Here is a 72089-nt window from a genome sequence, read left to right as displayed (position 1 = left end):
TATGGGGGCAGTCCCATCAACAAGCTCTTATTAGGTTATCCCACGACCTATTAGAGTTGAGAATGGAATGCCACATTTGAATGCAGCTTTTTTGATTGAAGTATTTTTTCTTTAATATCATTTAACGCAGCTTCTATATCTTTTTCATTGTATGACTTTTTATTTGTTGTCATCTTGAAGGTGAATAGTTAATAAATATCATTGAGTCATTTTTGTAAAATAACTTTATATAGAAAGAACCCGGAACTAACACATGAGAAAATCCAATAATTTAATTCGCCAAGGTGAATTTTTAAATTAGGTAATTTAAAAATTCACATACTACTTAATAAAGGAATTTAAAGTAAATATGTGAATGATCGGTTTTATCAGAAAAAATTTAATATTAATTTTTCTTACTTTTTTGTCTAATTTTTAACTATAAAACGAAAAATAATTATGTAATCGGTATTAAAATTAAATTTTCTACAAGATAGTGGTAAAATTATTTTTAAACGAATTATGGTTCCCAAATTATTACGATAGCAAATAATAGTAAAAAGCAAATTTTTACGACTCTGTTTTAAACTTTTATTAAAATAAAATGACTGAAAAATGACTTGGATTTTATTTAACCCTAACCCTAACCCTAACCCTGACATTTGAATAATGGAGATGACTCTCTTTCTTCTGGTGTTTTTATTTTTTAAATATTTCTATCAGTTCCGGTTTTATTTAAATTTTTCGATCAGTGATCGAAAAAATAGTATGATCGGTTTGACCCGCTTTTACTCTATAAGATATGTTGTTGAATAAGTGATTCTAGTTGGTTTATTAACTAAGGGAATGGATCCGATTTCAAATAAAACATTATAAAACATTTTAATTTTTTTCCATGCTTTATATAAGGTTACTTTCTATATATATGTTTGTGTGCCACAAAATTTGAAATCAATTTTTGAAAGCTTTTTTCTCAACCAATTTTGCTCAAGTTTTGCACACTTAATCATTTTCGATGACAATACAAGGAAATGGAAAAATTTGACCAAAAAAAGTTAATTAAGTTAACAAAAATTTAATTTGTATTTCCCCATACATTTTATTTATTTGATATGAATTGCGTATTACGTCACAAAAATCATTGATTTGCAAATTATTTGCTGTTTCGAAGACATTAAAGCGCAGCGATTCAAAACCTATTGTTTTTTAAGTCTTAAGTTATTAAGTTAAAAAACAAAAATTTAAAACGCGCTACTTTTTCCATGCTTTATATAAGGTTACTTTCTATATATATATGTTTGTGTGCCACAAAATTTGAAATCAATTTTTGAAAGTTTTTTTCTCAACCAATTTCGCTCAAATTTTGCACACTTAATCATTTTCGATGACAATACAAGGAAATGGAAAAATTTGACCAAAAAAAGTTAATTAAGTTAACAAAAATTTAATTTGTATTTCCCCAGAACACTGAATTATTAAAAAAAAAATTTAAAAACGTAACAGTAATTTTTCTTTCTACAAAAGATAACAAAAAAAGAATTTCTAGGCCCAATAGAATTCTGCTTGCATAAAGCATGGATTTGAAAAAAGAATTTTTTTTGATTTACTAGTTTATGACGTAATATTTAAAGCAATCGAGATTAAAGTCTCCTAATATGTTGATTTTTTTTTTCTTGATTGCATTTTTATATTATTATATTGTGAAATAGAAATGTACTAAAATTTTCAATTATGCCAGATGGTGGCCGATAGCAACAGCTAAGTAAATGTTTTTGGTTCTTTTGGTTAAGATTTCAATAATTAAAACCTCTATATTAATGTCGAAATACTCATGTCGTGCCTGATAAAAAATTGTAAATTTTTTTTTGTGTAAATTAGCAAACCGCATCCGCTTTTTTTGGTTTTTCGCGCTAATAATATCAAAGTAAAACCTTGCAAATTAAAATTAGAACAAGCATCATCATCATCACACCACGTTTCGATTAAGCAAATTACGTTAAAAATTTCAAAAGTTTCCTCAATTATATTAGAAAAATGTTCAAAATTTTTTTTTAAGCTTCTCATGTTTAAGTGCAAAACGTTTAAATTATCAGGTTCAAGAAATTCTTTTATTTCGTTGGTATAAAAGCAATTGCAATTACTTTTTATAGCTCCAGTTCCGTTAAAATAATTTAGATCTGGATCTGATTTATCATCAATTAAAAAATCATCAGTTTGAAAAAAATTGAAAAAAATTGATTCAATACCAGGGGCGGACTTAAACCCCGTCAAGTGCTGCAAGTGACGGGGTAAAAAAATAAAAATAAGTATTATGACGTATAACGCCCGCCTAATATTAATTCCCGATCTATATATTTTTGTTAGAAAATATAATTAGAAAAAGTTTATAGTGAAAACTATGCTTTGCGGACGTTTGAAAAAGTGTTTTATAAAAATTGCTTATGTAAACTATACTTTGCAGGATATTAGAAAATTATTTATAAAACTTGCTAATGTAAACTTTACTTTGCAGGCATACAGTTCATGTTCCGAGATCAGATCATCCAAATATGGTAATAATATGATGTCATTCAAAAATTATTCGAATAACTCGATCATGAACACTCCTCATTATTAAATTTTAAATCGTGGTAGTAGAATTTTTATTGTGTATCATTTTACTTCAAAATATACATAATTAGACTTCTAAAATTTTAAAGGCGGTTTATATTGAATATCGATATTAAGTAAGTTATTTTATTTTATATAATCTTTTTACGAAACCATTTTTATTTCTTTTTTACCTAAGTTATACATTGAGTGATTATATGGGCTGGGCACTCAATCTAAATATGTGTATATATATATATATATATATATATATATATATATATATATATATATATATATATATATATATATATATATATATATATATATATATATATATATATATATATATATATATATATATATAGACACACACACACACACACACACACACACACACACACACACACACACACACACACACACACACACACACACACACGCACACACACACAAATATATATATATATATATATATATATATATATATATATATATATATATATATATATATATATATATATATATATATATATATATATATATATATATATATATTTATAGCCCATATATCACTCACTGGCCTACTAGAAAGCCAAGCCAAAAGCTGTTAATCACATAACAAATATGCCTAGAGACTCTTTACTGGTTATTTGAGTTAAAATATTTTCGGCTTTGTCTTAAAATAATAAGTTATATTCAAATAAATGACAAATTTATATCATGTAAATAAAGCTATATTGATTAAATTAACAAAACATTAAAAAAACTATATTGATAAAACTACATTAACTAAAAAGGTTTGAATTTGCTTTATTCATGATTTGTTAATAAATATTTTAAATACAAAGTTTCTTCAGATTTGCAAAAACTTTTGATATCTTCTAAAACTTTTACTGCTTGTTCGGCACTAATGTAAGATCTTTGCATATTTATAGGCAAAAGAATATCACACCAAAACATTATGAATGTTTTGGTGTGATATTCTGGATATGAGAAAACTATTTTATAAAACTTGCTAATGTAAACTCTACTTTGCAGGATATGAGAAAATTGGATAAGTTCATTGGTTTACGCCAAAAGTAACAATCTAATTCGTTTAAAAAAAAAACATGTTTAGTGTAAACTATCCTTTGCAGCATTTGCAGCAGTAATTTGATTGGTTGCAAAGATCGATAAACAACTCAAAAGAACTTAAGGAACTCAAAGAACTCCGTTCTATAAACAAAGTATTTCCTTAAATTTTTAACGTTTAAGCATGGCTTACAACTTGATTGATGATGTACTTAAAAGATTTAAAACCGATAATCTTGTCGATTTAAATACATTTTATGAAACTTTATTGGATACATTTATTTAGAACAATAACAAAAGGGTTAATAACGAAGGTCTTTTAAGTCGATATATTGATGGCACAATAAGAAGAAATATATGTGCCGAAGTTTGTATCCCTTCTTACTTAAAAGACAATAAAATGCATTGTATTGCTCTAAGGTAAGTCACTTTACTTTTTTTTCAAAAATAATTATCTTATTGTATTTTATTACAATTAGTTAATATGTTTTAACACAAAATTTAATACTTTTTTTTAAAAATATTTATTGTTAATACCGTATTAATCTAATCTATAACAAATTACACTCGTTGACTAATCAACATTTAATAAGTGTCAACACCGTCAAGTGATTTTGACATGTATGTATATAATATGTTCATGATGTATAAATTATATTCCTACATGTCAAAATCATAAGTTGGTTTGTCTGAATTCTTGACTATTTATTTGATTTATAAATTTGTTCAAAAAGCAAAGATTTTTTACTCAATTTTAAATTTATTGATAAAAGAAGTTTAGCTCTTAAAAACATGAAGTAAATATATATTTTTTTTCTTAAGGTCTGAAGCATCTGGTAGTTGTATGTACAGCTCTGCATCATTATTTTTTGTTGCTGACAATACACTGATGAATGTGTTAAGAGTTTTAACGTCCCTTGAAATTTATATACATGCTGATTATTACTGTAAGCATCCTTTATTTTCAAAAATATTTTCTGATTATAGTTCTCATTTTATTAATCTCAAAAGTTTGTTGTGTATGTCAGTATCTCATTCTGCATTAGATTCTGGCTTCGAAAATAATAATATTATTAAAGCTGAAGCAATTGCAAACTGTGAGAGCACAGAAAAATGGGCTGGTTTTTTATGTTTGTTAGGTTTATCATCAGTTCTTTCTTGTAATATTGTTTCCTGTTACCCAGATTTCGGTGTTGAAAAGTATAAAATATTTTTTAACCAAGAAATCTCACCACGTACTCCCATTAAATGTTTTTCTCCATTTTACATTTTGTTTTGTTATGATGGGAATTTTCAGTCTGGTACATTTCAGCATAATCACTATGTCCCACTAATTTTTATTCCTAAAAAGCGTAAATCAGAAACAATAATTTCGAAAAAGTTGCTGCCAGTCTTGTCACCTAATAAATTTCTAGATACAAAACAGACCACCATTGATCAAGTTGCTACAATTGTACCCAGCACAGTAGCCAAAAATCCAAATAAAAAGCCCTACTCTATCCTTACATTCTTTCATAAAACAAACCCAGACTTAGAACCTACTAGTGCAGTCTTACAAAATACATCTTGTATTCTAAAATCAAATAGATTTTCTTCTCAATTAGCAATGTCTTCTTCTCAATCGACAACATCTTCTCAATCATTAACATTAAGTAAAGATGTTTCTTCTCACTCAAAGACATCTAAGGACAGTGTTCTATCAAAATCTTTTTTTACAAAATCTTCAAGCATCAGGAAAGTACCTAATTTTTATAATAATAATATTGAATGCCCTTCGAACATTATTTTACCACCTAAAGAAGTACTAAATGCTCTCCAGTCTTTTGAGAAAAAATGACGTTGCTTTCTTTAGACAAAAGGTTGAATTTTTAACTGACCATGAAATTTTTTTATTAATTAAAAATATGTTTATTCCTAATGAAGATTACATTTTCCCAAAAGATTCTGGTCGTCAGTTTAGATATCTTTGGTTGAAAGAGTTTTCTTGGCTGAGATATTCTAAAAGTACTGATGGTGCATTTTGTTTGTCTTGTGTATTATTTGGCAATAAATTCAAACTAAGATCACGTAAGTTAACACATTTGTATAAATGGTCTGATGCTATTAGATCATTTTCAAATCACGAGTCAACTAAAAATGGTTTACATGCATTTACTATGCCTGTTTTTAATATTTTTTTGAGTCATTCCTCAGGCATAAGTCAACCAATAAATGTCATCATTGATACTAATGTAAAAGAAAAAATAATAAAAATCGCCAAATACTTCGTCCTATTGTTGATGCTATAATTTTTTGCGGTCAAACCAATACACCTTTGAGAGGCCACAGAGATGATTCACAATATCTTCCAGAGGCTGGAGAATATTCGAAATGTGGAACTGGTTGTTTTAATAAACTTTTAAATTTTGCTGTACGCAATGGAAATGATGTTTTAGGCTCTCATCTTAATAACTGTTCAAAGAATGCCTCCTACATTTCGAAGACTTCACAAAATGAAATTATTAAATGCTGTGGTGAAGAAATTAGTGAATCTATATCTGAAGTTCGCAAAAATGTTTTTTTTTCAATAATTGCAGATAAAGCCTGTGACTCATCTACTTAAGAGCAAATGTCATTAGTTTTACGATTTGTTGATAGTGATTTCAATATCAGAGAAGACTTTATTCAATTTATTCATTGTAGTGAAGGAGTTAAAGGAAAAGATTTGCTTAATGTTCTTTTAAATTGTGTAAGCAACTTAAATCTAGATATAAAAAACTGTAGGGGTCAGGGATATGATGGAGCCAGTTCTGTCTCTGGGTATATAAATGGTCTTTCTGCTCAGGTTCTTAATATAAATTCAAAGGCTTCGTATACACATTGTCATAGCCATCGACTAAACTTATCAGTTTGTGAATCGTGTAATGTCCAATTAGTTTCAGAGGTTTTTAATAAAGTTCGCGAACTTTCTTATTTTTTTAATTATTCAGAAAATAGACAAAAGTTTTTAGAAGCTAGCATTTTAGAGCGTGAACCTCAAACGCATAAAAAAAAATTAAAAGATATCCGTAGAACTAGATGGATTGAGCGTATAGATGGTTTAAACACTTTTCTTGAGCATTATTTATCTATTTTCCATGCTTTATGTATCATGGCTTCCCCTGAGAGTTCTGTTAACAAAGACACACAAAACAAATCTTTTACTTTTTTAAATTCCATTGGCACTTTTCAATTTGTCTTTACTTTAGTTGTGACAACACGTGTCTTTGATTTTACTTTACCTGTTACTCGGTTGCTGCAATCAAAAACTATTGATATCTTAGACGGTTTGCATCTTATTACAGCTCTTAAAAATACATTTATTTCCGTCAGAAATGATATAGATAGTTTTCATAATAACTGCTATGAAGCAGCATGTTTGCTTTCAAGTAAAGCTGAAATTTTTGTTTTGAAACCAAGAACCTGTTCTATTCAAAAAAATCGTTTTAATGTTCCATCAGAGTCTGTTTCAGAATACTTTAAAAGAGCTGTTACTATCCCTCTTATAGATCATGTATCTACATCTATATCTACAAGATTTAAATCAGAAACTGTAGCTGCATATAAAGGGTTATCAATTATTCCATTTAATATTATTTCTTTTCTTAAAAGACCCAAAACCCAATTGTGTTGGAGAAAGCAGTTTGAAATATTCTGTGATTTTTATATAGATGATTTCCCTAATATCAGTGCCTTGAATGGGGAACTAGTTCTTTGGGAAAAATACTGGGAAAGTTTCTCTGGGACTATTCCTGACAATATATCTTTAACTCTTAAATCAATATCATTTCCTGGATTTGAAAATATTAAGATAGCTTTAAGGATACTTGGGACACTTCCTGTTACTTCATGTGAGTGTGAGAGGAGTTTTTCTGTTATGCGTCGGTTAAAAGACTATACGAGAACAGCTGTCAGAAGATCGACTTAACGGTTTGGCATTAATGTATATCCATCAAGAAATTGTTCCTTGTATTGATAATGTTATCAATAGATTTTCTATAAAAAATAGACGACTTGATTTCAATGATTAGTGTCTATACTGTTTATTCTAATACACACCAACAACCTTATAAATTTTTGTCTATTATCACCTCTCTTCATATAACAGCTAACAAATAGGCATGGAAACCCCTGGAAAGGCCAAGACTTCAATGGTGTCCTTAACAGGACGGGTTAAATGTAACCCCGTACTTTTGTTTGGGATTAGCTATATGATTAGTGGTCAAAGTTCTGGCAAACGTTAACCATCACTTTTTGACCATCTCTTTATATCATTTTCTAATTTAGCGACAATAAAATAAAAAATTAAAAAAATTATTTCCAATAAATTTTCTCTCAATCAACCTAATAACATTCATAAGTTTTTGTACCACTTAAATCAGTTTTTTGCTGTAGTTGTCAAAACCATTAGCTTTCTTTTTATTTGATCAAAAATGATCTTCTTTCTTGTTGTTAAGGCTTAACTTGGTATGTCTTTTTTTTTTTAATCTTGTTATATAAGAATATATATAACTTTTTATTACACGATGTATATAAATCCATTTGTATTTTTGTCTTTGTCTTTTCAGTGCTAAATTTTTCTTTCTCTGATTGTCCATGTCTGGAATAAATATATTCCTAGACATGCTGATGAGCCCTGATATTGGGCGAAACAATCATTTGTTGGTTTATATATTTATTATATATTTATATATAAAAAAAGTTTCAAAGTAAAACTAAGATATGGGCTTCTCAATAAAATAGCAAAAAGAAAATCCCTTTAAATCCTTTAGCCCAAAGGCAGGAGGATTTAGGGGATACATAGGGGGCAGGCTATGGGAGCGATGGCCCCCCTTAATTTTTTTTTTTTATAATAATATTTTGTAAAAACGTATGCTATACGTAAATTTGGTATGCTGTTTAAAAGTGGCATAAAATTGTGTAGTCTAAATTCTTTTTTTTGGGCTTGCCTGCCTAAAAATCGTTAAACCTGTAAATCTGTAAACCTGTCAATCCTGTATATCGCCCCCTTTAATCGTTTGGATCGAACGAAAAGAAAAATTTGCCCACCCCCCTTTACTACATGGTCGGGATGCATATTTTGAAACCCTATACAGGGTCAGAATAGGCAGAAAAATGAGCAATCTGATTCGCTGATTTTGAAAGAGAGGCAAGTGCGATTTTGTTGAAAAATATAATGAAAATCAAAACAAACAGATTTTTGAAATAAATTTCAAAGTTATGATATACTAAGTTTATCAATTCAAGTCATGTGTTACTATTAACACAGGAAATTCATTTTTTTTTAGTACTCTTCAGAGTATTTAAAATGTATCAAAATCTATTTGTACAAGAGAATTTTTCACTCGTAAAAATTTCAATAAAGTTTATCTTGGTGATGAAGATTTTATCTATTGTTAATTTTAAGAAACGAAAAAAAAATGTGTTGAAGTAAATTTGAAAAAATCTACAAATGTGTTTCTCTTAAAATATGCTCTTGGCCTTAAAGCATTCTCAAATACATAGTTTATATAATTATGTTGTACGAGACTTATAGTGAAGCACTTTTGCATACAAAGTTTATATGCAGTTTTATGTGACTACTGAAGTGAAGTTTTATGTGACTACTGGTGAAGAACTTTATTTATAAACTGATTTACATGTTTATTATAAAGAGTTGAAAATTAGAGTTTTTTAAAATAGAAGATTTTTACTAATTGCAAAACTAGCTTACATGTTCCATGTCAATATATGAGCTCTGAGGAGATTTTGTTTTCATGCTTTGTTTCAACCATAGTTTGGAGGAGGCTGATATATTTTTTTATTACGTAACTTTAATAAAACATCGTGTTAAACCATTAAAAACTTTTTTTAAATTTATAAAAATTTTGGCAGGCTGCATTAAGTTATAAAATATTTGAAAATTTAACAAAATAAGTGATATTTATGTTTCTCTACAGAACAGTAATTTTTGTACAGTTTCATATAAACACTGACATTAAAAGCAAGAAAAAGCATTGAAGTCAAATAAGTTAACCAAATAAAAGTGGATTATGGCATTTTTGTATTGCAGTAATTGAAAGAAAAAAAGATTTAAAAAACTAAACTTAGTGGTTAAAATCAATCGTTTTAATGAAAAAAGAGTAATAAAAAAAAGAAAAGAGAATTATCAAAAAAAAAGCTATTATAAAATGTGTTTTGTATGTATAAACTCTTGAAATATTTCACTTGAATTTTCATGTGTGCAATTTTGCAAGATTTCTAAATGTGTTTCTCATCAAATATAATGTCCGTGTTTTATAAAGCATACTCAATACAAAGTTTATATGCAATTGCACCAGACTTCTGGTAAAGTACTTATAATATGAAAAGTATAAATTTTAAGCTGAGGTAGAGGTTGTTCTAAGCTCGTTACTGCATCTTTATACCAACTTGTTAATTATAAACAGTTTAATATTTAAAATTTTGGAAAAAGAAAATTTTTACAGATGTTTTGCCAAACTAGCTTACATGTTCCATATAAATCTTTGAACCCTGAAGAAGTTACTGTTCAACCTAAATTTTGAGAAGGCTGATAAGGCGTACATCAATATTTTTCTTTATATATATTATGTAGGATGAAAATTGGATATTAATCTAATGGAAATAATTTGAATAATAAATTGGATGAAAATCTATTGGAAAATTTAACAAAAAAAGTTATATTTGTTTTTTCACTGAACATTAAAACTGTACTGAGTATTAAAGTCAAAAAATTTAACCAAATAAAGGTGAATTATGGCAATTTTTGTAATAAAAATAACTTCATCAAAATTAGCTTTTACATTTGAAGTAGCAAGTTTAAAAAAAAAGTTATTAATATTACATCAAAATAAAACATAACGCATCTCTGTTTTTATATTAATAAACAAGAGATAATAACAGAAATTTAAAAAAAGAACACTTGTTTTTATTGGTTAAAATTACATAATAAAACTATGAATAAAAATTGTAAATATGAAGTACATTTTATTTAAGATTTTTTTTCTAATTTTTTTAGAGCAGACATATTTTCTTTTTTTTCTGGAATATATAATGTAAAATAAATTATTAGCATTATAAATTTATAAAATTTATCAAAGTTTGCTGCTTTATTTAATATTATTTACCATCAGTTGCTATTAAAGGATACACATTTTATATTAATTATAGAATACAATAATGAGTATTTTGTTCAGGTTAAAGGCTATATATCAACAAAAATGTATTGAGTTTTGAAATTGAAATAAACAACAACATGAAATTGCATGTTTGCAATCTTTCTTGTTTCTACCTTTTTACACTTAGTTTTTCATAAAGGTGTAATAAGTTGAGAGTTATTGCTTTTCAGTAATCAGTTTCCTATATCAAAACACACTTGTGGACATCAGGTTATAGATTTTTTCTAATAGCTTACAATGCTTTGTGATCTTTTATTACTATACATTACCAAAGGATATCTAAATTTGCTCTTGCTTACAATTGCTTTTAATTTAAGAGTGTTGCAAATCATCTGGGCTAGCTATAACAACGAATAAGCAATATTCTCAAATTTTTTTAGTGTTGTATATAATTTATATATGGGAGTAATAAGTGTAAAGTTCTAAAAAGAATTTAGGCTATTCTTTCAAAATACTTTTCTTGCTAAATGATTGGATAAATAAGAACTTAATTTGAAAAAAATTATACCAAGTTAATTATAGTCTATTGATATTAGTAAATAAATTTTAAAACTGTTTTAAAAAATCTATTGTATGAAAATCACAGCATAGTCAAGTTTCACCATCTGGTTTATAGTTTGTTACAATGGTTGTCTTTTTTATATCTTAGAATTAGAAAAACAATTAAAAAAACAAACTTATTTTTTGAAATCTTTATTTTTAAGAAAAAATTCTGAAAATTACGGATGTTTTGAGTTGTGAGGGTTTGTATAAGTATTTTTATTATATTGCACAAAATTGGATAGAAAAATCATAATTTTTTTTTGCTATTATTATTTGGTTTTTTATGAAATTACTCAAATTCACTTTTATTATTCAATATGTTTTTTGACATTTGTTTTGATTAAAACATACGCGCAAAATGCCTCTCTTTCAAAATCAGCGAATCAGATTGCGCATATCTCTGCCTATTCTGAGTCTTTATAGGGTTTCAAAATATGCGGTCGGGATCTGCCTTTACTCCCCCCCCCCCCCATTTTTTCTATTTGCTTTTTGGGCGTACTTGCGTTACTTACAACATGGCGTAAGGCGCATTTTTTTGACGGGGGAAATTAAAAACCTGCGTCCGCCCCTGTAATACTTTTAGTTTGATTAGAATCCATATTGGTTTGTTATAATGCGTAAAATATAAGAATTTATTTTTTTATTTTTTTCTTTATTCGTCACGCGTGATTAATTTATTATAAATGACTTTAGCGTACTTTTTCGTATCTCCGTCGTATATTCACTAAAGTCCTCATTTATGTACAATCGCTCGTTCCAAAGCTTCTTTGTTATATTTGTTCAAAATTACGGCTTTGTCTTTATAATTTAGAAAACGAACAACGATGAATCTTTTTTTGCGATTTTCTCTTAGCTCTTTTTTCCCTACTCGATGAGCTCTTTCAATAAATCTGTTCCCAGTCCGGTTGCCGTAAACTTATTGCATTTCATTCTGGTATCGCTTAAGGGGTGATAGTGATTGTTTACACTTTTATTAAACGCTTTTGGCCATAAATTCTTTTCAAATAATGTCTCTACTTTATTACTCTAATGTTTTAGAAGAAAATAAATTTGATGAAAATTTGTGTGCTAGTAATGAAAATTTAGCTTTAGTTTTAAAAGCAAAGAAATTCTTCCAAACAAATTACAGACACTATGACTGAAGATGACTTTTTAAAATGGAATAATATCTGACCTACATAACTTTTTATCAAAAAGATTAATTAATAAAACCGGAAATAAAGCAACTTTAGCGAAGAATGCTTATTGCCTGAACTTTCAAGCTCAAGTGCAGAGTGCTAAGGATGAAGAAAATGGATTTAAAAATGAAAAGTTGAATAAAAGAAAAACTTCATCAATATTAATTGTAGACCCAAAATTATTAGCTTATGGTCGGGTTATTGGTCCTTCGCTTTTCCCAGATGTAATATATGCAGAAGTTCAGTTATATTTAAACAAAAGAAATGCTAGAAAAGCTTTTAGAGGTGGCAGAAGTTTATTTAAATCAGACCATCTTTTCAATATTCGGTATCATAATATCAACTCTGACTCTAAGTATTGCTACATTGCAGCTTATTGTTTACCTGAACAAAAAAGCAATAAACCTGTTTATAATGTTTGAGTATTAATTAACAAAAAGCATGGTACAATAAAATAGGCATTTGTAATTGTGATTGTTTGTATATTAAAATTTATTTCAAAGTATTATGTTTTTGCAAATTAAATTTTTTAACAATGTTTTGGTTTTATGTCAGTCTGAATAACTAACTTATTTTATTGATAAATAAATATCATTTCAAAATCTTTGTTATGGAGCCTAGTTTAAAGAAAGACTTATTTCTGAAAATCTTTTGAAATTTTGAAACTTTTTATATTGATAGAAAGATTTTAATATTTTGATTATTAAATTTGTTTTTTCATTTGTTTTCTGCAATTTTTACTTTTAAAAAGTATACTATTTTAATTTTAGAATATCTGGTTGCTGTAAACATGTTGGTGCACTTTTATGGTACGTTGAATATGGTGTAAAGATTAGTGACAATAAAACATTTACATCGAAACCTCTCGAATGGCTCAAACCATCAAAAAAAGTTCAAAAACGATGCTAAGTGAAAATGAAATAGTTAAGGCTCTATTAAAAGATACCTTAGTGTTTACAAGAAAAACACTTTCAAATCTTTTAAATTTTGATCCACGACCCACAAATCAACAAGAAGTTTCCATGACAAAGGTAGATGTAGATTCTTTGGTACAGATAACAAATTATAATTGTGGATATGTCATGCTTATGCAAACAAAAAATGTTGTTCCTATACCTGATATTTCTCAATGTTGCATCCATCTCTCCCTAAAACACCTTATGAAGTTGTAACCTATTTAGATTGTAAGATTACATATAAAGTTTCATTGCTGCAGCTAGCTACAAATTTTGACGAAATTTCTGAACTAGGACACTTAACAAAAAAGCAGTCATCTAATAATGATTGGCATAAATACCGCAAAGGCTGCATCAAAAGTTTATAATGTTGCTTGTAAAGTAAATAATGACCTAGAGATTTAGATAGAGATGGAGATTAGTCCAGAAAAAATAACATCCATCATCATTGGTGTATTATGTAAGTCAAAAGGTTTTAAAATGAAAGCTATTTCCAGGGGATTACGTCATGAAAAAATGTACTCGAAGCATTCTTAAAAAAAAAAAATCAAAGATTTATGAAAGTGACTGAGTGGTTTATTTGTAAATAAAGATTTACCAATAGTTAATGTATCAACTGATTCCCTTGTTTATTGTGATTGTTGTGGCACGGTTTGTGTAGAGGTTAAATGTCCTTGGACTCATAGAGGGTTAACAATTCCAGAATTTGCCGCTATCAAAGGCAAATGTTTAATGTTTGAAAAAAATACAATTGTACTTGATCCTCAACATTTTTATTATAGTCAAATGCAGTGCCAATTGGCTTCAACCGGTTTTTCATATTGTGATTTTGTTGTTGGAACTTCGAAAGACTTATATAGTTATTGTGTTCATTTTCAATAGATTTTTGGCAAAGTTGTGTTAAAAAAATTGAATTTTTTTACAAAACTATTTTCTTGCCTTATATGATAAACGAAGTGATCTCCAATACTGTAGAGTCTGTTTTGAATGAAAATTTACTTAAAGTTTGTGACAATGATAAAATTGATGATGAAATTGATTTTTTTTTAATTTCATAACATTTGATATTACAAAAGGTCAAAATAAGAGCTGTAAACTAAAAATATTTTTTTTAATTACATTTATTTTAATGTGTTAGACATGAAATATTTTAATGTTTTAAAATGTCTTGTAATTTAAATATTGTTATGATTGTTGTAATCAACTAAAGGAGGCGCTAAATTAGTAATAGCTGCAATTATAATAAAGACATGGTCTAGCAAATCAATCCTACTCAGCGGTAAAGGTGTTTGCAGCAATCGAAAGTCTTATACGCGAGCAATTGCACGCTCTACGTGAATTCTTGTTCGGGCTATCAGAGCAGTTTTAAGGTTAACTTAGTGGTAAACTTCCCTTTGCATTTAAAAAATGGTATCGTTTCTCCGATAGTTACGGCATCCAAAAACAGCACAATAATCTCCATTAATTTTTTTTTTTTTCGTAATAAAAGCTAACATATGGGTTTTGTACTAAATTTTTATAACAAGTACGAAAAGTTGTTTTTATCTCAGCATTCATTTAAAGGCGCTGTTTTAAAATACCCTGTTTAAAATACGCTGTTTTAAAATTCATTTAAAGGCGCTGTTTTAAAATACCCTTTAGGAAGATCCAGAATGCATTGCGGCAAAAAGCATGCGGTTCCACTGGGAACAGATATATTACAAAGTGTTCTTGAATTTTAAGTTTATTTCTGAGTATTTCTCTAACTTTTCCCTCGCTTTTCTACTTTTCTAAGTTTCATTTTCGCTCTCCTCGATTCCAACAAACATCAAGTTATTTCTTTGACTTCTGTCTTCTAGCTCCGCTATTTTTTCTTTTATGTTATTATTTTCATGTTTAATACTTTTACTTGTATCTGCAGATTTTTTAGATTATGAATTTTTTAAGTCGGTTTGTTCAACGTAAATCTTATCGTAGTTTTTACTTACTAACTCGACAGCTTTGTTTAACTCTGATAGCTCGTTTTTCAATGTCATGTTTCCTTCATTCAAGTTGATTACTTTATTTTCTAGTTTCTCAATTCAATCATTAAAAATTTTTTAAATGGTATTTTCGTGAATTTCGAGTATTTCTTTAAATTGTGCTGATGTAAAATTTTTTGCCATTATGATAATTTTAAAACGCGTCTTGATTTTGGTTTTTTTTATTACATAAAGACATTCTTTAATGCAGTGATGGTTCTTTAATTTTTATAATTTTTTGTTTTTTTAAATTTGCCGTTACAAATTCATAATTTTCTTTTGTAAAATATACAAAACGCGGGGAAAAGAAGAAGACGAAAATAGTCTTATTGCCAAACTCCTAATTATCTGTACATAATAGAGTCATTAAAAACTTGTCATTAAAAACTGATGATCATGTGTTTTTCTAAAGTTTGAGTTTAATAAGCTTACTTTCGTTGACAATTAAAGCTTAATTTTTTTTGAAAATATATCTAAAAAATAAAAATATATGTATCTGAAATACCAAATTTTCCTGTTTTAGTATGTTATTTTAGAAAAAGGTGAATCTTTTTCTAAAATAACATAATAAAACAGAAGAAATATTGCATAAATAACAGAAATTTTGAATAATTTTATTTTTTTAAATATAAATAAAATGGTTTAAAAAAGTATTATCCATGAAAATATAAATTAAACAAAATACAAGATTTAACTTTAAATTGATTTAAATACAAGTACTGCGTGGTATTATAACCACGTTAAAAGCGATGTAAAAAGGTTTTATAATTTGAAAATGCGGCGTATTCTTTTATCACCAAACCTATTAAAATTACTTAATCAACAGCCCCTATAACATTTTAAAGTTACGTTTCGTCTTAATCGGTTACAATGGGTAACAAGGTTACATTCTCTAACTTTTAATTAAATATTAAGTAAATAAGCTTGATCATGGAGTAAATGTTTGTTTTATATTGCCGTATTGCTAAATATCATCTTTTATTTTCTTTTTATTGTAAAATCATGTCACATGATAGAGCCGAAAATATTTATCCTCGAAAATATCACCGAAATTATTCACAACCGAAAAATATAGAACCGAAAAGTATACTTTTATTGCAGGATCGAATTATAAAATCCTTTCTTGCGCCAAAAGTTTTAGAACCGAATTTTACAACCAAAAAAATTTGGATCGAATTACAAAATCCTTTCTTTTTTTATTTTAATTTAATTTAAAAACTTTTTTTCACCACTTTCGATCGAAAATTCGATCGAAATTTTTTCGGATCTAAAATTATTTATGACATTTCGATTGATAATTCGGTCGAAATTTTTTCGGTTCTAAATACAATTATGACTTTCGATCGAAAATTCGATTGAAATTATTTCGGTTCTAATTTTTTTCGTAAATATTTTCGGTTTAGTAATAAATTTCTCATATTTGGTTCTATATTGAAATTTACGATTCGGTTGAATTATAGGACGCCTGTAAAATAGCTTCGTCTCAATTGGTTACTTTGTCACGAAAAAAAAAACAAATTCTCAATTTGCAACGTTACGTCTCAATTGCCTTGATTTTTTACTTTATAAAGTGTAACCAAATGAGGCGTAACGTAACGTTACTAAATATAGATAGGAGACGTAACTAAACTACGCGACATAAATGGATTTTTTTATGTAACATACGTCTCAATTGGTTACACTATAACAAATGAGAGATTAGAGGCAAGGTAACGTAAAATAGCTTAAATTTGTGACGCTTCAAAATTGAGTATTAATAACTACGTACTTGCATGTGAAGATACGTTACAGTGAAACCAATATATATAAGGAATTAGATTGTTTGTGGGTTACTTTTTTCAAAAATTACTTTTTTTATTTTTTTATTTTATTTACTTTTTTTTATTTAATTTTTTTGTTCTTTAATCCTTACAAATTCGCAAAATATAATAAAATCTTTACAGAGTAAGTAAAATTAAAAAAAAAAAAAAAAATTACAAAGTTACATTATACAAAAAAAAAATATAAAATAAAACTGTAAAGTATTAGAAATTACTTCAAAGAATGCGGAATACTTGCATAAGACCGACGGTCTTGTTATCAAGAAACCGCTATGTGTTACTAATATTTTTGGATGCTTTTATTTAAAATAAGTTTATATATATATATATATATATTTTTTAAAAATGTTATCGGTTTTTGGCAGAATGAGAATAAAAATCCAAAATGCAAAAAACAAAAAAATGCAGACAAAAAGAAGTTTTTAATTTTTTAATTTTATTTCAATACACATAAATATAAATAGATTTGCAAAATAGGTAATATATAGTCGTTCAAGTGTTGATAAATAAGCCTATTATTTGTTTTCGTGCTTTTGTTATTGCTGTTGTTTTTGAGATTTTTAAACTTTTTTTAGAGTTATTTAGAGTTATTTTTAGAGTTATTTAGAGTTATTTTTAGAGTTATTTAGAGTTTTTTGAGTTATTTGACTTTACATTGGATTCGGAACAAAGCTAGTTTTATACATAGTTTTAAATGTTTTGGGGTTAATAAAAATTTATAAAGTTGTTAGTGTTTAAAATGAGATCTTTTAACAACGTTTTCAGAGTATTTAAATTATTCAATTTTTCCAGTTGAGTATTTTTTGATATTAACTTGTTATATAGATAAAGACCACGGTACGAAATGGAAAAGTGCAAGAGATTAGTTTTTTTAAAAGGTACGTTGAAGTTTTCCGTTCTTCTGTTATGGTATCTATTTTTGCTATTTTGGAAAAAAATTTTTGAAAAGTAAGAAGGAACAAGTCCAAGTTTATATTTGAGCATAAATAACAAATTTTGGAATATATTGATTTGATATACATTTAATGCTTTCAAATTTTTTAAAAGTGGCTCAGTATGCGAGAGTCTATCCTTATTAAAAACTATTCTTGCAGCATGTTTTTGTTTTCGATATAGTGTGGTTAGTTTGGATCTATGAGTACTCCCCCATGCAACATTAGTGTATATGTAGTAGCTTTGTATAAACGAGAAGTATAGAAACTTTAAATTATCAGGAGACAGTATAGAACTAGCTTTGTAGAGGATACCAATGTTTTTTGATATTTTGGTATTTAATATATCTATATGTGATTTCCATGAGATGTTCAATAAGTATCCCTAGAAATTTAGTTGCTTGGGTTCTCTCTATTCCTTTAGTATCTATATTTAGCGAAGGTAAATCTGGTCGTATTTTTTTAAGGTTAGAATGAAAAAGAATGTATTTGATTTTTTCTGTGTTTAGCGATAATTTAGATTTTAACCAACTGTTTATTTTTTCAAGTTCAGTATTTCGCGACGTTAGAATTATCTTGTTCTATCTCCACATTTTTGAGTTTTGAGATAAAACGATTTGAAAAATAAAGATTTTAGGAGACGGCATATAAATTTTTTTTTATAATTTATGTTTTCTCAGCAACTTTTTTATTTATTTCTTAGATTTCAATACAGTAGAAAAACATTATTCTGAGGTACACAACACTATCAATAACTCAATTTTTTCAAAAAGTGGAGATAGAACAAGATAATTCTAACGTCGCGATTTGCAGTTTCATAAAGTTCTGTAATTGATAAGGATGCATAAAATAAATTGGTGTCGTCCGCGAACATTATGAAATCCAATTTACTTGAGGCTTTAGGAATATCGTTTATGTATATTAAAAACAAAAGAGGTGCAAGAATGGAACCTTGGGCAACACCGCATTTTATTTTGAGTAATTTTGCAAATTTTTTTGCCATGAGCAATAACGCATTGTTTTCTGTCTAGTAAAAAATTTTTGAACCAGTTTAGTGCAACACCTTTTATCCCATATTTTTCCATTTTCCTAATTAAGATAGCGTGATCTACCGTGCCTTAGATAAATCAACAAAGACTCCAAGGACGTATTTTTTGTTTTCAAAGGAGTCATTTATATTATTTATAAGATCAAGAATTGGATGTTCGGTTGAGTGTTGCTTTTGGAAGCCAAACTGTTTTTCATTTAGGATTTTGTTATTTATTAGATATTTATACAGTTTATTGTATATTACTCTCTCCAAAAGTTTCACCCCCTGATGATTTTTCAATAAAAACAAATTTTTATATGCTTAAATATAGATTTTTGACCCAAATTTTTTTTTTAAATATGGAATTTATGTCAAAAAAGATTTTTATTACAAGAAGTTAATATTCTTATACTTAAAACAAAAATTATCGACTAAATTAGAAAAAGTGTAAGTCAAAAAAGTGTATCACCCCTTAAATAATTATTTTGCTAATATAAAATTAATAGTCTATTTGTGCGCCTTTTGCCTTGATGACTGCAAGACATCTTTTAGGCATTGAATTTACTAAGTTTTTAAGCCATTGTGTGTCAAATTTTTCCCACTCCTGAATGAGAATTGCCTTTAATTGCGACAAACTGGATGGTTTTTGATCAGCTACTTTAATTTTAAAAAGATTCCATAAATTTTCAATGAGATTTAGGTCTGGTGACTGAGGAACCCAATCTAACATCTTAATACTGTTTTTCTTTAACCACTCAGTAGCTAACTTTGATGTGTTTTTAGGATCTCCATCCTGTTGAAAGATAAAATTACGAGATAAGCCAGCACTTCTGGCGCTTGATCTCAGTTTTCGCTTCAGAATGTCAGTATAAACCTCTTTTGTCATTATTCCATCAATAAATTCGAGTTCGCCAACACCACTCCAAGCAAAAGAGCCCCAAACCATCATTTGACCTATGATAAGAGGAAAAAATAAGTTAGAAGTATATATTATATTGAAATTTTATAATAAAGCCTAATGTCACCTCCCCCATGCTTGACAGTTGGTCTCATACATTTTGGATTTAGGCGTTCACCATTTTTTCTCCATTTGCGTATGATACCATCAGAACCAAACAAACATATTTTTGTTTCATCGGACCATAAAACTCTTTGCCATTGGTCATTAGTCCAATTTGAATGTTTCTTAGCGCAAGCCAATCTTTTCTTTTGATTCTTTTTACTCAAAAAAGGCTTTTTTGGAGCAACTCTACCTACAAAACCTGGATTTTTCAAGCGATTGCGAACAGTTTGAGGATTTACAGTTATACCATGATCTGTTTGTAAATCTTTTGCAAGCTTTGGTGCAGATAATCCTCGATCTTGTTCAACTTTTCGAATAATTTCTCTATCAATGCGTTAGGTAGTCTTAGCTGGGCGTCCTTTTCTTGGCAAATTTTTAACAGTACCCATTTTTTTATATTTTCTAATGATATTTCCTACACTATTAGGCTTAATATGGACTATTTTAGAAATAGTTTTATATCCTTTTCCACTTTTATAGTGTCTCAGGATCAGTTTTTTTACTGATTCATGAATTTCATATCTTTTCGCCATAATTTTCTTATTAAGAACCTAAAAAGAAAACAAACTTTGCTAAAAAATTAGTTAGAATAACTTCTATCAACCAAATTTGATTGTTTTTGGCTTATTTTCTGCAATTTTACTAATTTAAACAACAGAAAAGTTAAAAAATCATAAGGGGGTGATACACTTTTTCTAATTTAGTGGATAATTTTTGCTTTAAGTATAGGAATATTAATTTCTTGTTATAAAAATGTTTTTTGATATAAATTCAATATAAAAAAAAAATTAAGGTCAAAAATCTAAATTTAAGCATATTAAATTTTGTTTTTATTGAAAAAACAACAGGGGGTGATAGACTTTTTTGACATACTGTAGGTCTGTAGTTATTTAGTGTAAATGCATCACCGGTTTTTAATATTGGTATTACCTTAGCTATTTTTAATTTATTCGGTACGGATCCTGTAATAATTGAAGATTTAAATATTTCATAGATTGGCTGTTTTATCTCCGGAAACACATTTACAACTATATAGCTACAAATGTCGTCTATCCCAAGGACCTTATTCGTCTTAAGCGAGTTTTTTGCAATTTCTAGTTCTTCATGGTTTAGTCCAGAGAAAATATTTAAACAGAAATGTTGGTTTGTGATATAGGTTTCAAAGGAGATATCAGGGCATTGAATTTTTGAAGCCATATTAGGGCCAATGTTTGCAAAAAAGCAATTGAAGTTTTCAGCGATAGAGGTTTTGTCGATATACTCAGTTTCGTTAACGATAATTTTATCGGGTAAGTTATTTGATTTAGTATAGTTTTTACCTATTATTTCTCTCAATATGTTCCAGGTTTTTTTAATATCACTTTTGCTTTTTTGTAGTTGTTTTGAATAAAATACTTTTTTTGAATTCTTTTTAATTTTTTCAAATAGATTTTTGTATTCCTTGTATGTATTTAAGTTAGTTTCGTTTCTGTTTTTTAAATACTTGATATAGAGTTTTTGCTTTGTTTTTGATGATTTTCTAATCCCGTTAGTTATCCATGGGCAGTTTAAATAGTTTAGCTTTATTTCTTTCTCTTCAACAGGGAAATGTTTGTTGTAGTGATCTAGAAAAATATTTATAAATAAATTGTATGCGGAATTTGTGTGTCCAAGGTTACATTCTTGATACACTTCATCCCAATTTACTACCGATAGCGAGTCTTTAAAATTTTTAATTGAGAACTGATTGATTTTTCTTTTATAAGTTTTAGTATATACGCAATTAACAAATTATGTTTATGCATAAAAGATAGTAATTCAAAATGTCGCATATTTGAAAGTCGCCGCAGGTGACCATAAACACGTCTTATTATGTCAAAATATTACGTTTAAAACGTTATACGTTACATCTTGGTTACGTAAAAATAACGGACATTTTGCACGTATTGTTACATAACAATGTTATGTATCGTTACGTAAAATCTTACGTCTCGGTTACGTAAAAATAACGCACAATTTGCACGTAACGTAACGAATCTCGTTTACGTTAAAATGTGTAATATAACCTAAAAATGTTATAGGGGCAGCATTATTAACTAATAGTATTATTAATAGCTACGTACAAATGAGATCTTTTAATGTGTTGTTAAAAACCATATTAAACTCATTTAAAGACTTTAAGGTAACCAATAATATAATGATGTCTACTTGCGTAAACATTGAGTTGTTATATTAATATAATTATGAAAAACCAATGATTTTGGTTAATAAATATATTTTTGGTAAATAAAACATACTAAAGTGCCAAATTTAAGTATGCTTTTTATATCACATTAGAATGTTTAGGAAAATGTTGAAACAACCACCTTGTTCAATTTAGGTGTCAACTTTATATAATCCTAACCTTTCAATTTTGAACTTTAAAACCTGTCCAATTAAATTTAGTGTAAGAAAACAAAAAACAAAAGTTACTAACTTGATGCCTTCACATTTGGGGTAGAGATGGTAAGTGGTTTTGGGTTGTTTTTTTCTAAGCTCCAATCACCACAAGTTTTATTTCTTAATCTACGTACAAGTCATTGCTTAGCTACAGCTCCGGTTATATGTATATTACACAGTGGTGTAGCAAAATATTTTTGACCAGTAGGCATACTGGTCCAGGTGATTCATTTGGAACAATAACATTTACTAAAAAATGACAACAAAAAACTCTTTTAATACATCTTGAGGCTCCAAAATCTCTCGGCCCTTAGCCTAATTGCTTGAGGGACAGTAAAGTTGCTTAAGGTGGCCTTGCTGTAGTTAAGCAACTGATTTTAAGCGCAGATAAAAATATTAACATAAATAGTTCTAAATTTTTCTCGCCCATAAAACACTGCATTTTTTAAGACCAGTGTTGGATTTAGATTTGCAGGGTCTGGGAATACTTTTGAGTAGGTGGCCTTTATTCTTACTGGAGTGGCAAAAAAACCGTACAAAAGTAAAGTATCTTCTTAAAAAATTTCGAAGCTCCTTAATCTTTGGGACATGGGGTTGAAGTCCCAATAATCCAGAACTGGTTTAAACTTTCCCTCCTTAGTTTAAAAAACCTGTAAAAAGAACTAATAATTATGCCAATTATGCCTTTCAAATAGTCAACCTTTTAAGTGTCCAATGGGTATATGCGCCTTCTCACTGCTATGTTTCAGCTTTGTCTGAATTCTAGACTTTAATTTTATGCATTACTGTTGAACAAGACCCTCTAAAAGATATTGTAGAATATAAGTAAATTTACTTAATTATTTTATATAGATTACTTTTAATTTACTTTACAAGTTATATAAAATGTAAACTTATGTAATTTAAATTTTTCAATCCCCGGAGTGGTCTTTAAAACTATGTCAGTTTTTAACCAAATATCTCCAAGCAGCATGTTTATTTTACATACATGTTTATTTTACAACTACAAAGTATTTACAAGTAACCAATCACAGATTGGCGGTTAAGATATACAAATATAAATCATAAATATAAAGTTCGAAGTATACGAAGTAAATAAAAATATAGTTGCAAATACCTCCGAAACATGATTAAAATAAGTACCAATTACAACAATATAATAACGAAAAAATGTTGATAATAACATCATTCGATTTGACAATCGAGTAGTGATGAGTAAAAACCGCGCGTGTATTACAATAAATACTTCATTTTCTGCAATAAAATGCAGTATTGAGAAAGGGTAAGGTTTTCGCATATTTTAGGTTTATCTCAAGAATATAAATGCAATAGAAATAAAGTCATTCTATAACAATTATAAAGGCCTCATAATTAAATAATACTATTTTTTCTTAAAAGTGTTTTGTTTTTGAGAAGAAACAAATAGAACAATTCTTTTTGTGTTACATAACTCTAATCCCCTACCGTGGCTACGCGCTAGAAAATAAGGATTTAATAGCTTATTATTAATTAATAGCTTATTATTAATAACTTTTATTTTTAACGGTTTCATATATAAAATAATCTTTTTTTTTTTTGTAACTTATTTCGTCACTATATAAATATTTTACATACAATTAACTTTAATACATTTATAAATACAAATATATTTATATATATATATATATATTTATAAATAAAATAAAAATTAAGATAATGACCGGAGCAAGTAGAAGACTGCAGTCTTATCACCAAGCCCCTTTTATTCGCAACTTTACAATCAGTTACAATAAGTGATGTGCAAAACGACGGCTAAACAACGTCGGATAAACATCGAAGTTGGCGTTGGATTGACATCGAGTGGCCTCTGGTTTATATACTTTTCCTCATTTTCAGTTAAATACAAAGTTTTAAAGTAAAATTTCAATTCTTCTCCTTAAATAGCATCGAGAACCGTAAATTTCTCAAGCTTAAGTTACTTCTTTCTTTGCGATGAATAAAGTTAGCAACACTGAATGAGGATTATGGCCCTACCGAACTAGCTGGTGAAGTACATACCTTTCTTACTTTAGAGGCTAACATTGAAATATCATTTTCTTACCAAAATTCATCAAATTTCCAAGCTTTTGCTTTTACAGTATAATTGAAAAAGGATAACTCTACTGTTATACTTTGCTTTGACTGTGTTTTTTTTTTGTACAGATTAAAACCACACAATGTTTCAAGCTTAGCAAACCCATTTTTGCGTTTAACAGGAACTTTAGGTGAAACGTGAAATTTTAAATCAATACTTGAATCAATCACATCTAAAAATAAAAACAAGTATTTATATTTGTCGAAATGTAATCTATTTTTTAACAACACTGAAAATATAAAATAAGTAAAATTTATGTATAAATTTAAAAACAAATAATGTTGTTTAACAAGCACAAATTTTAGATTTATAACTAACCACTTCTTGAATAATTTTGTTCATTTTGCAAACAAATGTTCGAATGCGTTGATCTTAAAGGTTATTGTCGGAGTGCTGACTTTTTTCATAAGCTTGCTTTCTGCTTCTTGATATTCTTTTTCTGTAAGGCAATTGTTTGTTGTCGGATCAAAGAAACATGCTAGCAAACTTTGCAGCTTTTGTTTTGTAGACATCTTTTCAACAAAGTATGCCTTCATGATTTTGAGAAGACTAGCTTTAACATGTTCTCTCTTTACACCGTAGGAAATAGTTGTAAAAGAAAACATTTAGCTTAAGATTCATTTTCAAGAAAGCTCATTAATGTAATTTTCGACGAATTTTGCCGAAGAAAGTGTTGGAAAATTTTTAGTAGAGAGAAGTTTAGTTGCTTCTAAAAATGGAGCAAGATTATAATGTAAAATGTCTTGGAACTTCCAGTCATATGATAACAAAGTTAGTTTCTTAAGTTTATTAATCTGTTTTTCTGTTAACCTATTGATAGTGCCAGGATCTATGGTAATTTTATTATAAATATATTTCGCTTTTATTATCTTACTAATCATCAAAAACGTTGAGTTCCAACGTACATGAAAATCTGACGATAAATTTTTTAATTCCAGTACCTGCTTTTTAATCTCACTAAAAACAAATGATTGAAAAACAGAAGATCGTTTAAAAAGAGATATTGTTTTTCTTAACTTGAATAATATGCTGGGTGAAAAAATAAATAACTGATCAACAGTTTCATCGGTTGACGCCTCCTCCTCCTCGCTACATTCTTCATCATCTGAGCTAACGTCTTCTTTGCCATAAGTGCATGTAATTTCTTCTTGATCGTCAGATGAAATATTTCCATTAGATATAATATTGCTTTCATTATAATTATTGAAGTATATAAGATCTTTATCTACATCTGCTGTGCTATCTAATAAGTTATGTGATAGTTTAGTCCACATTTTGATTCCATGGTTTAAAACAAGACTTAAATTATGACAAATGCATGAAAGTCGTAAAACAATAGATCCCATCGCCTTTTTAATATCTTCAATGTTGTCAGTTGTAATTGAAATAATTTTAGATTCAATTTCAAGTTTATTAATTTCTTTTTGTACAAATGCTGTAAGTCTATTACTTTATTGCCTTCTGTAATACCTACGAAAGCAAACTATTTTTGATTTATATTTAAACCTTTTCGTTAGGTAATGCGCTGTTATGCGCATATGCCCACCTACGCTATGGTTGTCAGATAGGGGACAAAGTCCATCCATTTATAAAAAAATTCTTATAAATCTCCAGAATAAATCTTTAAGAATAATTTACTTTCAAACTAACAGTTTTAGTTCTGACATACTGTATAATCTTTCTAAAATTTTAAAGCTTGACAAAATTATCTACTTATCAAACTGTGTTCTTGTATGGGACATTGTCCACCATAATACGCCTAGCTGCTTCACTAGCTATTTTAAATTCACAAATAATGTTCATGGTAATAAACTTAGGTCTGTATCTTATTGTAGTCTTTCTATGCCTTTAAAACAAAGACACAAGTACGGCATAAAGTCAATCAAGTATCAATCAATTCTATGTTGGAACTCTTTTCCTGTTGAAACTAAAAAAATATTCTCCAAAATATCAAATAGAAATGCCTTTATAGCCCATGTAAAAAAATTTATCTTCAGTAAAAATTATCAATGAACTATCAGTTATGCAATCACCCCCTAGTTATTCTCTATAACTAAATTTTTAATATAATAAAAGTAACATAGAAATAAATAAAAATAACTCATAAATAAAAATAAAAATAAGAATAAAAATATAAAACCAAAAATAAAAATAAAAATATAAAACCCATAAAATAGAAATAAAAATATAAAACTCATAAAATAAAAATAAAATAGAAATAAAAACATAAAACTAAAAATAAAACATAAAAGTATATAAATGTTCATTTAGTCACAATCAAGTATCCTCATTTTCATCATCCTGTAAAGTTATATGGCCCTAAAATTTGTGGCACTACTAAACTATTTAACATGTAATAAATAAACAATAAACTATTCTATGCAATCGTACCGCTTAATTCTCTATAACAATTTTTTTTTTTTTTTCTTTTACTTAAATTCATATTCAATTTTTCTATGCTTGAAAGATGCTGGATCACAACAAAACTCCTATGACTTCTACTTTTTTGACTCTTCTTCCTTTCTTTCCTTCTTTTTACTGTTATATTTTTTGTTATTGATATTGTTATGATTTTTATATTTTTTATTTTTTTATTTTTTTTGCATTATCCTTATGATAATCACTATAATATATATAGATAAATATATAGTAAAATATATAGATAGTACTTATTACATTACTGTATTCAATATTATTATTACTATTTATTACTATTATTATTACTATTTATTTTATTTATTTTTTATTACTTATTATTATTATCATTATTATTATGCTATATTTATACCATCATAGGTCTTTACGCGTCATCAGTTTATAACTGTTTGTAAATGTCCTGCACGATTGTATATATATACAGTTATTATTAAAGTGAAAATATATTGATTTGAAGTGAAATATATATTGATTTTATGCAAAGCCATTACAATCCAACTCATTTTTTCCACAAATCTGTAGCTAGTGCTATGTAGGTAACTGATTTAAGCTTAGCATTAAGATCATTCTTGTATTGATAGTACCGCTTTCTCAATCAATTAGCTATTGTCTTTCGATGAGGCGGCTCGTAATGCAGAGCAAAAGTGTTTAAAAGTTGCATACCAGATTTATGAAAATCGTTGAAAGGGCGGCTATCTTGAATAATGCAACTTATTATGGCTTCATCTATTTCATCTCTGTTCTTTGTTTCGAGGAATTGATCTTGAGAAATTTTTTTTTCTTTTTGGGAAACGTAAAGGTACTCCGGTTTTTTATGAACATAAAAAATATGTTTCCGCAGATTTGGCTCAGGCTCACATACAAGCCTTCCATTTTCTGGACACATCAAACAAATATACTTATTAGCTTCGGAAACAAATGAAAATGGTGACTTAATGGGCAATGCCTTCATTTTACAGGCTGATTTTTTCATTTGATCATTGTCAGTATCAGAGCTTTGTTTTCATTACCTAGACATGTTCATATTTTATTATACAAAATATGTTTGCGAATATACCTGAATATGTATTACTGCTGCCAAGTTGACCTCTAGATTTTTCAGTTTCTATATTTCTTTGAGATAAAGACAAACGTTTTTGACGATGTATGTTGATAAAGGCTTGCGTTCCAAATAAAAATCTTTTAGATAATCTTTATCTTTATTTCCAGCCATATCTGTCAAAATAAAAATTAAGCGGTACTGGTGCTTTGATCTCGTTTATTTTATTTGTAGAAATTCAATAGTGAAATGAAAATAGAAAAAATGAATATATATACCACATATTTTCACAAGAATAATAAATTTTAATATATATGTATGGAAATAGGCAAAATATTAAAATTTACAACGAAAAAGTATGAAAAAGTCGCGGCTATCTGAATTCTGATATTTAACTGTAGTTAGTGGAAGTGGAACTCCAACTTTTTGAGCTTTTTTAACAGTTTTGCTAACAAAAAAAAGAATTACTCAATGCTGCTCTTTTTTTTTTTTTTAATTTGGTTTCCTGTTTTATTTTTTTGTTACTAAGAATGTAATTTATTGCTTGAAAAAGCTGTCAATATCATGTTTGTAAGAATGTGCTCCGCGATGGAGATATTAAGAAAACTATATTTATGTTAATGTAATTTTGTAAAAGATTATTATAAGAAGTAAGCAATAATAAAGGTTGTTTTACTTCATCAAATTGACGGCGAAGATAAAAAATAAATAAATAGATAAGAGGATTTAAATAAACATTATATTTACCATGGCTATAAAAAACCTTAATCTACCAAACTTTCCACCATTTTCATGTACGCAAGATGCAAGTAAGTTATTTTCTAGCTGAAAACGCTACATAAAACGATTCGAGTTACTTTGCAATTCACTCATAATTACAGATGATAAGCAAAAACTTTCGTTACTTCTTACTTTAATTCGAGATAACACTTACGAAATTTATAAAAACATTATACCGCAGGATACGCTGATCACATACCAGCAAGCTGTCAAAGCTTTTAATGAACACTTCAAATCCCAAGTAAACCCGAGCTATGAAATTTTTATTTTCCGTAAAATGCCTCAACGTACAGATGAAACCACTCAGCAGTTTTATTGTTCGATTACACGAGCAAGCTCTTAAATGCGAGTTTGCCGATAAAGATAAAGAAATTAAACAACAACTTGAGCTTAGTACAAGCATTTCAAAACTTCGTAAATTCAGTTTTCTAAATCCTAACAAAACTTTACAAGAATTGTTAACTACTGCAAAAACATTCGAACTGATGGACAATCAAATAGAAGAACTGGAGAAAGCAGCGATAAAACAAAGTCAAGTAAATACAGTCAAGAAAACAAACTTACCACTAATCAGTAAAGAACCACATGAGATTATAAATAAGTTGCTGAAAAAAATTGTTATCGATGCGGAACTGAATTCCCGCACACTAATGCATGCTTAGCTTTAGGGAAAACTTGCTACTCCTGCGGAAAAATTGGACATTTTGCAACAGTCTGTAAAAGTAAGAAAAAAAAAGAACAGAATACAACAACACATCGAGAGAAATACCAAAGAAATGAACAAATCTATACGAAACCAATAAATACAATTTACAAAGATATCAATGAATCCGAAAATCCTCGTGCAAAATTAAATCAAGGAGACTTGTACTCTGTAAATGCTACCAAGATAAATACTGATGCAGTCGAAAACTTCGAGGTAACGATTAATATTATTACACTTACAGGTAAAAGGATCTCAGAATGCAGTGGGACCTCAGAATGTCAGGTTGGAAATAAATCAACATAGAACTCGATTTTTTAAAATAAACTCTGAAAGCATTAAATAATCTGAATAAATAATATAATGTTAAGTCATTAATAAATAAAGTATTATATGTAATACTTAAAAAATAGTCTAAATTACAAAGACGTTGAAAAAAGTCTACAAGCGATTAACATATTTTTTAAAAGTAACTTTGAATATTTCAAGCCCTTCTAAAAATAAGTTTGCAGAACCTTATCAGAAATATTGCCTCAAGACTCCAAAGATAGTGCTAAAGTGATTTATAAAATATCGTTTGAAAAGCTTCCATGGCGTTTTTGTATTTATGTTTCCAATATCTTGCTGAGCCATAGCAAAAATTTTTTGGAGATGAAATTGTTATTGCTGTTGATAATTGATTATTTTCGGTATTCTCATTAATACACAGCTCAGCCCGTAAAAACTTATCTTCCTGCATCCACTTAACACTGAGTCCTCCACTTGAAATATTAACTTTTTTACCTGCATTTTTGATTGTTTGTTTTGATGCCCACTCTGGCCATAACTCTGCAAGTATATTCATGAAATCTTCTCAGTTGATTGTCAAAAACGAAGAATAAACTAGAGATTTAGCACTTCTGTATTCAGAGTGCAATTTCTGATTGATTTGATCAACGAGCTGGGTAACGCCAGTTGTGTCAGGTGGAGTGATAAAAAGTCTAATATTCATCATGGTTATAAATTCTAGTGGTACCTACATCTCCCTACCTTACATCTGTTTCTAATTGATTTGCATCACTGAAAATATGACATTCTATATTCGTTAAGGTGGTTACATGCCAAATTTTTTGTGCAGTTAAGGGCACGATTTATGGATATAGTTCCTTGTCTTATTTTGGTAATGTACTTTTGATACTTTGCATTCCAACGCTTCCAAAAAGACTTGCTAAGCTTCTTTGTTTGGAGTGCTTGTTGAGCATTTGGTGATAGCTTAGTAATCTGACGTTCACGGAGGTTTCTGCAGGCTTGCTTTCTTATTCTTAAAACATTTAACATTATCCTTGTCAATAACGACTTGTTTAAACCTTGGAGGCACCTAAATAAATTATTGATATAACAATACAAGAAAATTAAAAAGTATAAGTTTAGTTTTCTTAATTAACAATATGAAAACCAGGATTTTATTACAGATTATAACAGTTTATTAAAAAAATGTTTAATTTCTCAATTTTGTTTACATCTTACCTATTCTTGTTTCTTATGTAACATGCTAACGGTTCTTCTTCATCTTTTAAAAAAATTGAGCAATATTCCTTCTCGTGACTAGTTACAATGACAACATCAATCCGTTTGTTAATTGTTCTAAGATCTTTAATTAGTGAAAACATACCTGAATTAATGCAGCTTAACCACTTTTGTTGTTTATTTCGCACCACTAAACTGCTCCCTATAACTACTTACTTTTCATCACTATAACACTTGTACTCTAATTTAGTAAACGCACTTTAATTTAGTTTATTTATTTGTTCAAAAACAAACAAAGAAAACATATTAAAGTGTGTTTTGAAGGAAGTTTCGTGATAAAACTATAAGCAGAATATTCATTTCATAACGTCGAGAAGAAATTAAATGCAAACAACTTTTTTTTTATATTTATTAACTTTCCTTAACCTCGCGTTTTGAGGTCCCTTAACCTAGCATTGCGTGGTGGAATGCAAAAAGTAAAAAAGATAAGTGAATCAAACATTTAAAAATATATATATATTCAGCATTGAAAATAAATTATATATGCAGAAATTCATAATTAACTTAGCAATATTGGTAACAATACTACCTATTATTAAACCTGACATTCTGAGTTCCCTAACGAAAAAAGAATGTCCTAAATATTTATCTAAAGACATATGAAAACTGTATTAATAAAGTACTAAAACATTTTGGTAATCTAGGAGGAGTATTTTTTAAACTCTCAAAAGTAAAAACAAAATATATGCTCAAATATTTGGAGCTTAGCAGAATCGTAAAACACACCTAACATTCTGAGATCCTTTTACCTGTATAAACTCATACAAAAATTCTGTTTTCAGCGGGAAAATTGGAAAACTTTCTAACTGCCAAGTTAAGTTGAAAATAAATGAAAGTATACCACCAGCCGCACAAAGAGACCGGAGAATTCCTTTTGCACTTAGAGAAAAAGTTAAAGATAAACTTACAAAGCTTGAAGCAGAAAGAATAATTGAAACGGTAACGGACGAAGCGACACCCTGGATAAGTCCAATGGTAATTGTTCCAAAAAATGACTGGTAACCTAAGGATTTGCGTAGACATGCAAGCCGCTAACAAAGCTATTGGAAGAACTCGTTTCCCGACTCCAATTCTAGACGATTTTATTATAAAACTTAAAGACTCAGCCGTTTTCTCAAAACTAGATATAATGAAGGCATTTCACCAGCTCGAACTTGCGCCGGAATCGAGATCAATTATTTTTCAATCCGAAACTCAAACTGAACGTGTCACAATACTTAATTTTGGAGTAAATTCTGCGCAGGAGGAACTACAAAACGCTTTACGAGTAGTTTTGAAAGATATAGAAGGAACTCCTAATATTGCCGACGATGTTTTAATATTCGCTTTAAATGCAAAACAACACGATTCAATATTAAACAAAGTATTAGAAAGATTCAAACAGAGTGGTTTAACTCTAAATTTAAAAAAATGCTTATTTGGATAAGAAAAAGTCAAATTTTATGGATTTATATTTTCAAAAGACGGAATGCAACCAGATCCTGAAAAACTTTATAATATCAAAATCATGCCTATACCAGAAAACACTAAGGCTCTTGAAAGCTTTCTCTGGCGTATGAACTATTTTAAGCGTTTCATTCTACAATACAGTACATTTACTTAACCTTTAAAAAACCTTCTTCATAAAGATTCATCATGGAACAAGAACTTTGAGTGCCAGCGTGCGTTCGATAAACTGAAAAACGCTATGACATCAGACTCATGCGTTGGGTACTTCGATCCCAACAAAGAAACTACAGTTTTTACCGATGCAAGTCTTGTAGGCATTTCAACAATCATTGTACGAAACACGCCAAATAAACAAGACTTTAAACTCATATCTCATAATTCAAAAGAGCTGTCACCTGTACAACAATGCTACTCTACGCTGAAAAGAGAATGTTTAGCTATAGTGTACGCCTGAGAACACAACAAGACATACCTGTTTGGACACCCTTTTAAAATGTACAGCGATCACGAAGCTATTGCGAAGCTTTTGAACAATCCAAATGCTACAGTACCACTTGGCATTGAGCGTATAACTTTACGATTACAGAGATATTCTTTTGATTTACACTACGTCCGAGGAAAACATAATATATCTGATTATCCAAGTCGACACACGGTAAACCCTTGTGACAACAAAAAGCTTGAAGAATATGTCAACTTTATTGCTGAATATGCATGTCCTAAAGCCCTTTGACTACTAGATATTCAAAGAGAAACCAAAGCCAATCCTATTCTACGAATACTTACAGAGTTAGTTGCCTCTAATACCTGGTATAAACTAACACATCCAAATTATCCTCCAGAAATAAGAAAGTTTCAAAAAGAGTTACTTGCTTACCGTAAGATTAGCCAAGAACTTACAGTAAATCAAACATCAGACATTATACTAAAAGCAAATCAAATTATAATTCCACGATCACTAGAGATTACGGTTATACAACTGGCCGCAAGCTAACTCACAAGCCGAATCATTCATGAAACCACTGATGAAAACAATACGAGAAGCACACATTGAACAAAGAGACTGGAAAAAGCAGTAATACAACTTCTTGTTCTCCTACCGCACTACTCCCCATTGCACAACTCGGATACCACCATCTACACTCATGTTCAATTGCCTTACAGATTTCACAATACCCTCATTTCAGACAAGGGTTGATACAAATATTAATGATCAAGCCAAGAAGTGACAAGAAAATGCAAAGTTATACAGAAAGAAATACCACGGTTCAAAATACCACGCAAAAAATCCAAATTTAAATATTGGAGATACAGTACTGATAAAACAAAAAAAATATAACAAAACTACGGCACTGTTTGAGTTTAAAACTTATACAATTACGGCAAAGAACGGTACAATGATTACTGCCAAATCTCCCGTTGATAACTCGCAAAAAACTCGGAATGCTTCACACATGAAGAAAATATCAATAGATATACAATTCAATCCGACACCTATTAAAGAAGAGGGAGACGAAGAATACTCTCAGAACGAATCAGTCTCACCAGAAAAGGAAATAACAACTGCTATGCCGATGCAACAAAGCCATTATCGAAAACCGAATCCGAAAAAATATCCAAACAGAGAAAGACGTCCTAAAGAATTATGGAGGAAATTTTAAAACCGAACTTATATAGTAAAACATTTCATTTAAAGAAGAAGGGGAAGATGTAAGAATGTGCTCCGCAATGGAGATCTTAAGAAAACTATATTTATGTTAATTTAATTTTGTAAAAGATTATTATATAAAAGTAAGCGATAATAAAGGTTGTTTTACTTCATCAAAATGTTTTTACTTTAAGTTATTGAGAGCATTGTTGTGTATTCCGCTGAGAAATTCTTGTATCTGCCTAAGATATTTTATTTTATGCTTTTTATTTGATGGTATGTTAGAACATAATTTCTGTTTCTCAGAAAGTTCAATCTTTCCAAAAAAATATAGGTAAACACTTTAGATAAAACGAAAATATTTGTTATGATTGTATTACTAAATAATTATATATATATATATATATATATATATATATATATATATATATATATATATATATATATATATATATATATATAGGTAATTCCATTTTTAACTTAGGGTAGAATAGGGCAATATGAGCACTTTGGTAATATGAGCATAAAGATTTCTTATATGTAAGCGGTGAAATTAAAGCTGCTTTGTATCTTTTGAGTCAACTTTATGTGGTGATAACAGGAATCAGTACACTTAGCGTAAATTTATATGCAGTAATTAGCGGCCATCCAGTGGCGTCCCGAAGAGAAAGGATAATTGGGAAATGGTGGCTGCTTTTGTCGTGTTTATATAATAAAATAGGGCTTGCTACTCCATAAACTGCCAATTGGGTGTTATAAGTTCATTGTAATGGACAGTTTCTTATGAGATTTTAAATTTATTAATCCATTTTTTAATGAATTTTTCTTTATTTCCTTAAGTTTGACAAAATTACCGTATCATTATGCCAAAATTACCATATTAATTCGCTAATTTCGTCATTTTTGAGTATTTTGTCATACAAGTTTTACATAAAATCTTTAAAATTCTGAAACCAATTTTGTATAATAGATGTTGTGTTATAGATATATCTACAGGGCATCAATATGCATGACTTATATGCGCTATAAAAAAATGGAAATGTTAAAACTCAAAATGTTTTTACGAGACATACTGCGAGTTATACACGTTCTTAATAAGATTTTATTTTAAAAATGCAAGAAGAAGTATATATTGATACATTTTGCTGTTGATCTAAAATGACATTTATAACAAAAAAATAAACACTTTGTTTATATTTATATTAGACTAGTTCAAAAATATATATATATTAGACTTGTTCAAAAAAAAATAGTTATATCTACAGGGCATCAATATGCATGACTTATATGCGCTATAAAAAAATGGAAATGTTAAAACTCAAAATGTTTTTACGAGACATACTGCGAGTTATACACGTTCTTAATAAGATTTTATTTTAAAAATGCAAGAAGAAGTATATATTGATACATTTTGCTGTTGATCTAAAATGACATTTATAACAAAAAAATAAACACTTTGTTTATATTTATATTAGACTAGTTCAAAAATATATATATATTAGACTTGTTCAAAAAAAAATAGTTATATCTACAGGGCATCAATATGCATGACTTATATGCGCTATAAAAAAATGGAAATGTTAAAACTCAAAATGTTTTTACGAGACATACTGCGAGTTATACACGTTCTTAATAAGATTTTATTTTAAAAATGCAAGAAGAAGTATATATTGATACATTTTGCTGTTGATCTAAAATGACATTTATAACAAAAAAATAAACACTTTGTTTATATTTATATTAGACTAGTTCAAAAATATATATATATTAGACTTGTTCAAAAAAAAATAGTTTTTAATAATTAGGCGGCTGGTTGTTTAAATGTTGTATATTGATGAAAAAAAGTAAATCAATAAATGTTTCAAAGCATTATTCCAATATTTAGTAACAGCTCAATTAAGTTTTTTTATCAATGGGGTCCTAAAAAAAGTTCCTTAAAAGTAGGTCAAGCTGGTAGTCAAAAGAAGCAAAATAATATATAAATTTCAAAATTAATAACTGTTTTATAAAAAATAAATTAAAAAATTTTTATTTTCATTAAAAACCTGTAAAAATGTTTTTTTTTTTCTAGTATTATTTCTAAAACCATAGTTTTTGCAAAATATGTCCATAAAATAATGATGTTTTTAAAACGAAGTCAATCTCAAGACTCGACATGTTTAATCTTATTTTTGTAACCAATCTATTAAGATCACAATATTTTTAGTGATAATAATTTTTTAAACGATGATAAATTTTATTTAACATCTATCTAATTAAAACTAATAAGAATAGAAGAATTAAACATCATCACTAACATAAAGTAAATTATTGCCGTGAGAGTTTACAAATGTAGCAAATACCGTTTTAAACATACTATACTAAAATTTCTATGGGAATCGAATTCTTTGGTTCACCTTTTAAATATACTTTTAACAAATATATATATATATATATATATATATATATATATATATATATATATATATATATATATATATATATATATATATATATATATATATATATATATATGTATATATATATATATATATACATATATATATATATCGCAATAACAAAATTTTTGCTTTGAAAATATTTGAGACTTTTATCAATTAGGTAATTACCTAAACCAATTTAAATACTTTAATTATTTGAGTAAATAACTAAAATTATTAAAAACCATAAATTAGTTTCATTCTTTAATTTATAATCAATAATATATACAATTTATAACATATAAATAAATGATAAAGTAAATGAACTTTCTTTTTCTTATTTAAAATTGCGCTTTTCGAATAATAACAAAAATTAAGGAAATATTTATAAGAATTAAGAATGGAGTTCTACAACTTTTTTTTAAAAAATGTTTGTCAATTATAGGTAACTATAGGTTAAATGTTTGTCAATTATAAGTACTTTACATATGTTAAAAATAAAATAATAATCAAATCATTAAACAACATGTGAAACAACATGAACAACATGATTGCTGTTTTTCTATATTATTCAAACAGATTGCGATATAATTTTTTGTTCTTATTGTATCTGGATGATTGATACCTAAAATTTTAGTTTGTATTTCATCAACGGAGTAATGAATTTCTAATGCTTCGTTATATTTTCCCATATCGTACAAACAGCATGCGATATTATGTTTTGTTGACATTGTATATGGATGGTTGCTACCTAATATTTCAGTTCGTATTTTATCAACAGAATAATGAATTTCTAAAGCTTTGTTATATTTTCCCATATCGTACAAACAGCATGCGATATTATGTTTTGTTGACATTGTATCTGGATGGTTGATACCTAAAATTTCAGTTTTTATTTTATCAACAGAACAATAAATATCTAAAGTTTCGTTATATTTTCCCATATCGTTCAAACAGGTTGCGATACTATGTTTTGTTGACATTGTATCTGGATGGTTGATACCTAAAATTTCAGTTTTTATTTTATCAACAGAATAATAAATTTCTAAAGCTTCGTTATATTTTCCAATATCGTACAAACAGGTTGCGATATTATGGTTTGTTGACATTGTATCTGGATTGTTAATACCTAATATTTCAGTTTGTATTTTAACAACAGAATAATAAATTTCTAAAGCTTTGTTATATTTTCCCATATTGCTCAAACAGGTTGCGATATTATTTTTTATTGTCATTGTATCTGGATGGTTGATACCTAAAATTTCAGTTTGTATTTTATCAACAGAATAATAAATTTCTAAAGCTTCGTTATATTTTCCCATATTGTTTAAACAGATTGCAATATTATTTTTTGTTGTCATTGTATCTGGATGGTTGATACCTAAAGTTTCAGTTTGTGTTTTATTAACGGAATAATAAATTTCTAAAGCTTCGTTATATTTTCCCATAAGGTACAAACAGTTTGCGATATTATGTTTTGTAACAAGCGTAAATTTATTATTTTTGCCATAAGTTTCTGTATTAAAACTTTGAATACTTTTTAATATTTCGATTGCTTCTTCAAATAAACCTTTACTTATTAATAATTTTTTAATAGATGTCGTCATATTATGGAATGTTTTTGAAATTTTTATTCCGTTAGTGCGAAACATACAGATAAAATGAAAAACAAAATAGTTTCCGTAATCCATGTGAGCGTAATCCATGTGATCCAGAGTTTACTTCATTCAATTCAAATTTAAAATATTTTTTCATTAGACCAAGATACGTATTTGTAGTTGAATTTCTATTTTGAAAACATATACACGTCAACTGTGTTAGTTCGTGCATTGACTATTTTTCATCACTAAAACAGTTTAGTAAAGAATAACTCATTAGAAACCCAACGGCTTCATCTATTACATGATCTTCGTTTATTTCCATTTGTTTTGAAATTTGGATTATAAACTGTTTACTGATGTTTTGATAGTCGCAATGAGATAAACAGTTTAATATTTTAAATGGAAAAGGTTTACTTTTTTCTAATTTTATTAAAACTAAGTTAATTGCTTTTATTGCAGACTTTGGTTCTCCTTCAGTTGGAAAGTTATTGTCTAATATTTCTGATGGTTTTGATCTATATCGATCTACGTATTTTTTTATCGAAATTCCATAAATATTTATATATTTTATTGCCTGAGTAATAGCGAATGGATGATAACCAAGTTCTTTAATTAGGTTTCTTATATTTTCATCGGCGTTTTCTTTAATATTATTTTTTACATAGGCGAATGCTTCTTCTGATGTAAAAACATCAACTAGCATTTTATTTACATTATTCGACCACGATCTCCATTGGGAGGTAATCAACGTAAATGAACCCAGTTTTCTTGAAATATACATGGTCAGGTTTTTAACACTTTCATCGTCGACATTGTCAAAAATATACAAAGTTTTTTCATTTTCATAATGGTTGTGAATTTTTTCAACAATCACTTCCATATTCAAATAATCACCTTTCGAGTCATGAACATCGAACCCTAATATTAGACATTGGTTTCTCATTGAGGTTTGTAATTTTCCGAATGCTGCGTCTATCCAAACAAAATTTTTGTAGAAGTTATAATAAATTTCGCAATACTTTCTTGCAATTTGTGTCTTCCCAACACCGGACATCCCATATAATATTAAAGTTGTCTTGTTTGCTCCATGTAAAAAATGTCGAATTTCACGAAGTAGATTTTCGCGTGAAAATAAATTTTCAGAAAACTGTTGAACTCCTAAAAATGAACGCATGGTTAGTTTTTAAAACTCTCAATTAAAATAAATTTAATATCATTTATTTTAGTAAAAAGTTTAGTAAAATTTTTAAATAAATTAATTCCATTTTTTTCAAACGCGACGCGAAATGGGACGAAATCCCGATTTCGTGGCCAAAAGTCAAATTTTTGAGTTTTATATTTTCGTCTTTTTACGTTCAGATCTTGTTTACAGATAGTCCTAGAACAAAATTCCGAACAGGGCAGGTATATACCTGCTCTAGGGTGGCCTGGGCGTCAGTTGACATTTAGCCTCCATTTGGTACGCACTAAACAAGTGGACTCGTCGAAAAATTCTTGCCTGTTTTAAAGTGCTGTTGAACTGAAGAAACTATTTCAATTGGAATTCGGCAAAATGGAATCACTTTCTAGAGGCATGTGGAATATATGGTTATGCACTGTTATTGCTAATTTTAATTTTTTTCATATTTAAATTGCGCGACAAGTTAACATAAAAAATTGTAAATTTTTTATCTGAAATCGGTTTTCTAATGTCGTTTTAAAAACTTAACCGCTGTTATCCACCTTCTTTTGACAAGGAACTGATCGTGTATAGTGTTAAATATAACATATCAAAAAACTGGCTGCCATTGAGTGCCATTTTAATAATGAGACTAGTTTTAATGGAGGAATGCGTGGTGCGACATTAACCTATGTTAATAGATTAATGTCGCACCAAGCATTAGTGGTCATGGAAATTAGTGAATTAACATTATTTAATAGCACTAATTACATTTTAATGCAATAATTTTTTATTTTAAATATATGCTTTAAAAGTTACTTCTCCTTCCGTTTTATGATAATCTAAAGTTTTATAAAATAGTCCTCAAAAACTTTCAGCAGTTATTACTGCATTTTTTTTTACAGAGTCTTCCAAATCTTCAAATATGGAATTTTCAAGAAAAGATATATTCTTTATGGTGAAAGACAGTTTAAAAAATGAATATAAATTCATCATTGATGTTTTGACAGATGCAATTTTCAAAAAAACGGAACATGTGATACAAGTAGGCTTGGATGAAATGTCATTATCACAGTTATTTTCAAATTTTCGATCAAGATGGAGAGGAGCAGGAAGATGGGAAGATTTTTTTCTGAAAAAAAATGAAGAATGGTTGAAGGGCACCGTACAATTTTCAAAATTATCCAATACTGAATGCACAACACCTGAGAAGATTGTGAAGAGTGATAATAAAAAAGGAACATGTGGGCAACCTTCGCAATCCTTTGCTTCATCTAGTGAAATTCTTCTGTAGAAAAAGTACGTTCTACTTTTTCTACAGAAGAATTGGCATATGCTGTTTAAATGAGTTTAAGGACTTCTGGTCAAGTACATGCTGCTCAAGTTGTTAAAGATGTCACATTAACAACCCCAACAAGAGACTCAAAATATATTTCTGCTGTTAGTTCACAAAATAAAGTACCTTTAACCCCAGATGAAGCACTTTCTTTAATGATCGAGAAAGGAGAATCAAAGCAATCTTATCAACTATCAAGAAATGTAGCTAGAGCACATAAATGCAAATTATACCCACCATACCTTAAAGTAGAAAAAGCAATAAAAACGTTGTTATCCATCAGTTGTGTACACAACTGTTAGTGAGTCGTGCGCACATATTGAACTACAGGCTTTATTTGATCATACCACATCTAGAATTATACAACTTCAGGCTGATGTCATTGATACTCAAATTCCGGAAATTCTGCAAAAATTAGTACTTTACTGTAAATGGGGATGTGATGGAAGCAGCAGTCAAAGTGTTTATAAACAAAAACTTACTGAGACTAGAAAATCTGATGAAAGCATTTTTTAAACTTCTTTTGTACCTTTACAATTAATACACAACAACCACGAGACGGATGAAGCAACTATTGTGTGGAAAAATTCCAGACCATCATCTCCGCGATTCTGCAGACCAATACGATTGCAGTTTGTACATAAAGATGTACAGTCAACATTGAAAGAAGTTACCGACATTGAACTGCAGATTGAGGGTCTTGCACCATATGCTAATGAACGAAATGGAAAATCCATTTCAGTAACTTATTGTATGTCATTTACGATGATAGACGGTAAAGTCTGTAATGCAGTAACTGGTACCACTTCTACACAACGCTGCTTCTTGTGTAAAGCTTCCTCTAAAGAATTTAATGACATCAGCAACATTATAAAAATGGACATTACAACAGATGATTTGAAATTTGGGATATCTACATTGCATGCATGGATTTGTTTTTTCGAGTGCTGTTTGCATCTGTCGTATAAACTAACGACTGAAAAGTGGCAAGCTCGTCGAGAGAAAGATAAAAAGAATGTGAAAATACGTAAGGAAGAAATACAGACTCAATTTAGGATAAAACTGGGGCTAATCGTTGATTGACCAAAGCCAGGATATTAGAGCTTCCTAACGATGGAAATACAGCGCGCCGCTTTTTTCAAAATGCTGCTATATCTGCTGAAATAACAGGAGTCGATGAAAAATTAATTCACCAATTTCATGTTATTTTGCAGGTAATTTCGAGCGGGTTTGATATAGATGATAAAAAAATTCATAGACTATTGTGTAAATACCGCCCATTTATTTGTTGCTTCATATCCGTGGCATTACATGCCTACATCTGTACATAAATTGCTGATCCATGGAGCAGAAATTGTAAAGTATGCCCTTTTACCAATTGGACAACTTTCTGAAGATGCCCAAGAGTCACACAATAAGGACATTAAAAATTTCAGATTACACCATTTAAGAAAATGCTCAAAAGAATCGAATATGAGAGACATTTTTAATAGGCTCTTATTAACGTTAGATCCATTTCTCTCGAGCATCAGGAAATCGCCCCAGAGACCGGTAAAATCTCTACATCAAGAAGCTATACAATTGTTAAAACAACCTGAAGTTACCAGACAAGAGACAAGGAACGATTTCGATTTAGATACAAGTGGTTCAACATCAGATTCCGAATCGAATGATTTAAACATTGATGAATATGACATACGTGATTTTTGTTACTAGGATTAAAGAAACAATTTTTTACATATATGTGAGTTAATCTTTTACCAATTTAAAAAAAAATAATAAAATTAAAATTACAAATTTCTGTTTTTTTATTAATAGTATAAATTTGAAAATAATTTTGCAATGTTTTGAAAAAAAATTTTGAAAAAACTAGAAGTTAAAGGAGTTATGAAGTAATGTTACTGTAAAGGAGTTATGAAGGAATGTTACTGTAAAGGAGTTATGAAGGAATGTTACTGTAAAGGAGTTATGAAGGAATGTTACTGTCATCACTTCCGCATTTACTTTTGAACAGACGTGTTTTTATTGATCGAAGAAATTTTTTTTTTTTTTTTTATAATACAAACTTCTTAAACTTAGTCGAAGCATTTTATGTACATATTTTATCGAAAATGAGTTCAAAACAAATCACTGACGTCTCGATAAAATTAGTTAGGGAAATTTTTCAAGAAATGTTCCAAAAACAACAAAATGATATACTATCGTTAATAAGTGCAAATTTAAAACTGACTAATGATCGAATCGATGGATTGCTGAAAGAAATTAGTACATTAAAGGAAACTTGTGAAATGTTAAAAAAAGATAACGTAAACCGAAATGCTGATCAAAATAAAACTAACAAGCAGTTGATAAAGTTTGAAAAAACACAAAAAGACATTGAGGAAAGTCTAACGTTTTATCAAGATTGCAATGACAAAAAAATGAGCGAGTTGGAAAAAAAAAAGTCATCGAATGCAAATATAGGTGAGAATGAAAAAAATAAATTTAGACAGCTGGAAGATCAACAAAGGCGAAATAATCTTCGAATTGAAGGAGTTAAAGAAAATGACAACGAAAGTTGGGATGATACGGAAAAAATAATAATAAACATTTTTGAAAATAATCTCAATGTAAATGGGGTAATCATAGAAAGAGCGCATAGAACTGGCATTATTGAAAAAAAAAATCCAAGAACAATTGTAATTAAGTTACTTAACCATAAAGACAAAGTAAAAATCCTAAAAAATGCCAATAAACTGAAAGGATCCGGAATTTATATCAACGAGGATTTTTCGCTGGAAACTTCCACAATAAGAAAGAAACTTCTTGAAGAAAGCAAATTGCACAGGATAAATGGTAAGTATTTCGTTGTTATATACGATAAGCTTATTGTTAGAGAATTTTTAAAAAAAATAAATAATGATAAATGATTTTCTTACGTTTTTATATTACTTTTTGAATTTTAATATTGCTTTAAGTTATTTCTGATTTAAAATGGCTGATGAAACTGTTTTAACAAACATAAATTTTAATTCATTTGTATCAAAAAAGTCAATACTATTAAACAACTATTCGGATCCTGATATTAATTTTTATATTAATGATGAAATAATTAAAAATATTAACCCTTTATATTATGACCCAAATTCTAAAAAAATTGCTAATGGAATGGAGGATAACTATTTTTCAATGCTTCATATTAATATTAGAAGTATTCAAAAAAATTTTGAGTCATTAAAACAACTTTTATATAAAATTGGCATTAAATTTCAAATAATTTGTCTAAGTGAGACATGGTGTAAAGATAAAAACATTGAAAACAATTCTAATTTTCAATTACCTAATTATAAAGTAATTCATCAAGTTAGAGCATCTAATAAGGAAGGTGGGGGTTTGTGTATATACATAAAAAACTCAATATTATTCAAAGTTAAACCAAATTTAAGTTCAACTACTACCGATTACGAATCGTTATGTATTGAAATTATTAACAAAACCTCAAAAAATATCGTCATTCATGGTTTATACAGACCGCCTTCAGGAAGCATTAAGGTATTTGAAAACCACATTAAAAAAATAATTAAAAATAAATCGTCTATGAATAAAGCTGTATATTTTATTGGTGATATCAATCTCAATATATTAGATTATGAAAATAATATATATATTAAAAACTTTTTTAACACCATTTTTCAAAATAGCTATATTCCACTAATCAATAAACCAACGCGAATAACTAAGGAAAGTTCAACATCCCTAGATCAAATTATAACAAATGAATTTATAAATGAAAATATAAGAACAGGAATATTTACAACTGACGTGTCTGATCACTTTCCGATTTTTATCCTATCGCAAAAATGCATATATAATGCCCAAAATGAACGGGAAAAAATAATTAAAACACGTTTAATAACCGACACTTCTATTAGTCATTTTTATAAGCTTCTATCCTGTATTAACTGGGACACCCTAAAACTAAATCTAAACGCCAATAAAGCGTATGATATTTTTCTAACAGAGTTTCTTAATCTTTATAACAAGGCATTCCCAGAAGTTACTAAAGTAATCAAAACAAAAACACTTTTAAACCCTTGGATCACGAAGGGCATTCTTAAATCTTCAAAAAAAAAACAACGCTTATATAACAAGTTTCTTAAAAAAAGAACTCTTAAAAATGAAACTACCTATAAAAACTATAAACGGCTATTTGAGTCAATTTTAAAACGCTCAAAGAAACGTTACTATTCTGAACAATTAATAAAGCACAAAAATGATTCTAAAAAAACTTGGCATATTATTAAGGAGGTAATTGGAAAAAAAAGCTTATACAGAAATTTACTTCCTCTAAATCTTAAATTTAATAACAAACAAATTGTAAATAAATCCTTAGTCGCTGAAACACTTAACCAGTTTTTTGTAAATATAGGTCCTACTTTATCATCTAATATAGCAACTACTCAATCACACTTTAGTTCGTACTTAACCTCAACCAACCTTAATGTTATGTCTAATTATAAACTTACAGAAAAAGAATTACTAGACGCAGTCTCTTTATTAAAACCCAATAAAAGTTTAGGATTTGATAATATAAGTAGTAATGTCATTATCAAATCAATAAAACAAATTACAATTCCATTACTACATATTTTTAATTTATCTCTAAAACAAGGCGTTTTTCCAGATAACCTAAAAATTGCAAAAGTCATTCCAGTGTTAAAATCAGGTGATCCTTCCGATGTTACGAATTATAGACCAATCTCAATTCTTTCTTGTTTTTCTAAAATATTAGAGCGGGTTATGTATAATAGACTATATTCCTTTTTAAATGTTAATAATATTCTTTTTCATAAACAGTTTGGATTTAAATCTGGTCATTCAACTGATCATGCAATCACTCACCTTGTTCATGATATATTTAAAGGGTTTGATGAAGACAAGTATACCCTAGGTGTATTTATCGATTTAAGTAAAGCTTTTGACACTGTCAATCATCAAATCCTTCTATCCAAACTGAAAAGTTATGGTATAATAAATACTAATTTGTCCTGGTTTGATAGTTACTTGTCTAATAGAAAGCAGTTTATTTCATATGATAGCGGAAAAACGGAATATAAGTCAATCACCTGTGGTGTTCCTCAAGGATCAATTTTAGGACCACTTTTATTTCTCGTTTATATCAACGACTTATATAAATTTTCTAACATTTTAAACTTAATTTTGTTTGCAGATGATACAAACTTGTTTTATTCTAGTAAAGATATCAGTAAATTATTTCAAACAGTAAACAAAGAACTTGAAAAATTAACCAATGGTTCAAATCAAACAAACTATCTTTGAACATTAATAAATCCAAATACACTTTGTTCCATCGTCTTCATAAAAAACAAGATATTCCATTAAAACTTCCTGATCTTTTTATTGATAACGCATTAATAAAAAGAGAGCAATCAATAAAATTTTTAGGTGTGGTTCTGGATGAAAATTTAACTTGGAGGGACCACATAGGTCTAATTGAAAATAAAATATCAAAAAATATAGGTGTTTTGTATAAAGCCAAGCAGATTTTAAATCTATCTTGTTTAAAAAACTTATATTTTTCTTTAATTCATTGCTACTTAAATTATGCAAACGTTGCTTGGTGCAGCACAAACGCAACAAAAGTAAAAAAACTGTTTAGTAAACAAAAACAGGCTATAAGGATAATTACAAACGTAGACCGTTTCTCTCACACTCAAACATTATTTAATAAACTTAATATTCTAAATGTATATAAACTAAACCTTTACCATATTCTTATCTTCATGTTTAAACTTGATAAAAAAATATCACCAATGTTATTTAATTCACTTTTTGAAAAAATAAACCACATATACCCTACCAGATTTTCAAAAAACAATTACATTCAATCCAAAACACATTATTCAGCAACCAAATTCTCAATTGCTAACCGAGGTCCTAAGCTGTGGAATACAATATTAAATAATGAGCTGAAATCTAATTATTCTTTAAACCAGTTTAAAACAAAACTTAAGCAATTACTGATGATACATGAAAATGAATTAAAGTTCTTCTAAAAAGCTTTTTAAACTAGCAAACAAAAACAAAAATTAACCTACTAATTACTCTTTAATATTATATTTAATATTCTAAACAATAGTCTGCTATTGTAAATGTATTTCTTATCTTATAAGTTTTGAATTTACAAACGATTTTTTTAAGTTTTATTATTTGAAATACTAATTACTAAAAATATTGTAAAATTTTATAATTTCAATTTTTATTAAAAAGAGTTATTGTAAATTCTTTTTGTAATATTAATACTTATATATCATCTTATTTTACTAATCAGTTCTTAAATATAAATACTCTTTGAATTACTAAATATTTTAAACGTTATATATTTTATTTTTTGCATTTTGTTAAAACATTTTATTTGATGAATATGCATTTTTTTAGGGGGGGCTTAATGATAAGATGAATTTTGTCTTCTTCAAGCCCCAGTCATTTAAATATTTGTTTTTATAAATTACGAGTGTAAATTATTTTCAATCGGCAAATACAATACTAAAAAAAAAAAAAAAAAAAAAAAAAAATGTTTTTGCTCTAATTTAACTCCTAAATCATTAGCAATGACCTTGAAAACCAAACTACATGAGATTTCATATTTTCAAGGTATGAACAGTTTTGGCCGCCATATTGGAGCCGCCAATTTGAATTTTTTAAATCTGACCTCAGATTCCTAATCGGCGACCTCGAAAACCCTTATGTAGGTAATTTGGGAATTTTGGCCACAAAATCAGGATTTCGTCCCACTGTGCGACGCTTTATTATTAGCGTATTAAGTCCAGTTTTAAAAAGTTTTAATATAAAAAAATTATATAATTGTACTACTTTTAAAAAAGTTTTTGAATAAAATCTCATGTTACAGTAATTTTATATATTAAGAGAACGTCTTTGTAAACAAAACTTAATATACTTTGTAAACTTAACAATTTGAAAAACATCAAGTAATTACTCTAGAGAATACAAGCAAAAGAACGATGTGTTTTTTAATTTAAATGTTACTAAGTTTAAATTTTAACTGAGCTTTGGAGTTTAAAATTCATAAAAAAAAAAACCACATTTTTTTAAAGCTTGTGCTCTACCAACCGTAATGCAAATGTTTGGACTTTCATAAAACTTCTACTTCTATTTTATGTTTGCTTATTTATTTCATTCCGAATTCTAAAATTTTGTACAAAATAGTTAAATAAGAAATGTAATATATATTTTTAAATTAAATTAAGGAAAACTAACCAAAGTAGTGGTAGATTTAATTATAAGGGTGAAAGAGTGATTGCGCAGGTTATGATAAATAATCTAAAAGCTATAGTCAATATTTCTATAAAACTGCAGCTAGAATACTCAAAAATGGTTTCTCGATTCACTTTCTGATGATTGTTTATAATCATTTGGAAAATGAAATACAGAAAGCTGATGCATAAGAATGATATCTAACGGGTGACAACTAAAAAACGAGACTGGATTTAAAGACACATATCTCTTTAAAGAAGTAAGATAAAACAAAAAGGAAAAATGTTTTAGAAAGTATTTTTATTCTAGTTTTTAAACATATAATCAGTTGTTCTCAATTAAACCATTTCTTCTGACTTTATCAACCAGGCCTGGTATAGACTGAGCCAGGCTCCGTATGAGCTCAATATCAATTTTATTAAGGCAATACTTGATTCTAGTAATTTTTTAAGAATTTTCTGCATTCCAATTATTCTTGTAGACATTCTGGTAAGTTTGCAGGGTTATCCGCTTTCTCAACATAATGCACGTTTCCTTCTTTAGTTAAATGATTACTGTTTTTGCATAGTGAGATGGTGCTAAATTTGGCCAGAATACATATGCACCATCTGAATGATACTTATTGATGAATGGAATAAGCCTCTTCTTAATACATTTGTTTAAATAGATTTTTTAATTTACAGCCAGTCCACTTGGTACAAAATAAGGTTGAGAAACTCCATTTTCAGAAAAAGCAATTCATAGAAGTAGCTTCTTTTAAAAATTTTGTTTTGTTTGGTATTTAACTGTAGATGGAGTAGATTTTACATCACTAGTATAAAATATATCATTTCCATTGATACTGGAGTGATTTAACATGAAAAAACTCATCTTCAATGATTGGTTTACGATTTTTGAATTTCGGACACAATCGACTGCACTTAGTTCTAGCTGCTGCTTTTTGCTGGTCAGATCGTTTTGGAATCGTCATTTTTTTGCTTGATTTTATATTTGTTCTTTTTTTTAATATTTTACTAATGTGTTGCTGAGTACAGTTGAACTTTTTAGCTGCCTTACGTTGAGAAACTCCGTCTTTATGGTCAAACATGAGTTTTAGCCTTTCAATGTTTGTCCTGGTCATTTTTTTAGCTTTTACTCCACTTCCTTGAACTCTTTGGTACCCAGATTCACTTTCAGCACGTTTAATTATCCTGTAGATAGTACTTTTAGGTATATTCTCAACTTTAAAGTGGTCATAAAAGTGAACTTTTTGCCAGCATTTTTGTAATTTAAAAAAAATTCATACACACGTTTTCTAATCTCTTCTTGTTTTGAATTTATTTTTTTATTCATTTTTCAATAAAAAATAAAAACACATAAAATATTTAAAAACTAGAATAAAAATACCTTCCAAAACAGTTTTCCTATTTTTAAAATCTTATTCCTTTAAAGTGATATGTGTCTTTAAATCCAATCTCGTTTTTTAGTTGTCACCCGTTATTAGTTTCTACTCTGAGGCTCTAAATATAGAACTTTGCAAATCTAAATTGAACTATACATCCAACATATCTAGATAAATTTTTTTTTGATGAACCTATCTCTTATAGTTATAAGTGATCGCTTACCCAGTAAGCATTTTCCGTTTTTTCAATGTTAAAATTAGGTCAATATTTTGAAGCCATTTTTTTCAAAGTTATAGATATTTTCACGCCAAACATCAGATGTTGAATAATAAACCTCATTTCAACCCAGGGCCGTGCACAGAATTTAGGGGCCCCGAGCATCCTTCAATTTGGTCTCCCCTTCTTTCCAAAAAAAAAAAAAAAACCTCAAATTTTTTGATTATACTGCTGGTATAAGTATAATTAAGTAGTCCAGCTTTTGTGTCTTACAATGATATTTTTCTTGCCTTTTTTTTAACAAACTCTTTAATCACATCATGAAGTCAATATTTTGAACTAATTGAGACCTATTACTTAAAATAACAAGATCATTTGTTCGTTCTTGCGCAAAAAGTTCTTAAAGAGCTTCAATTTATTGAATGGAAGATACGCAGTGCAATCACTACATTTTCTGAAGAGTTCCCCAAGTTTAATTTCAGAAATTTCGTTTAATAATAAAACAAGAGGTTTCTCTCCAAAGTTTGGGGAATGAATTTGTTTCATTTGAAGCAATTCTTAAGACAGTTTTTTTTCAGTCTCGTAAAATGGGTTTCTATAAGAAATTGATAAGAAGTGTTGCTTCTGTGGATTATATTTTTATACCGTGTTTGTTTGTTTTAGATTTGTCAATATATTATAGTTCTTTATTTATAAATGATAAAGTTTTGAAAGGCGTTTTTCTCAAACCACATTTAAGTCGTAACGGGTGATGCGGAAGTTATCGGACAAATCCTAATTTCATTATTTGAGCATAATAATTAGTTTTTGTGGTTTTATGCGAATGCATAAACGTTGTATAAAATATATACTTTATTATTTGAAACACAATTATTTAAAATGAGGTTAAATGCAGCTGAACAAGAATCTTTTCGAAAGCGACTAAAAATGTTTTTTGTAAATAAACCTAATATAAAAAAAAAAAAAAAAATCGTAAATCATTTTGAAAAGGAAGGATTTGCTCGAAGTACAATATATGATAACCTAAAAAGACTTGAAACTGTTCAATCGTTTTCTGATAGAAAGCACCCTGGTCGTCCGACATCCTGGACTAGAGAAAAGAAAGCCGAATTAACGAGACTTGTCAACAATCGAAAAGGGGTCAGTCAGAGAAAAATAGGTATTAAATTCGGTGTAAATCAATCGACAATTGGTTGTCAGTTAAAAAAAATGAATATTAAGTATAGAAAACATGAAAAGACTCCAAAATACACTATAGAACAACAAATAAAGGCAAAGAAAAGAAGCAGGAAACAAGTTAACCAACTCCATAACACAAAATCGCTTCAAGTCATCGATGACTAAAAATACTTTTGTTTTGCAGGTGACAACATGCGTAGAAATTCTGTATACTACACAAACAACAAAAAGACATTACCATAAAGTGTTCGTTTTATAGGAAAAGAGAAATTTAAAAAAAAATTATTAATGTGGATAGCCATATCTGACCGAGGTATGTCCGAGCCATTGTTTCGCACTTCCAAGGCTATAGCGATCAATTCATCAATCTATATTAATGAATGTTTAGAAAAACGACTTCTTCCATTTATTCACAAGTATCATGGAGACTTTAACTATTTATTTTGGCCAGATTTAGCAAGTTCTCATTATTCTAAAGATTCTCTAAATTGGATGGAGCAATATGTCTATTACGTTGATAAAGAATCCGATCCCCTAAATGTGCCTCAAGCACGACCAATTGAAAATTTTTGGGGACATTTGGCACAGAAGGTTTACGAGGGAGATTGGCAAGCTTCGACAGAGAAAGTTTTGATTGATCGCATTAAACCAAAACTACAAGAAGTTGATTTAAACTTTTTACAGTCGCATATGAAAGGCGTCAGAGCAAAATTGAGTTCAATTGCAGATGGTGGTGTTTTTTCATATAAAAAATGATATATTTTTATTAAAAGATAAATGTTTTATTTAAAAAGAATATAATAGTAGTTTGTTTTTTTATTTATAAATAAGTTATTGACGTTTTTATTTTGTCCGATAACTTCCGCATCACCCGTTAGATAAAAAGTTTGTTGAAGTAAGTTTAATTTGCCATTTTTTAAAAAGCTTCACATTTGGACTTAATGTGAAGCTATTTAAATTAAGCGTAATTTAAATTGTGTTTACTCACTTGCTTTTTTTTACTAAATTTTAGTAGAGAAAGCAAATGGATAAACACAGTTTAAATTACACTCCGTTATTTATAATTTCGAAGGTTGTTAAAGTTATTTTAAATTTTTTATATAAAGTTTATACTTTAAATTTTTTATATAAACTTTATGTAGAAAACTTAAAATAAGTTTAACAACCTTCAAAATTACAAATAACGGAGTGTAATTTAAACTGTGTTTATCCATTTGCTTTATATGATAAACTAAAGGGTTAGTTGAACAATTGTTTGTTAATGTGACTATATGACTTGTATATATTCTTGTATATTTTTCTATTTTAGACGTGACATGTTGTAACTTATGATATAAATTTAAATCAGTTGTAAAACTAAAAATATTACCATTTCTTTTGATGGTTATCATTATTTAGGTTAGTTGCAGCTATGTTTAAATAAAGCTAGATTTAGATATTTATTTTAGACACGTGGCATGCAATATCACACTGTAAGTTTCATCAGTTGTAAAATAAATCAGTTGTAAAATGTTCACTTGCATTTTTTTAATGGGTATTTATTTAGGCTAGTTACAGCAAAGTTTATATATTGATTGTTGTAATTTGTATATTTAAGTTTTATAATTTGCTACTTTAGACACGTGTCATGCTGAATCACACTGTAAGTTTAAATTGTTCGTAAAACTATTTATTTTTTTTTATTTGCAATTTTTTTATGTTAGTTACAAATAAGTTTTTATATTGCGTGTTTATATTTAAACCCTTGCCGTTAGAAAGTCACATGGTTAAGCAAAATAACAATAGCGCAAGTTGTTTGCACCTTTGATGGGGAAAACAAATGATTAGCTGAGATAATAAAGCAGGAGAATTTGTACGAAAAATTATTTTAAAGAGTTTTAAAAAGAAACATCGGTTTGTAAATACTTTGAAAAAATAGATTTTAACGCCGCAGAAAGGTATATAAATAAACTTGCAATACTTGGAATCAACCGGTGTCTATACAAGTTCCTTGCAAATACTTGGAAAGATGATCAAACTGAATGGCCATGAGTTCAAAACCATGATGTTTATATTTATTTAAAAAAAAGTCTTAGAATATATTTTCTTGAGGCTATAGATAATTAAGAAGCATTATATGCTTATAAACATTTTGTCTTTGGCTAAATGCAGGAAGTTTTTCACACGACATTAAGCTCTGATTTTGTTGTTTTAAAAACGCAAGTTGTCTGACTTGTGTGTTTAAAACAAGAAAACCATCTTAGTCACCAGAGTTGGCTCAAAACAACAAAATCAACTTACAAAACGTATATATATATACATATATATATATATATATATATATATATATATATATATATATATATATATATATATATATATATATAATATTATATTACTTATATTTACACGTATATATGCATCAAAAATCATCTAAAGACACAACAACTCTTGGGCATTTTAATGACTTCTTATGTTTACGCAACTGTTTGCGTTTGACATTTTGACATTCTGGCATTCAGGCATGAGGTTTCAAATTTAAATTCGAATATTAATACTTTTAACGTGTTTATTATTATTAAATAAAAGGTGAGAGACTTTTTTTTATTCTTGATGTTTTACAACTATTAATGTGTGTAAAAATTTTAGTACCTTTCACTTAGCAAGTAAGGTTATCTTATGTAGTACATTTCATTTCAATACATTAAATGTAGAACTTATAAAATAACATAATTTTTATTAGTAATTTAGAAATAAAGAACTACCAATAAATGTTTTTTACAGGGTTATTAGTAAAAATCTATTTCCATTTTGTATTATGGTATATCATTTATATTCAATAATTTCTTTATTGTATTTTAAGGTTTGTCTATCTGTAATAATCAAAAACAGGTTGCTGGAATTGAAATGTGCACACACATGAACTTACAACAGTATTAAAAATTGAAAGCTAGTATATTAACAATTGTATACATGTCTGTGTTTTTTATGTAAATGTTTTTTGATCTTGAAAATAATAGCTGTAGTAATAAAATATATATTAAGAAACTTTTTATAATTTTATTTTAATTTTTTAATTTTTATTCTAATTTAAATTTTTTATATTAAGTTAAGTTATTATAAATATTTAATTAGTTTTCAATTTAAAAGTTAAACGTTTATAAAGCTTGCTAAAAAATCTCTCCCGATCAAGTAAGTTTATATAAGTAGTACTGCTTGTTTCAAATGTTGAATATCATAATAAAATAATCTATATATTAAAAATAAGGACTATTTTGTAATGAAATCTCATTTCTATCCGGCTTAATTTCGTTCTAATTTTAATAAAGGGAATAATAAATTATTTAATACGATGACGTAGTATATTCTCTATTTTACCAAAACAGCAAAAGCCGCTAACATAATAATTCCTTTATTTTAACGAATTGATTATTGTACGAACGGAATAAATCCGAAATTTCAACGGACTGATATCGGCATACATATGGTATCTTCGTTCTCGGCTGGCGAAGTGTAGCAATATCTATAGTCAACCTGAATCAATTTATTTTACTTTGTTTTTTTAATATATTTTATGCAAAGAAGTAGAAATGTTAAATAAGACGCTGGTTTTAGTCCAGCCAGGGTGTTTTAAAATCCTGGCTAAGTTAAGTTGTTTATATCACCGGATTATATGAGCTGAAAAAACAAAACATTTCACTTAGAAAGTAAAATGCTTTACTTTTTAAGTAAAGAAATCTAATTTTTATGCATTTTATCTCACAAGTTTTTTCCTCGGTTTATAAACCATTTATTAACAAATACAATAAATGTAATGCTAAATCAATTATTATAAAAAAGCGATCAACTTTTGATTAAGAAAATATCAAATAATCTCTTTGTTAAAGTTTTTTGCCGATTTCAAGTTTAGTGGATGAAGATATACTTTTAACTTTAAAAACTGCAAGTCAATTAGCTCGGTTGAGAGAATTTTTTATTTTATAATCAACTGCAGGGTGTAAAATAGCAAAAATTATTTTAAATCTTTTTTTTTTAATACGAGGTGGCCCGAGGTAAGCACATTTTTATTGTATGTATAGCTCAGGAGCTGGATAAATAAAGTGGCCAACGGGAAAAACATTGCATAATTATTCTAATTCTCTTTTGTTATTCAATACAATTTTTGACATTTGTTTTAATTTCAATAAACGCGCACATGCCTCTATTTCAAAATCAGAGGCATGTGCGCGTTTATTGAAATTAAAACAAATTCAAAGCTCAGATTCAAAGCTCTGTCTCTTCTAAGCCTGTATATATACAGGCTTAGAAGAGACAGAGCTTTGCGCAATGTGGTCTGTGTGGTAAGTTGTGTATTTTATTTGCAAAATCAAAACAAAAGAATTTTTAGATGTTATATCATGTTATAACATATATGATAACGAATTGCGCCTGATTGATTTTTAAGCTTCACCTTTATCTAGAAGGTGATCAGTTTACTTTGCTTATAACTGAATGTTTTTAAAGAACAGAGAAAATGATAACTTAGTTAAAACACTTATCAAAATATCTTCTACTGTCTGTTTCTTTTCACTATGTTTAACAGCTTCTTGATGAGCATTCTGATGGGGAAACCGACTGTTGAAGATATTTAGATAAATGTTTTTACTTATCTAAGTATGAGGACCTGAAAGGCAATTACAAGAACTTGAACTTTATAAATATAAAAATCGGAACCTTATAAAGTTTAAACAAATAAAATAAAGACAATTATAGTATATTAAAAATAAATGAATAAGTTGTATAACAGCTTTCATTCTATTAGAAGTATCTTAGTATATATCAAGTTAAAGATTCCTTTTTTTAAAGTTTGAATTTGAAAAGGTGAAAGGAATTTAGATCAACAATCGGCAAAATATTATTATTCTAAAGATGGGTCCTTTATAAGCATTGAATAGTTAAATAATTTTTATTTGACAAAATGGCTCAAAATGACAAAAAGTAATGTTTCTCATATCGTATTTGTTGTAATGTTTCAGGTGCTACAAAAAAATGGTAGAGGAAAGTTTTTTTCTCTCAATCCAACAGTGTGATTTTAATTTGAATATTTCGTGCAGAAAGTTAAACTTGACCGCTATTTAATGATAGATACACCTCTTAAAAATGCATTTTACAAGTTTTTAATTATTAAATTGTTAATTAATCACACTAAATTTTGTATAGGTACTTATAAAAAGCTGATCTTGAATTTTAATCGATTTTTTTGAGCTTAGAGAATTCACTAAGCACATCCCAATCACAAACTTATTATTTACGTCAATGCAAAAAATATTTTATTTCCGCGCGCCTAAATATTTTTTTCCATCATGCCTATTTTTGTTAAATACCATAAACACTGCAGAAATTCCGTTTGTTTAATCTATATGAAAAAAGTAGACAGGCACCCTGAATTTTTTCAAATTGATAAATTGCTGAACATGAAGAAAAACAGCATAATCCTTTGGAGTGACCAAAATCTGAAGCGTCAGAAAACTGGATTTGAAATTTTTGATTTTCAAAACATAATCAAATAAAAGTGAACGGTTAAAACAACAAGCTGAGAGAGCAATATCCAAGGCGCGGAGAGAGCAAGTGATGTGGAAAAACTGACGCCAACTAGCTATCTTCTGAGCTGGCAGAAAGTTCTTATGATGAAGTAGTATTTTAATGCCTTTTGCTGAAAGTTGGTTTCAACTAGTCTTACTAGGCTAATCTGGTTGAGAGCAAATCCAAGTTTCCGCATTCCGGTACTTGAAAGGCCTATTTTCTCTTGGATTGAAATCATATTTTGAACACTCAAAGGACCAAAAAAAAGCTACTGGGAAGCTGATGACACTAAAATTACATTATAAATTAAAATTTTCTTATTTACATTTTGATCCAAACTGCTTCTCTAGGTGATGCATTTTTGCCTGAAACCACATGATTTTGATGAAATATGCTCTGCAACTATTGGGTCTGCCAATACAAGTTCTCTTAGGTTTACATGACGATTTCCTTGTTTACAATGATGAGGATGTCCACGAGGAAACACAGATAAGCAAGTTGCGCTTATCTGTGCTTGTTTATGATTAAAAAGTAAATTAGATCTGAGGCTTGGATCTGATTTATTTTTTGAGCTAAACCCAGCTATTTGATTTTCTATACCTCAAATTACGTAAATACAGCAATAAAGTTTTTTACAATAAAAGTTTAATATTTTTAAATTTAATAAATGTTTATAAAAACATTTTATTGTTTTTCTTATGTTTTTGCACTATCTCCATAATTAATGGTTTGGAATGAGTAAAACAGTCTGTAAAATTAAACAAGTGGTTGTCATGTTTCTGACGGCGGTAAGAGTAAATTTACGTTAAGTTTTTGTTACTTTTTTCAGCGCTTTCCAAAACTATACTTTGATCGTTTATATAACTGCTAATAAATAAGAAATATAGTTGAGTTAAGGATTTTTTATTAAGGTATGATATGGATTTGTATAAACTCAGTACAATTTAATTTTTTGAGCAAATATTGTCAATGTGTAGTTTCCATTTAATGTTCTTGTCGAGAAACCACTCTAAAATGCTTCGTAACAACATTTCTTTTTATTTTAACTTCATCAATAAAAAATTTGGCCAAATTTTGGGGTAAATGGCGTATTTAAGAGACCAAATGGATATAGATCCATTTGGTTTTATTAATGTTAAGAGTTTATATCTCTAAGAGTTTATATAATTAATATCTTCCATGTAAAACAAAATTGATCCCTAAAAATAAAGTAGGTAGACAGTAGCACGCTTTTTAGAGTTTTTAAAATTTGATTAAAAATGAATTTCCAAACTCCAAAATAATGCTACATTTACTAATATATACACATAAATCTTTATATCAATGTTACTACTAATCTTTTTTAAGTGTTTTGTAAAGTTTTATAAATGTCTGATCTACTCGAATATACCGAAAGTTCTACTGCTGGTCGTTTACTACTACTACTACTACTACTACTACTACTACTACTACTACTACTACTACTACTACTACTACTACTACTACTACTACTACTACTACTACTACTACTACTACTACTACTACTACTACTACTACTACTACTACTATCACTAAGTATCGTTGAAATATAAAAATTCTTTAAAAGAACTAATTTTATCACCTTGATTTGGTTCCATTTAAATTTGTACAGTCGTTATTCTAAAAGGTTATAATAAAGTCATAATGAGTATTTTAAAATTAATTAAAAAAAACTTATAAATAATTAAAATTTTAAAACAATTATAGTTACTTAGATTTTTACAACTAACAGATTTTAAATGCTTATAAACATTAGATTGTTTTAGCTTAGGAAGTGGTTTCTTTTATGCATAAACTGTTTTGTAATTTGTTGGTAGTGAAAATTAAAGTAATTATAACATCTTTGTAATATTTTTCAATGATTTTATTAACTTTAGATTTAGCAAAATTTGAGTAAAATCCTATAAATGGAAGCTTATAATATCTTATATTATGGTTATCAATACTGTTTATCACGGATTGATTTAACTTTTCATCTACAAATAATTTAATTTCAGAGTCAATTATTTAGGTGGGTATTGGTTATTTTTTAAAACATTAGATAGATTTTTTATGTCCTTTTCAAATCCTAGCCATGTGTTGTTGATTTTATACGTTCTTTCAATTAAACAACGGATAAGACTAATTTTAAAACAATAGGGACCAAAACTGGAAAATTTTTGTAAAAGACCAGTATATGTTTTTTTGTGAAAAACTGATGTGGAAAGCGAAACAGACTTATTGATTCGAACATCTAAAAATGCAATTTGATTAACTTGTTCTTTTTCCATCGTAAATTTTAAGTTTTTATGTTGTTTATTGAGATGTGTAAAAAAATTCCTAAGCTTCAAACTCTGAATTAAAAATAGCGATAATATCATCTACATCACGTTTATAAAAAATCGGTATGGAGGAAGAGCAATTACTAACCAATCTTTGTTCGTGAAACCCAATAAAAATATTGGCGCTAAAGGAGAAACCATGGCAACACCATCTAATTGATCATAATATTTCCCGTTTAATAAGAAATGAGAACCGGATGTTGAAATTTGAAGTAATTTTTTGAACTGAGCTTTAGAAACAGGTTGAATAAAATATAGGTATATAAACTATATATTTGTTAGTTATATCAACTTGTTTTAATTCCTCAACAAAAAAAAAAGAAGTCACAGGTGGAATAAAATTGAGGTATATAAGGAGACAATAAAATTCTCTATCACCTTTTAGATCAATTATTTCAACAATCGGACATATAATTATAAACTTGCCAAATATCTTTCTGATTTTATGTCAGAAAGATATTTGGCAAGTTTCATCAGTTTATCGCAAAAAAAAATATACTGGTCTTTTACAAAAATTTTCCAGTTTTGGTCCCTATTGTTTTAAAATTAGTCTTATCCGTTGTTTAATTGAAAGAACGTATAAAATCAACAACACATGGCTAGGATTTGAAAAGGACATAAAAAATCTATCTAATGTTTTAAAAAATAACCAATACCCACCTAAAATAATTGACTCTGAAATTAAATTATTTGTAGATGAAAAGTTAAATCAATCCGTGATAAACAGTATGGATAACCATAATATAAGATATTATAAGCTTCCATTTATAGGATTTTACTCAAATTTTACTAAATCTAAAGTTAATAAAATCATTGAAAAATATTGTAAAGATGTTATAATTAGTTTCATTTTCACAACCAACAATTACAAAACAGTGTATGTATAAAAGATCCACTTCTAAGCTGCTCAAATCCAATGTTGTTTACAAATTTTCTTTTGCTGAATGTAATGCTAGTTATATTGGAGATATCTCCAGACACTTAACAACAAGGATTCTTGAGCATCTTACAAATAACAAGCAATCTAATGTTTATAAGCATTTAATTTCATCTGTTAGTTGTGAAAATCTAAGTAACTATAATTGTTTTAAATTTTTGGATACTGCTTCTAATTAAAACAAATTGAAAATGAAAGAAGCACTCCGCATGAAATGGGAAAACCCATCTTTAAATAAACAAACTATTCATTATAATATAAATTTGTCTACCTATTTTTTTTTTTTTTTTTTTTTTTTTTTTATTTTACTTATAATTTTATTTTTATTTTTTTTGCTATTTACGGTATTATAATTTGTATTATACTTTTTATTGGATTATAACAATTCTATTTGCCTGTTAATATTTTTCTGTAATATCTTCAAACTTTGAATTATATTTATATCTAGAGTTTTAAAATGTAATTTTATCTTTTGATAATGTAGTATGTTAACTAAGAAACATGTCAAGATTAAAAAGTATCGCGTTTTTCTTTAAAATATGTTCACAATTATTGCTATTGCGTTGCTCAAGAATAAAGAGAAATGTTTTGAAATGTTTATTTTAAATATTGTTTAGATTATCATTGTAAATTTTGTTTAGGTTATCATTGTAAAGTAAATATGCTAACGTAGCATTAATAAACAATGTGTCTTTTTTTTTTTTTTTAAATAATTTTGTTAACTTTATAACAAGTAAGAGGAGACTCGCAGAAGATCATGCGATCTTTTCATCAAAAAATGTTTGATTTTGTTAGAGGTACAAAAAATTTTTGTAATGTGTATTATATGCATAATCCAGTCAAAACAAAATTTATAAAACAAAAATGATAAACAAAAAGTGTAAAGCTCAAGATTTTGTTTGATAACTATAGTAGAAACTCTTGATTTGATATCTCAGTGTAAGAATGGGATTCTTTAACAAAGACTGCGTAACCAAAACATGCAATATCTGAGTCCGTTTTTCTATAAACTCTTTGTTTATTAGCCAATGTCTTAAATAAAAGTCTCTTTAAGTGAGAATCTTTAAAAAAAAAAAAATTAGATAAAGAATATGCAAAAACTGTTCTTAAACATACCATAACGATATCAAACAAAAGACAATAAAATGAAGAATATGTTCAATGTTATATATAAAAGTGCATTAAAGTCACTATAAGACTTAGAATCAGAAATCAGGGCTCCATCAATATCAGTGATCTTCAAACGTTTTATAAAGTCAATGTTAATTTACCGTAATTTGATAGTATACTTCTAAAATTACGGTTTAGATCATCATAAGTCTAGAAAAGGTTATTGATAGACTTTCATTTTCGAAAACTAGAAAGCTCAATTTTATATTGCAGTTTGTTAAGTTTTTTGTTAAGTTTGATAACAAGAAAAGAATATACTAAAGATTGCTCCTGACAAAATAACTATTTATAAGTATGTTTTAATTGCGTCTTGTTATTTAACAGTATATTATTATTATAAATTATTGTAAATGAAAATAAAGTTTTCCTTATCTTTAAGTTGTATTGTGGACCTTATTTAGTTGGATCTGTCACTTTTTTGACTACCGTTCCCTTTGACATTTCACAATTACAATTGCGTATCAGTACATTCCATCAATAAAAAATATAATTAAAAAAAATCGATTTATCTTATAATCTAAAATCCATTTTTAAAATATCAAAACATCAGGGCTTATGTAATGTTAGTTAAAAAGCTAATGTACATTTGTTAATGAAAAATTACTTTTACTATGATAAATCTATAAAAGTTCATAATTAGGAATCTCAATACAATACTATAATCTTGTACTATGTAAACAAATATAAAAATAACTATAAAAACTCAAATCAAGTGTTGCTGCCTTAAATAGACATTTTGGTAAAAAAGATATTGCCCAGGTTTTTTCAGCTGGAGACTGAATAAGCGCGAATTCATATAAGTGCGAACTAGCATAAGCGCGAAGCGTTGCAAAAACTGGCATAAGTGCAAACTTGCATATGTGCGAACTGGCGTAAGCGCGAAGCAGTTAAAAAAACTGGGATTAGTACGACCTGGCAAAAATACAAACTCGCATAAGTGAGAAGCAGTTATAAAAATTGGCAAATATATGAACTGGCATAAGTGCGCCAAACAAAATTGAAAATATTGGCATAAGTGCAAATCGGTATTTCGCTCTTATGACAATTTGTACTTTTGCTCGTGCACACTTACGCCATATTTGAAAATATATTCGGCGCTCTTATCACAGTTCGCATTTAAGCTGATTTGAAATTAGGCCAGTTTTTCAACTGATTCGCGTTTATGACACTTCGCACTAATGCCATTGTTTGCAAATTCTTTTAACGCACTCATGCCAATTCACACTTACGCCAATTCGCACTTGTACCAGTTTTTGTTACTGCTTCGCAATTATGGCAGTTCGCAATTATATCAGCTCGCACCTATGAAATTCGAACTTATTCAGTCGTCCCTTTTTAGCACCAGGTTATTTTGATATCAATCTTTCCTACTGCGCAATTGAGTTAAGAAAACTAAAATTAAAATACATTATTATTTACTTTGAAACTTTTAATTTAATACGTAAAATGACTGAAAAGAAACATAAATAACAGACAGCTTCTTTTCAAAGTCATTGTATCTGTTTAAAAGAGGCTGAGATGCTGGGGTGCAATTGCACCACAGTATTCCGGGTCGGATTGCGACTGGTTTAACTTTACTTTTAAAGAAACATTCAAAGTCTAAAGTATGGAAGCCCATAAATAATAAAAGTCATTTTCATTTCTTTTTAAACAGCTTTAGTGCAGTCTTCCTTTTTGTTAAAAATAACTCAAAACATTTCCTAAATTTAATTTCTCAGTTCTTTAACTTGAGGAATTAAATTTAAATTATTTTTTGGTACAATAACTGGTTACAAAATTCACTAAAATAGGATTGAAATTGTTTTGAAGACCAAAACTTGGTTAAAGCTAAACTGATACAACTTTAAACCATCAACTATACTTAGATAAAGAATAAAAGTGAGTTTGGTTACAAACAGTCCCCAGGCACTAAAAGCTAGATAGTTTTTAAACACTGAAATGAAGTCTCTAAATTAGAAGTACATTTTTTTTTGTTGACTTAAAGAAATAGATCATTAGTTTGAACATAGTTCAGTAGAGGCTTTTGTTTAAGAAAGATTATTTTTTGATTTTAAAAAAAGTTTGAAAAATAATAAAACTGTTTAAAAATTCAACTGTTCAAAATGACGTCATATTCCAGAAAAATCCTTTATTGAAAAAGTTTTATACTGATATCTTTTTTATTTAATTTTTAGTTTAGCTCAGCATTTTGTATAGCTTTTTTAGCTTTGTTTTCATATCAAAATTTTCTTTAACTTAGATTTTAAAATCAACGTTAGTATCTTCTATAACCTTCTTTGATTGCTTGAGGTAAAAGTCTAAGTAAAAGATCTTCAGCTAACAATTTAACTGTTGATTTTATTTGTCTTTACTCCAAAAGCATCTAAAGTATCAGATAATAAAAATTCGGCTTCTTTAAATATTCCATGATGTGAAATAAAATATGGATTTCTTTTGCTTGAAGTTTTGGTTTTTAAAGCTTGATATAAGTTTTACCTAATGTCAGGTTCATATGGTTGTAATTGACTTGAAACATAACAAAAAACTTTTTCTGCTGTAAGCAAATATGTATTTTTTATTGTATTGTTAAACGGTGTTTTATATTTGAGATTCAAGTAAACAAAATAAAACGGTGTTTTATATTGTTTTCTTCAACAGTTTTTACTTTTCATTTTATGTTTTTAAAAAATAATTGGTTTATAATTATTGTATTCTAAACGGTTTTTGATGTCAGGATCTTACAATCCTCTACGAGTTTTTATGTTCTTATTAATGATGTTCAACGAAATTTTACCATAAAATATTGATAAAAAAACAAAAAAAAAAAAGAATGAAAAATTTGAGTCTTGACGGTAATGTACTTCGGCCGCTAATTTTACAGTCTTTAAAGTCTTTACTAAATCTTTAAGAATTTAGGCAGCTCTGAGTTTGATACTGTTATTAAGACAGCACTTGTATAAGAGACATTTTAACACGCTTGCTTACTTTTCAAAGCGTTCAATCATTTCAAATAATGAGTTCCAACGTGTCTTGCAGTATGAAATAGGTTTAAGTTCATGTCCAAGTTCTGTAAGTTTCTGCAATATGACGTCATTTTTAAAAGTTGATTTTTTAAATAATTTTATTATTTTTCAAACTTTTTTAAAATCAAAAAATAATCTTTCATAAACAAAAGCCTTTACTTAACTATGTTCAAACTACTGAGCTATTTCAAATTCGATGTAGCCCAGTTCATCACATTGATTAAGCTCTTTACTGTCATTGTCACAGTCAATATCACCCTCACTATCATTAATTTCAAAACTAGCGTTTTGGTCTAAAAATTCAGTTGGTTTCACTTAACGTACATTCTCTACGGCTAAATGGATTGCGTAGGCCAAGTAGATGTGATGTAGTGGGTTGATTAAATGGCCAAATTTAACCATAATAGACGCACCATCTGTAGTTATACAAACTATTTCATTTTTAATTTCCAATTTGAATTCACTCAATTCTTCGCCTACTATATCAGCGTTTTCAAATGGCCTATTTACAACGATGCGTATAAGTTCAAGATTATAAAGACTTCCATATGCGTGCACATTAATGTTCATTTAAAAACGGGTTTAATTTGGAGTACATTCAGCAAAATTTTAGCAAAATCTGATATTGTAAGCTTTTATGTCTTTAAATTAAGTTGTTAATTGAGCGCTAATGTTGTTAGCATGATCTAGTAAAATATTTTTTAATGGAAATTTAACAATAAGCTGTTTTTTGTCCTTTGACTATATGGCAAGTTTTTGTAGCCTCTAATATTTAACACCAGTGTTAAATGAAAGCCCGTCATTGGAATGAGATGGTTTGTATATTGGCAATAGTATATTTGCTTGTACAAAATTACTGATATCTTTTTGGGTTGAACTTTGAACTGTTTTTGTAGGATGTAATAGTAGCAACGCTTATGTTTAATCTTTAATTATGTTTAATCTTTAAACGATTTTGCACAACCATTTGCAACCACCTTTAACTGTTACAGTGACGTTTCATTGAGCAGTTTCGTTACTTTGCGCTTTGAGAAATGCTCACAAAAAGGAGTATTACTTTTTTAAGCATTACTATTAAACCATCTGGTCCACAGCTAGATAAAATTAGAAAAGATAGTATAAAAAAGTTTTTAGAATATTTAAATTGAAATAAGCATAAATTTAATTTATAATTATTATAAATTATTATATCTAATTTGATAAATAATATATTGGCTTAACAGAGGGTGAATGGAAAACGCGTAAGCAATCCTTTAAAAATAAAAAGTATTCATAAAACACCATATGTATATCTCATATGCTGTCAAAATATATATGAAAATTAAAAGATAAAAAACATTGACAATTTTATACTGAGTTGGTCCATCCTAAAAACAGCACCTGCTTATAAAAATACTTTTAAAAAAATGCCAACTATGCTTGCAAGAAAAATTGGAAATAATTACACATGCGAACCAAGATTGTTTATTAAACAAATCATAGAAATTAATTTCTTAATGCAGACATGAAAATAAGTTTCGCCTAAAAAACTATAATAACAAATAAGTTCAAATAATAACTATATTAAAATTCCCCAACCCCCATCCTTTAAAAAAATTAAAAAAAAAATTAAAAAAAAAAAAACAGAAGTTATCTAAAAAATTCTTTTTATAATAGTGTCAGCATATTCAACAAATATGTGAAAATTTACTGTAGTTGAGACATTTATGACTTCCTAAACAATAAACTTACTATAAAAATAGTAGGAAGAAAAAGAAAGATAAGAAAACTTAAAGAAGTAATGATAAAAAATTAGAATAAAAGTTTTTTTAATATTTCTTTAAATTTACTTTATTTTCAATAAAGTAGTGATGATAAATTATTTTGTAATTATTAGTTTTAATTTTTCAAACTTATTTACAATGCACGCATAACTATTTCACCATACCTCAAAGTTTTATAGGGAGATCATTTATTTTTCCATTATTGATGTTTCTAGTTAAATGTGAACGCATAAAACGAGTACCCGTAAAAAAGGTTGTAATAGAGGAAGGTAAATTAAGGGAGTCAAAAAAAAAAGAAGATAAGCAAATCTAACTAGTGCTGACAAGATAGGAACTTAAAGTTTTTCGAAGAAATTTGAAGTTTCTGTATTATGGAGTTAAAAATTTAATATTCAGATTGATTGACGCTGAGCTGATAACAATTTATTTAATATGAATCAAAAATGATAAAGGGTCAAGAACAGAATCTTAGGGAACTCCACAAACTATGTGTTTCTTGATTTGTAACCATTATTGCTTACAAATTGCTTTTGATTTTAGAGATACGATTAAAACCAAATTACATATCGGATTCCTTAATCTTTAAGTTTAGAAATTAAAATGGTATGATTAACGGTATTGTAAGCTTTTTTATAATTCGATAAAAATACCACCAACAATATGACCAGTATCCAGTGCCTTTTTCATTTTTTCGGTTATACTTAATAAAGCGTGGCAAGTAGAGTGTTATGTTTATTATAGACTTTTTATGCCTTTCCAGGTTTTACAAAGGTTTTTTACATTTTCTGAAAATAATATTTTGAAAGGTATTTTTTACTCAGTTTTATTAAATTAATTGTGGTATGTTTATAGTGTTTAAAGATTTTTTTAGTTTAATTATATTTGTTGTATCTTTATATCCTTATATGTATTTTTAAATCCTTTATATCCTTTATATCCTTATGTGCATATCCTTGTATATATCAATTATATTGTTGTATCTTTATACCCTTGGTGTATCTTGTATCCTTAATATTTTCCCTTGAATAAGATTTTGAATTTGAATTGATTTTATTATTCCTTTAGTAATCCATGGCTTGAATTGACGCTTGAAGCTCTTATTACTAATTTTTTTAAGTGGCACATGATATCTAACAACAATGTTGTTCGAGAAATAAATGCTTCAAAACTAGAATTAACATTGCTTTCATTGTTAATGTCATTCCAATCAACTTTTAATAATTCAGATTTAAATGATTCTTTATTATAACTTTTGATGTTCCTTCGGTATAAATTATTACCACGTGGTATAAATAATTTGTTGAAATAAGGACAAATACGAAATTGAGGTAGGTGATTAGAAATAGAACTTCATAGACTTCCTGAAATATTTTGGTAAGAGGTTGCTTAGAAAAAATAATATCAATGATCGTAGCAGAACGGTCAGTAACTCTCGTTGACTGCGTATTATATGAGCGAATATTATAATAAGTAAGTTAAAAAACTCAGAAGTTGTAACTTCAGAGTTTGACTGCATCAGATCCATGTTAAAATTGCCAAGTAGAAACGCAGATTTATTTTCAGTAAATATTTTTTGGAGAAGGACAGACATTTTATTATTGATGTTGTTTACATCGATGTGTCTATATATGCAACCAACACTAGCATTTAAGTTTTTGAGAAAAATTATTTCAACTAAAAATAAAAATTCAAATAAAAAATTTCAAAAAAGTAGATTCTAAATAGTTTGGTGTGTATATGATCAAATTAGTTTTTTTAATAAATATACAAGGTTCCGCCACAAAAAGGTTCGGTTGATGTGTGCTCAAAATTATAATTTTGAATAATAATTGGATGTAGATATAATAATAATGGAAGCAGATTCCTTTTATAGCCTTGTTTCTGTAATTTCAATAATGCTGATTTTAAAACTAATTAATGATAATTATATGTTCAGAGCTTCAAAGTGGTTTTGTAAAGACGATATGTTTAAATGGAAAAAGGACATTGAGTTTATGATGTCAAAGTTATTGGAACAAAATTTATTAATATCGTAATATTGACAATCTAGATTGAAAGATGAACAGTTTTCCTCATCAGAAACTGAAGCATGTGATGTAATTAATTTATTAAATTTAGTACAGATTTTACACAATCCCGATGCTGGAAAGAGTTTAGTTGATAAAGGCAAGTCATCAGTTATAATAGAATTATTTTAAGAGAAGAGTAGTTTAAATTCATTATCAGATACATCATTCAATGGAAAGACACCTTTAACACAATTTACCCACAGACATGTTAAGTGTTTTGATTGGGTTAAATTGTACCCATGATCATAAAGTCTGGTACATTTTGAATGAGTCCAAAACAAACATATATCACATTGAGTTGCACAGCAACTCATACTAACTTTTTTTGTTCATGCAGTGAATACTCTTTAAAAATTTTTTGGTCATAGTAACGAGAAAAATAAAAGAAAAAAAAGTTGCCAAATTTAGTAAAAAGTTTGAAGTTGTAAGTTTTAAATGAAAAAAAAATAAAAATTAAAATATCAATGAAAAATAATAACGATTCAACACTATAAATAGTAATTATAATAGTAACAATTATAAAAGTAGTAATAATTGCCTTAAATTAAGCAATATTAATGAACAAACTAGTAATAAATAATAGTTATAATAATAAAAAATCGAATAAGTAACATCATATCACTAACCAAAAATAAGAATATATAAATAACTAAAAATTAAATAGAAAACTCTATTAAAATAATATCTAATATTATAAATATATTATAAACGAAAACAGAAATAACATAAAACAAAAATAAATGAAAGTAATAATACATTAATACTAAATTAAAAATTAAAGAGTAATAGTAATATATTCAACAATAATATATATATATATATATATATATATATATATATATATATATATATATATATATATATATATATATATATATATATATATACATATATATATATATATATATATATATATATATATATATATATATATATATATATATATATATATATATATACATATATATATATATATATAATAATGTATAATAGTAATAAATTAAAATAATTAAATAAAATAGGATACAACAAAACAAGTTAAATAAAAATTAGATTTAATCAAATTCTTATTTTTCTTTTTTAATAGATAACTTTTACTTTTCTTTTTCCTCTTTTTTTTCCTTTTTTTTGTGATTTTTATCGATTATTTTGAATGGTTAAAATCTTTTTCGAATTCGAAATTCTTCTATTAACTCGTAAACGTTTTTGAATAACATTTTTGGTTATCTTTATCGAAAGTTGTTTCAAATTCCCAAACAAAAGAGAATTCACATGGCGAAATCAGACAGTAAAATGTAGACTCGATAGAATCTACTGCCCTGATAAGTTCTTCAATAGAACAACATACACCAAAATTCTCAGCAACCCTTTTACCGAACACGAGTTCCTGACAACAATCGTCTATTTTATTAAAACTAAGAGAGGACCAGTATACTTGAAATTAAATTGTTCCCTTTTGGAAATAGAGGTTCATAGGCAAAAATTTGAACGAAAATTTGAACTTAAAATTGGCAAACAAAAAAACGGTCCTACAAGTCAATTTTAAAATGGTGGGATGGCTGCAAACTTTTTGTTAGGACTGAATTACAAAATATATCGATACAGGAAAGTGCGAAAGCGAAATCCAACAAGAGTAACAAAAATGCTTACCCGAATTTATATAGCATCAAAGAAAAACGCGATGCTTTTTTTTGCTCCAGTTTCCTGGAGCATTAATTCGCACAAAGCAAAAACTAATCGACAAAACCTTCAAAATAAATGTATAATTAGGAAAAAATTCAACAGCGAAACAAGTCAATTACCAAAATTTGAAAGTATAACGGCACATTGACGAGTGAACCTGGGGAAATACTAAACTCATATTTTAAAAACATTTACACCAAAACAAAAACACCAAAAAGACAGTCAAAACTATGCCTTGTCACACATCACTAAACGTTAAAGTGATAATGAAAATTAGTTTTTAAATACATGCCTATCCGGTACTGAACTAAAAGAAGCCCTATTTAAATTTGAAAACAGTAAATCTCCGGCCAATGACTGACTTCCAGCTGAATTTTACAAAAATTATTGTCACGTTTTAGAATAAGACTTTGAAGAACTTACTTACGACATTTTGTAGAAAAACAAACCACAGAAACCAGCCCATCAATGAAAAAAACAATTATTTCACAAGTTTCAAAACAAGGAGACCTTACGGAATGCGAAAATTGGAGTCCCATATTCTTAATCGGCGCTGATTACAATATAATCACAAAAGTGCTGGCTCTAAGACATGCAAATTGTAGAACCAAGTCAAAAGTGCTGGCTCTAAGACTTGAAAATTGTAGAACCAAAGCAAACTTGCGGAATTCCGGGTAGAACAATATTGTCAAGTTTACATTTAGTCTGTCATATATATATATATATATATATATATATATATATATATATATATGCATATATATATATATATATATATATATATATATATATATATATATATATATATATATATATATATATATATATATATATATATATATATATATATATATATATATATATGGTGGTACTGTATTTCGAGTGCCTCACGATCTTTCCTATCAAACTTTTTAGCATCAACTTTTAGAGTTCTGCAACTGTCCCAGTAAATTTGTTGTGAACAATGTCTCATGTGTGTGGCTAATGCAAATCGTTCAGTTTTATTTCCTTATGTACTGTTTTTGTTTTGCTGCATGCGTGTTTTTATTTGCATTTTTAATTCACCTATATACTTTTTGTTACAATGACATTTAATAAGGTAGACTCCTGGGTGGCTGTTCATTGGTAGTTTAGATTTATTTCTTGATGTTAATATTGCTTCTAGGTTCAGGTTTGATTTAAAGACCATTTTATATCCTGCCTTCCTAAACACCTTACGTAATTTGGGAGACAATATTGGTACCCAAGGTAATGAAATTGTTGGATACGTACTGCTGATGTTTTCATTGTTTTTAGTAGTCACTAGTGATATTTTGTTCTTTCGTTTTTTTTTTTTAAGGTTTTTATGAGATTAGATTCTTTGTAGCCATTTTCGACAAATACTTGAATAAGGAATTTCAGTTCGTTTTCTATATGTTTTTGACTGCATACATTAAATGCTCTATGTACGAAACCCTCGAATAATCCATTTAAAATTTGAGGGTCATTGTTTGAAGTTGCCTTAACTTGAATGTTAGTAATTGTATTTTTTCTGTGTATTTTAAATTCATATTCACCACTTTTGTTATTTATTATGGATATGTCTAGAAAATTTAGTGTTTTTTTGTCATTCTCAAATTCGATAGTATATTGTATTTTTGGATGCTGTTGATTAAGTATTGTCTTAAATTGCTCAGCATGGCCAATATTAGGGACTCTAGCATGACTGTCATCTACGTATCTATAAAATAACTTTATTTAAATCCATAAGTCGGTTGTTTTTCAGCGCTGTTTCAAGTGCTCTTTTTTCATGATGTTGAAGAAAAGATTCAGCTAAAACTACCATAAATGAATGACCTATCGGACCTGAATTTTCAAGTTTGTGTATTTCATTGTTCCATAAAAAAAACATAGTTCTATCAGAATTTTTATTTCTTTTATATTTCATTTTGTCGCTTTTTTAAAACTATCGCTCACCTCCAAAACCTTATGAGTACTTCAGCAGCTTCTTTAAGAGATATTGATGGATATAAGTTAGGTTAAATGTTGAATGTTAAAAATTAAATGGATATAAGTTAAAGCAACTTCAACCAATGACCCTCAAAATTTAAATGGATTATTCAAGGGTTTCGTACATAGAGCATTTAATGTATGCAGTCAAAAACATATAGAAAACGAACTGAAATTCCTTATTCAAGTATTTGTCGAAAATGGCTACAAACAATCTAATCTTATAAAAACCTTAAAAAAAACAAAACGAAAGAGTAAAATATCACTAGTGACTACTAAAAACAATGAAAACATCAGCAGTACGTATCCAACAATATCATTACCTTGGGTACCAATATTGTCTCCCAAATTACGTAAGGTGTTTAGGAAGGCAGGATATAAAACGATCTTTAAATCAAACCTGAACCTAGAAGCAATATTAACATCAAAAAATAAATCTTAACTACCAATGAACAGCACCCCAGGAGTCTACCTTATTAAATATCATTGTAACAAAAAGTATATAGGTGAATTAAA

At 27.9% G+C, this 72089-nt stretch overlaps 5 protein-coding genes across 6 annotated transcripts; 3 read left to right on the top strand and 2 right to left on the bottom strand.

Annotated features, from left to right (window-relative positions):
- Nucleotides 1-2581: 2581 nt before the first annotated feature.
- On the top strand, nt 2582-7974 carry LOC136091436 (52 kDa repressor of the inhibitor of the protein kinase-like). 2 transcript variants are annotated; one of them, XM_065819020.1, is made up of 3 exons: nt 2582-2705; nt 3610-4062; nt 4465-7974. In XM_065819020.1, exon 3 carries the CDS (start codon nt 6251-6253, stop codon nt 7586-7588), a length of 1338 nt encoding a protein of 445 aa, XP_065675092.1. In that variant the 5' UTR covers nt 2582-2705; nt 3610-4062; nt 4465-6250; the 3' UTR covers nt 7589-7974. The 2 variants fall into 2 exon arrangements, with proteins under 2 accessions (XP_065675092.1, XP_065675093.1); XM_065819021.1 differs by having other exon boundaries at nt 4465-5582.
- A 29467-nt stretch (nt 7975-37441) lies between these two features.
- LOC136092109 (uncharacterized) lies at nt 37442-38293 on the bottom strand. Its single transcript, XM_065819828.1, has one exon. The coding sequence runs from the start codon at nt 38291-38293 to the stop codon at nt 37442-37444; it is 852 nt and encodes a 283-aa protein (XP_065675900.1).
- Nucleotides 38294-38765: 472 nt separating this feature from the next.
- LOC136092108 (uncharacterized) lies at nt 38766-39707 on the bottom strand. Its single transcript, XM_065819827.1, has one exon. It carries the CDS (start codon nt 39705-39707, stop codon nt 38766-38768), a length of 942 nt encoding a protein of 313 aa, XP_065675899.1.
- A 3492-nt stretch (nt 39708-43199) lies between these two features.
- On the top strand, nt 43200-43937 carry LOC136092107 (uncharacterized). The gene has a single exon (XM_065819826.1). It carries the CDS (start codon nt 43200-43202, stop codon nt 43935-43937), a length of 738 nt encoding a protein of 245 aa, XP_065675898.1.
- Nucleotides 43938-51368: 7431 nt separating this feature from the next.
- LOC136092106 (uncharacterized) lies at nt 51369-51836 on the top strand. Its single transcript, XM_065819825.1, has one exon. It carries the CDS (start codon nt 51369-51371, stop codon nt 51834-51836), a length of 468 nt encoding a protein of 155 aa, XP_065675897.1.
- The last annotated feature ends 20253 nt before the right edge of the window (nt 51837-72089 follow it).

Source organism: Hydra vulgaris, chromosome 15, assembly GCF_038396675.1.
Source record: "Hydra vulgaris chromosome 15, alternate assembly HydraT2T_AEP".
Classification (NCBI taxonomy): Eukaryota; Metazoa; Cnidaria; class Hydrozoa; order Anthoathecata; family Hydridae; genus Hydra; species Hydra vulgaris.
The sequence above is the reverse complement of the archived record's forward strand: the minus strand, read 5'-3'. Positions and strand labels throughout refer to the sequence as shown.

What these genes read in the sequence shown, in the direction of transcription:
- LOC136091436 (XM_065819020.1), top strand. Translation starts at nt 6,251, where the DNA reads ATGTCATTAGTTTTACGATTTGTTGATAGTGATTTCAATATCAGAGAA.
- LOC136092109 (XM_065819828.1), bottom strand. Translation starts at nt 38,293, where the DNA reads ATGACAACAAAAAATAATATTGCAATCTGTTTAAACAATATGGGAAAA.
- LOC136092108 (XM_065819827.1), bottom strand. Translation starts at nt 39,707, where the DNA reads ATGCGTTCATTTTTAGGAGTTCAACAGTTTTCTGAAAATTTATTTTCA.
- LOC136092107 (XM_065819826.1), top strand. Translation starts at nt 43,200, where the DNA reads ATGTTCCAAAAACAACAAAATGATATACTATCGTTAATAAGTGCAAAT.
- LOC136092106 (XM_065819825.1), top strand. Translation starts at nt 51,369, where the DNA reads ATGTGGATAGCCATATCTGACCGAGGTATGTCCGAGCCATTGTTTCGC.